The sequence below is a fragment of the Eleutherodactylus coqui genome, chromosome 1 (genome assembly GCF_035609145.1).
Source record: "Eleutherodactylus coqui strain aEleCoq1 chromosome 1, aEleCoq1.hap1, whole genome shotgun sequence".
In the NCBI taxonomy this organism is placed as follows: Eukaryota; Metazoa; Chordata; class Amphibia; order Anura; family Eleutherodactylidae; genus Eleutherodactylus; species Eleutherodactylus coqui.
In genome coordinates, this window is record NC_089837.1 from 314,068,530 (window position 1) to 314,140,618 (window position 72,089).

Genomic DNA, 72,089 nt, shown 5'->3' on the forward strand with positions numbered 1-72,089 from the left:
TTTGCGGTGGGATATCTTCCCTCCAGGGACTGAAGCTTAGAGCGATGGCTCCTGCTAGGACCAAAACAAAAGGAGTAACTAGCCGACAAGTAAAGGCAAGAGTAGTGTGTTGACCCACCGTGTCAGGAGTGTACTCCCAGGGATCAGATAACGTGGACTGTGGACACCTAGAATCAGGAAGGAAAGGGTCTCCTAGAAACGTATGTGTGTGTGTAACAAGTGAAACAGAAGGAAGCCTGCCAGAAGTGTCGTGTCTGAAACTGTCCATTTGCTGTGTTCTTGGAAAAATCAAAGTTGAATTTCGTGAGTAAAGAAAACGGTGTACCTCCAGTTTCGAAAACTATCTTTGTCTGTGGACTCTTTTATTTAGCAACAGGTAACTGTTTACTTGGAAAGAGGTACTGGCGTCACGTGACAACATCGATAGGACTGTTCACTATCATCTACATCTGCCTGTTCTTTTTGCACTGCACGCGACCAAGCTGGGCCATGTTCCGCCATTGCTTGAGAGAGATCACAGAGCCACCTGTGACAACCTTCTTGAGTACCTCGTGGGCTCACCTGCAACGGCCGGCCTCCCCTCGGGGACGGCACCTGTAAGCCCACCTCTCTCTTCTCAAGCAATGCTGCAAATTTTCTCACTGATCTTTGTGTGTGGATCATCTGTCCTATTTATGGGCAGAATTGCCACGCTCATCTGAGGACAAGCGCTCCAGAGCATTGCGAGAATTTACAATGCTGCCTGAGAAGAGAGGGGGCTAAGGTTTGTATCTTTCCATAGTAGTGGGAACTTGACCTTCTATTCCTTAATGGTTTGTCAAATTCCCAGATACTGAAGCTGTGCTGTAAGAGCTGTATGTTGGCTGTGTATTTCAGCTACCTGAGATCAAGGTCTACTATGTTTATTTGGATTGAGTATCCAGCCTAGAAATCTGACATTGCCTATTTCCTACACACAACCCACTCATCCTTACATCCTGCGATAATGATGGTGCCAGGCAGCATATGTTGTGACCTGAGGCACGGTTTGGCTCTTAAATATTCCTTTCTCCACTGGCAAAAAGAAACTGGGGTCATACTCTGGCAACCTGTCCAGTGGACCACAAAATAAAAGGGTGCTTTCATGTCTGCATTGGAGATTCCACTTTCCCCTTCCATTTGGGGAACAGGAAAGGGAAATCTCCCACAGCTGAACAGTTCTGTCTCTGGGCAGAATCGAACAATGCCAGTCCACCTGCTTTCCACCTGGCTTTTGGATGGAAGAGAATGCCTACAGAGCTTCTTCTTCCTGAATTTTTGGAAGTTTCAACACGGATGTGAAACTACCCTTAATTACATCTTGTGTCATGCGTTCGAATTTGAAAGTGTTTTACAATTCTAGTTGTAGACAGGCTGTCACCTCTCACGGGGACAATTGCGTATCTTACAAACTGATGTCTGAAGCATACATAGCAGGAGTTTGACAGACATACTCTGTCCCACTATCCAGAGTGGTCTGTTGTGTGTCCCAGATTGCTCCCAGTGATCCTATCCTGGTTGTGGCCACACTTCCCTAAGATGTGCCTCGGCTGCACCCACCATCACCTTGATCCTGGCAGTAAGGCTTGCAGCACACGAACATAATTCTCTGTGTGCCGCCCGCATGTGACAGTTTCGCAGTACTGCCAATTGCCATACACTATCTTGTCATGCATGCACGCATAATAAATGCCAAGATAGAACATGGTGAGATCTTTATTTTGTGCAATATGAGTGATTGGCAGCATGGGAGCCTATGACAGATTGGTACAGCGTATTTCTTGCACAAAACCTGCACGGGGGAAAACATACCAACACAGTTGTGTGAAGGAGCCCAAGATGCACTTCTTCCCAGTCGTGACTTGTGACACTATGAAGGTGTGAGTCACATATTTTGGCAATTGACACTGCCATCACTGTAGAAGCAAGAAGTGAGCAGGCTTGGGCAAATGGCACACGATTCCGCTGGCAGGTCAAATGGGTGCAGTGCCTGCTACCAGATGCGGTCGCAGCAGCTGGAACCAAGGGGCTGCAGTAGTTGGGTGACTAAATTCCAAGTGTTCTCAGCCGATAAGCATTGCGGAACTTATTATGCATTACTTTACCCGCGGTATGAAATCACAGCACTAGGCTATGTTTCCTGTGTCTGGCCCTGATCTAAAGATGTATTCTTCTGTCCTAAAACAGGCTTCCACAGGCTGCATGGACAGTGGCCATTTTGTTGTGTTCTTCAACAACTCCTTCAAAGCCCCCGTTAGACCTTGTTCTTTCATTGCATACTGGGTATGCATTGGGAAAGCTTGTGCCAACACGAAGGTCTGATGTAGCCAGTGTCTGCCAAGAGCGTCTATAGTCTACTGTGCATTCCTATACAGAGGGATACATTTACACAGTGTGAGCCAATAGATGATTATGCCACTGCAAGCCTTCTGTCCGAGGTAAACCCTTAACTGATACCTCAGACTGAAACAAGATCTGAACTGAATTTAATTCAATATCACATGAAAATAAAAGACTTTGCATGCAATACCCATTTAACACAGACAACAAATTTGAAGTACAGCACTAGTAGCACTTGCAACTATGCATTAAAGTGTTAACATCAACACAGTTTAGAATGGCTTTACACAGAGCGACAGCCATCCCAACAATTATCGCTCTTGTGCTTTTACACAGGAGTGATAGTTGTTCAGTGAATGGAGGTGGAGTGCGCCAAAGATCTCTTCCGGCTGCCCGCCTCCATTCAGAGTAAACAGGCACTCGTTCATAGATGTTTACTCGTGCTAATAGTCGCTTAGTTTTTAGATAGGCTAAAAGCCAAGCGACTGACGAGTGAGTGATTTTTGCTCACTTGCCCTGTCAGGTCCCATGTTTATACAGTACGACAGTCACCCATTATTGCACTTTTGAGCGATTACACGGGCCGATAGTCACCTGAGCAGTCATCATTTCAGTGTTGTCATACTATTCAAAATCCTCACCTAAGGCCTAGAGATGAGCGAGCATACTCGATAAGGCAAACTACTCAAGCGAGTAGTGCCTTATTCGAGTACCTGCCCGTTCGTCTCTAAAGATTCAGCTGCCGGCGCGGGTGACAGGTGAGTTGGGGGGGAGAGAGTGAGAGAGAGATCTCCCCTCCGTTCCTCCCCGCTCTCCCCAGCTGCTCCCTGCCCCGCGCCGGCAGCCGAATCTTTAGAGACGAGCGGGCATGTACTCGAATAAGGCACTACTCGCTTGAGTAGTTTGCCTTATCGAGTATGCTCACTCATCTCTACTAAGGGCCTTTTCACACAGCCCAATCATCTGGACATATAAATGTGCTAACAATCAGCTGACAAACAACCAAACACTGTTGTCTACTGATCATCTTGTTTATGCCGGCTGGTGGGCTGCATATCTTTCTGAGTGATTGGGGAGATGAGCAGGTGACAAGTGATAGTAGTACGAACAGTCAATCATATTAACTGGTCATCCCCATCGTGAGTGTTGACCAACATGCTCACTGTTGATTGGCGCTTGTTACCATAGGCAGATGATATACCTATTTAAAAAAAACACTTGGGTATTTGGTTAAAAAGTCTTTTGACTACAGGTATGTGCCTTAGAAAGTTTGAGAAACTCTTGTTTTGAATTTCCTAGGGTACATTAGGTTGAAAAAAAAGGATAGTGTTAGGGCTCCCACCTACTTGCGTTTTTTTAATGCAAACGTCAATGGGACTTTCTGATGTTAAAAACGCATCGCAAAAAAAATTCAAAGCACCAACTTGCGATGTGTTTTTAACATTAGAAAGTCCCATTGACATTTGTTTTTTTTAAAAACGTAGCGTTAAAAAAAACGCAAGTGTGTGGGAGCCCTTAAGTGGCAGTTTTCTTCTTGGAACATCTTTCAATTTATTCAGTAGTCACGCTGTCAATTTTGAGGGGATTCGTTATTGCGAAATTTTGTTCAAAATTAGTAACAGACAGCTTTATTTCTTCTTCACAGCAAAGCAAATTACATCACAAACATCAAAAATAAACCTTAGGCCATCGAGCTGCTAACCAAACATACATAGTGTTGTGTTCCCTCGCTATCGAGCCCTGGGTCTAGTATCTAACACAGTGCATACCAGACCTCTTGCAGACTCCCACAGGATGGTAATACCTGTATTGCCCAGGCTGAGAGACCTCTATGAAAAAACTAAATTTCTTTTACAAAACTTCGTCCCAGCTGAACAACTTAGGAGTGGGAGTCTTCATTAGCTGCCCTGCTACTATCGATCTATCTATCTGAAAAATAATATTCTCATCCCTCTAGGTGCTATGTGTCTTCCTCAACCTTGGGTCCTCTACCAGAGGCCTGGGCGTTTATAATGCTAGGGACAGCCAACGTTTTACAGAGAACCCCTACTCTTATGAACATTGTTCTTGGATGTTGTTCCTGGCATTTGTTGGAGCCATTTCCCCAGCTTAGGAGCTACAGGCCCATGTGCTCGTACCACAACTGCGACCACTTTGGCCTTCACTTTCCACATTATCTCAAGTTGTTCTTTCAGGCCCTGGTACTTCTCGAGCTTCTCATACTCCTAATGTGGCTGTTACTTAGTACCACTATGTCTATCACTACTGTTGTCTTCTGGTCCTTGTTAATTACCACAATGTCTGGTTGGTTGGACAATACCTGTTTGTCTGTCATTATCAGGAAGTCCTACAGGATCTTTGCCACCTTTCTGTGGAGTCTCCCATCTGGATTTGGGAGTGTTTAGTCCATACACTGTGCAGATGTTCCTGTACACAATGCCCACTACTTGTTTGTGCTATTCAGTGTATGCTGTTCCTGGTTGCATCTTGACACTGTGTGTTGGACAGTCTCTGGGGCCTATCTGATCATTCTGCACCTTGAATCCTGTCTAGTGTAGATCCCTGTTTCTATGGATCTTGTGGTCAGTGCTGCTTCTGGTGCTGCCGTGATCAGTGTCTCAGTACAGTCTAAGTCCAGCCTTCTGGTATGATTTCCCAATGTCAGCCACTTCAACTATGTGTTAATGGTACATCCCATGCAAGGGCTTATCTTGCCATGGCTCTTTTTCCATTTGTTCTTCCTTCCATGACTGATGCTGCAGCATCTTATTGCTGTACTCCTGAGTTTCATTTAGGATGGTACTTTGATCTTCCATCACAACCCGCCTACACTTTGTAGGTGTTGGACTTGGGGTGGAAACCTCCTTACATTGTGAGGAACTTTCAGATCTTCACATCTGCAGTCTCCATGTCTACTTTTGGTCAATTCGCTATACCTGTAGGGTATCTGATGATTGGTAAGGCATACATGTTGATGGCATGGATCTTATTATTCCCATTGAGCTGGCTCATTAGGACCTGTCTTGCCCTTTGGTGGTAGTTGGATCTGGCTGTATTTCTTGCCTCTTTATCATGGTTCTCATGAGATTGTGGGATAGTACGGTACTTGTAGCTGGTCTGTATCTGCTATGTGCCCTGCTGGCCATCGGTCTTAACAACCTTGCCTCACTTTATTACCATTTGGTCACACTTCTCCAGTTTGAATGGCAACCCAATGTCCTCACTGTAAATCCATGTCGGGTGGATAAGTGAGTCAAGATCCAGACAGACTAACCTCAGCACAGCCTAGATTTACTACAGGAATGCCTATGACTCAGTGCCTCACATGCGGATCTGTGAATGTCTGCTTTTCTACAAAGTCAACAGAAGACTAAGCATCTACCTCACAAACGCAATGAAACTGGAAGTCAACTCAAGACAGCTGGCACAAGTGACCATCAAGTGCGACATATGCAAAGGTGATGCATTGTCTCTGTTGCTGTTGGACCCCCTCATCCAGATAATCGCAAGAACTGGATATGGATACAAGTTCAAGAGCGGAACTACTATCAGCCACCATTTCTGCATGGATGACATCAAGCTTGGAGACATATATATGGCGTTTATATATTGCATATTACATATGCCGATCAGGCATAACATTAAAAGCAGCAGCTTAATATTGTGTAGGCCCCCATCCTTGTGAATGCATAGACTGCAGTTAGAGACTGTCTCCTGATGAAAGCAGGAATTTTAAGACTGTTTATTGAGATCTTGTAACTGTGACCATTTCAATAAAGCATTAAAATCTAAACACAGCATGAAATTATTTAAGTAATATAACACTGTATTATATAGGACACATTGTCTCTGAGGTCTAGTCATTACATCAGAATGTGGGTTTTTAAAGGAACTCTGTCCTACTCCACTGATAAAATAAGCAGTTGTGGTGGCTCCAACAGAGAGTCCTGCCCTCTCTGATGTGGGTTGGCCCCCAGAGTGACATGGGTGATGGCGTGAGTAGCATGTCCCCAGCCCATGATAAGTAAGGACTGTCTCTTTGACAGGTGATGTAGATAGCACATTCCCTGCTCAGGACTGTGAGTAGACGGGTTCAGAAAAGAAGTGCCATTTTTGGGAATGAAAGAGAGGGATTCCCTTGCTAAGGGAACAAATTGGTCCCTCAGTATGTGCCAACTGGGTTTACTTAAGAGAGAGAACTAAGAAGGCCAAGAGTAAAAGCCTGCTGTGGCTGCAGCAGATGAAAAAAGGGCCCAGTGTGCAGGCCAGGGCCCCCAGTAAGTTGTCAGTGCTAGAGAGGTCAATTCAGCAGCAGGTCTGAGCAAGGCAAAGCTGAGTGAGACAATGGTTCTGCCCTGCTTTGGCAGCGGATTCCGGCTGTAAGCCCCTCTGTTGACCCTGCGTGCCTGAATAATCTATATTGTGGATGACTGCAGTGGTTCGCGGTCGGTCATATGCAGACCAGTGTTTGTTTTTTTTATGTTTGTATTTCCCGCACCTTCACTAAGTGATGATGTGGGTACCCGCAACCCATTCGCAATGTTAATTGCATGTGGGCAACAGGTCAGACGGCCTCCATTGATTTCAATTAAGCCAGCCATGCAGAGTCCGCAGCAAAACAGAGCATGCTGTGATTTTTCCTCTGCTCGTGAGATACACAATCCGTATCCGCAATTGTGAACAAAATAGCAAAGGTACATGCCTTTAAATGGCTGCATTTAATGCGAATCCTCCGCACAGGCGCCAATTACAGATTCCACAATTGGAATCCGCCCGTGTGAGCCTGGCCTTACTAAAAAAAAAAATGGGGTCTGATTGTTATCTAAGTGACACGGATTTCCACGCATGCACAGTTTCACCCGTTGATGCTGGTGTTGATACCGCTATGTTCATACGCTAGCGGTGCTTTGTCCAGCACATGCGCGGTTGTCTTCTTGGACACTGGTGCAGACGCTGTTGTTGCTGGGGAGCCCCTGGGTGTGTGCCACCGATGTGGGGGATGTCTGTTTTGGTGCAGGTGGGCTCCTGAGACACCATGGATCCATGGGTGGAGCTGCATCACGACACCGCCATTGTTCACTATAAAGTAAGATCACCAGTTTGGTGGGAAGAGTTTGAATGGGTGTTACATGTTTGCTACCCATCTGTGATTTGTGTTTTTTATGTGCATTTGACTATAAATGTGATAAAGACTCTTCGAGTCGAAACGTTGCTGTTTGTTCATCAGGGAGAAATAAAAAGGATATGTTACTTTTTGCGCCATCGTTGCTGTTATATTTTTCTATTTCTATCCTAATGATATGTCATCAATAGCAAAAGTCCTGGAATACCCATTTAAGCTTTTACATGAAGCCAGAAAGTTCCTTTAAGCCGCTGACCATGGGATGATGGAGGTGAGATTAAAATAAAGGGTGTGGTTTTTTTTTCCTAGCAATAACATGACTCCAACTGCTGTGTATAGTATTGCAGCATACCCCTATTCTTGTTAATGGAAAGGAGCTCAGGAGGGGGTAATGTTAGGGAGACACCTATTATGTGGGAGGAGACTTATAAGGCCCTACCTTCTCCTCTATGAACTGTATGCTAATGGAAAGATGCTCCTTCTAATAGGTGGCACTGCAGATTAATTGTTCCATCTTCCCATTTGGAAAGGAGCTGTAATATGAGAACAACCTGTGTTCTGGAAAAATGCTGATTTATTTTTACAAACTCAAACAAAAAACTTTATACTGCATATAGGATCTTTACTGAGGTTTGATGGAAGGGTTAATGGCAAATCTGTATATATGTTACAAATACACTCATTGTCAAAAAAAATTAAAGAACCTACAAGGAGTTCTCAGAATCAAATGAAACTTTACATGTGTCATTGTAACACTGATATAAGAAAGTGATTACAATATGAGAGGGAAAGGATCATTTATTGCAGAAAACTGAACATGTGAAAGGAGGCTCCAGTACCCTCTTGTACTGCCTTTAGCTTGTATCCAAGATGTGATACAGGGAGGCATGGAGGCTCTAGTACCCTGTTATACCACCTCTAGCTGAAATACAAGATGTGATACAGGCGGGCTTGGAGGCTCCAGTACCCTGTTGTACCGCCTCTAGCTTGCATACAAAAAAATTGATACGGGTAGGCATGGAGGCTCTAGTACCCTATTGTACCACCTCTAGCTTGGGTACAAGATGTGATATGGGTGGGCATGGAGGTTTTAGTACTCTGTTGGGCTGCCTCTAGCTTGGATGCAAGATGTGATATGGGTGGGCATAGAGGCTCTAGTACCCTGTTGTACCGCCTCTAGCTTGTATACAAGATGTGACACGGATGGGCATGAAGGCTCTAGTACCCTGTTCTACCTCCTCTAGCTTGAATACAAGATGTGATACAGGTGGGCTTGGAGGCTCCAGTAGCCTTTTGTACCGCCTCTAGCTTGCATACAAAATGTGATATGGGTGGGCATGGAGGTTTTAGTACTTTGTTGGGCCGCCTCTAGCTTGGATACAAGATGTGATATGGGTGGGCATAGAGGCTCTAATACCCTGTTGTACCAGCTCTAGCTTGTATACAAGATGTGATATGGGTGGGCATAGAGGCATACAGAAGCACAAGAGCGAGTATGTGCGGGGATGAGTGTTGGGCATCATTTGCCCGACACTCGTCCCGTCTAAATGGGCCTTAAGTGCCCATACCAAAATATAGGAAAAATAGCACCATTTTATGCCACACCTTTTTGCAACCCTTGCCAGTATGTAAGGTTATCCACATGCATTAGATAGGTCTCAGCTGAACAACTGTCTCTCCCAACTCTCCCATTTCAATGCTGACTTGGCTGGGCAAACGTGTGTGTCTGTCTTGTATATAGTGAGAGGAAAAAGACGCTGCCAGACACTTATGTAAAGTCCACACACCTCTGACAGAGGCTTATTATATCTCCGAACAACAAAAGGAACAGGGAGCTGAAATTCAACTAACCGAAACTAATCTCTCTCAATAGCAAGTCAGTAGCCTCCACAAGGGTGAACATACCGCCTGTGTAGCCTACTTAGCTTCTCTGAGGCCCAGAAGGGCGACAGCACCTCATGACCATGGCTGTTGTAACTGTTGTTAAGCCCCTTGACATCTAAAAAGTGACTTGTGGAGGATCCTAAATTGTGGAGTCCCCATCATAATATCCCATTTCTCTTCCAAATATTCCAACCCTGGTGACAACTATTCTTTTTTTACATGAAAACTGGGTGGGCATTTTATGTTTACACAAAAGGGAAGAGTACAAAATCGTCCATCTAGTGACTGCATGAACTCTTATTTAGAGGTGACAGTGGGCATCGCTTTAGGTCAGTAAAAACGTCTGCTTTTCTTTGGAAACAGCGCCACTTCTGTTTATTGGCTGTGTCTGGTATTGCAACTCAAGCTACAAGACCCTGCCACAGCCCATGAACAGGAATGGCATTGTTTCTGGGGATGGGAACACAGATATTGAACTGCCTTGAACGATTAACACCAAATGATGCTTAGAAGCCTTTCCTACTACAATGTTTGCAGGAACCACTTAATAACTGGTTTTATTTAGACAGACAGAAACGGCTCAGACAGATTTCCTTTTCTTTTTTTATTAATGATAATTTCTTGTGTTTTCTCTCATTTGTGTGTTATTTTGTTAACAACAGACACATCTGTGATATAAGAAACCCTTAAGGATTCATGGACACCCCAGACACAAGAGTGGGGACATATCCCAAATTACGATACCCCCCAAACTCACTCAGCTTATAAATAGCTTGCACTGAACATCTTTACAATGTTCCCATTTAATTACACATAAATAAATATTTACAAAAGTCTCTGTTTAACCAGGGCAGAAAGCAACATGTTCTCATCGGTGGTGTTTCCAGTCTTGACCACACGTGGGAGGAGGGCTAATATCTTCTGTCCATGCAAAGTGCAGAGAATAGTAGAGAAGAATACAGCATCTTGGAACATTTTCAGACCAACAGCTTTTGGAGTGCAAAGTAACCATGTACCAAAGATGCTTCCATGGCCAGGCTCCCAGATCGGTAGGTCTCATATACAAATAATATCCACAGAAAGAGCCTTCTGGCACTGACGTATTATGGAGCTGCATACCCTCTGTATTGCAAGCAGCAGGGATACTTCTGACATTTGGTGTGCTTCACCTGAGCAATTAATAAACTGTGGCTTTACATATGTATTTTCTTCCCCGGTATTACCAATTCAATCAGTTTATTCATAACATATCAGACTAAATAAAAGACATATGTGCACGTACTTTTTCCAGCTGTAGCACACAGAAACCTTACTCAAATAAAGATTTGGTAAGTATGAAAAGATTAAACATTGCACATAGGTGAGCCCTTTAATGTCTTTTTTATAATCAACACTGTAGTTCTATGTAATATGCATTGCTGGGTGGTTCTCTCATTTTTCTTCTATGGTGCTTATTTACTTGGAGGACTAGTTAAATCTCATATATAGCCCCTTATAACAGGGTTATTACAAATCATCTTCCCAATAACCCTCATAAACCCTCATAACTTGCATTTAATGACACTCAGATATATAAATTTGATATAAATGGAAACAGAAACTCAAAATGTTTTGTTGCGCAACATCAAAAATGCTTTCCACGTCAAACGTGTCCAATATAGCCTCCTTTGTCACTGGACACACATGGAGTCTAGTCTAGTTCCTGCCATACATGTTGTAGTGTATCACGATTTACTGATGCAATGGCCTCTGTGATGTGTACTCGCAGATCATGCATGGTGGGTGGTAAGCAGACTAACACTTCCAAGAGGAAAAAAATCATAAGGCATAAGAAGAAGGGAAGAAGTTCACTATTGGCACAACCTCACTGCCAATTCATCTGTTTGGTAGTTGCCTATTGAGCTCACTAATCACTGCATTGTGAAAATGGGGAGCTGTGGTGGGGTACCCCGTCTTGTTGGAAGAAGTAACCTAGGATTTTCTATTTCAGCTGTGGTAGAAGCCATATCTGTAACGTCCAGGTACAAAATCTCCCTGATTGTTTCCTCATCAACGGTGGGCTTCTGATGACTATGCGTGAAGCTTGCATGGACATGCTTCAGTATTTCCACACTTATTGGTGGACGGACAGATGATTTTAATGACAGATGCCACCCTGTTCCTTAAAATTGTAGAACCATTTACAAATTGTGCGCCCGCTGGGTGGATCTGCATCAAATTTGTTCAAGAATGGCATTGCACACTAATAACAGACTGGTAGATATGAGAATCTCCTGTCTTCATTGGCAGCCTTTTTGTCTCATATCCCCCTAGTAACGATTACAGCAGAATAAAACGTTTTGGGCCAAATTTAGCAAAACTGTCTAACATTAAGCTTGTCCTTGTTGCTCGTAGCAACCAATCACAGCACAGCCTTTATTTTACCACGGCAGCTTGAGAAATGAAATCTGCGCTGTGATTGGTTGCTAGGGGCAACAAGCACATCTTACCGTTGGACAGTTTTGCTAATTGAAAACTTTTGCGTTTCTGTTACCATTATTATCAAACCTATGTATCTGAGTGTCATTAAATGTGTGTTATGAGTGTTTGAAATCAGAAAGATCATTTCTAATAACCCTGTACATAAAACCAGGCTATAACAGGTTACTGGAGCTATGAAGCTTTGTCCGAGAGCACATACTTGTCTGGTATAAAGAAGATGTCAATGTATAAGAGCAATTTTTTTTCCCATGAAATTACTTATAAAACATAATTATCTAATAGAGACAAGTTTTTGACAATAGTCTTTTGTTGCATAATGTGATAATCAGCAGCCCAGAGATGCTACGTCCGATACTTAATAACACAGGCTGCAGCACTGGATCTCCATGCTCTTGTGGATATCTGGTAGTGCCACTCACTGTGAGGAATGGGAATGGCAAGTGATAAGTATTGCTATGTGCTATTATCACATCCATCTTGGCTGGCAAGGAGAAGATGATGGCAGGAACCCACTACTATAATGAAAGTGAGTTTGTACAAAACTTTGCTTTGATGCTTGCTGTTTACTCAATATGAGCAGAATGTAAAAATGGAAATTGTAAGGAATAAATATTTGCTTTCTCCCCATCAATGACCTCACAGATATGCTGTGTTCTTGGCAAGGGAACAACAATATGGAGAAGCTGATAATTGTTATCTTCTTCCAGAATAGTAACGTAACATGGCTAGTGGAATACTAAGTTTTAGAAATTTCAAGTTATGCATCCAATCCATACAGGCTAAATCCAAACCCAGCCGTTCTACTGGAGGAATGACATTTTGTACCAATTAATACAATTGTAGTGATTATTACTAGGGGTTAGTTTAATCTCAACATTTTGATAAGCCTCCTGTATAATATACCAGCATGCTGCTTGAATAAACCAAAATTAGCAAGATCTTATGTGTCTATCTGCGCTGTGTAGTATGGATGTGGTATATACCATATACCTCTCAAATGTATTCACTATAAAGGTGCCCTGTAGCAAACACATTGTTCATTCTAGGAGTGATATGTTCAGTATATGTTCTTTTGTTGAAAAGGTATGGAAGTTCTTCATAGTCTATATAATGGTCTGTGTGCGTGTTATGTTAATGACAGATACAAGCATGAAGGGTATCTTCATATATGCAATAAGTATCATGATGTAATAATGTCTTATTTTTCCATCACTCTCTTTGATGTGGATCATCCTTTATGAGGTGTATCTTTAACTCCAAGACAGGAAATCATTCTGCTTTCATGGATTACTTTCCACCGCTGGGATTTTATCTTGGTTTCCAAGAGATCTACCTCTCTTTCGAGCCCTTTTCATGAATGTCACATTAGGCTATTTCCTGTGTTTAAGTTCCTTCTCTGTAGGTTTGGATTCCCCTGCAGAGTGTCCATTCCCTGTGCTGTTCAAGAAGATCTTATCCATGCCTTTTAAAGACTCAAGTAGGTAGTTCTGGAAGGCAGTGAGCGCTGCACAAATGGCTGGTCCTCCAAAGCCATGAGTGATTAGGCTGAAGTGAGTCAAGCAGCTCTGTACTCCAGGCTCCAGGATAAGAGATGGACGGCTGTTTCCCAATGGAGAACGATCCTGGGCCAATAAGTCAGAAAACTCCTTGCATATCTGCCTAAAATATAGAACTGAGTATTAAATAATAGCATGAAAAAACAACATTAGCACATCCATCGATGAACATGGGAAGCAACATAAGTAAATACAACAATTCTAGATTATGTAATTGGGTAAAAGGATTTGTGAAAACTTAAGAAATAATTGAAATGTAGGCAAATTTTAGCTATTTATCTGACTCTTAAATGCAATGCTTTGAAAATTGTCTGGGAGGAGGTACTGTTTCTTCTTGTGAAGACTGACAAGATGGCGTAGGGAGTCTTATAGAATATGCAATGCTCCCTTGGTTAAAATGTATTCCAATGACAGATGAAAAAATGCTTCCAACGCCATCTATTGGAAGGTAGTCTGTCTATGAGTTCCCTGGACCCACATCAGAGGCCTCTAATCCCACCAAGTCTGCTATGCCTAAATGAGGGGCAAGAACCCCGAAACAGCTGTGTGTACATGGATGTCTTTTCAGAAGACTCTGGTCTGGCTTATATCCGTAGTCATATTGCAAGGTTATGAAGAGATTGGACACTGACTTCCAGGGAAGCTACCTTCCAATTGGTGGTGCTACAAACGCATTTTCCCATTTTTCATTTGCATTGCATATTGTTTAATGCCACCAAAGTCACCACAATGGTATGGAATACATCACTTTTTTCAGAAAGCGTTTTGTCTACAAACTTCCTTTATGTGCCATACTTCATCCTTAGTAATCTGGAGGTCATGTTTTCAGTTACAGTTTCTCTAGTGTTCTTAGGAAGTGGTAACATGTAGTCATGCATCAGAAAATGAGATAAGATTAAGTATTCAAACCACTAATCTCCAAATAAATTGGTTGCTTCCTATTGCTGGCTTTATGTCCCACCAAACAATCCCAAACATTCAAAGTTCAAACTGTAACGTCACATGACTACAAAGTGTTGCCAGGAGCCTGGGCTGCTTCAGCATTTAACCCATTTTTGTTACAGCCTGGTGAAATTGTTATTCATTGGCACAGCAATAGGAGGTTTCATCTGGATTTGTACTAGATGATGCAATCAAAGCATTCCAGGTAGGCTACCCAAAACAGTTCTAGGACATCCAAGCAAGCTGTATTCAGGTGCACCTGCCAATTACTGCCCCTACAGACTACACAGCTGCCAGTCAGATTTTTTGACAAACCACTCAGTTCCAGCCTAATTTAACTGTTATTATGGGGGTTCTGCTTCGTTAGCCCAAGGCTCCAGCTGCCAAAATGACTCTCTCAGCACCAACCGACTTTTATGACAGAATGGCCCCAAGCCCCTGGACCTGGAGAGACAGGGAGAGCTCAGTGAACTCCAGGACTTGGGCCATAGTAAGCTATTGTTTCAGCTCCAAGGACGCCTGTTTTTGCACTTCCCTCCAGCGCTCAATAATAAGTTGACCCTTTAGATTCCACAAGTTGGCCTTTCAACCTGTTCAAGAGGTTGCCGGAAATCTGGTAAATAGTGCTTTCCACTAGCCACTTCTCCTGTGTGGCAGGTTACCGTCACAAGAGTCTGTTTAAGGGGAAATGGGTGTGCACCGCCTGAGATAGGGTGGCTTCCTGGTCAGGGGGTAGCAATCTCTACTGGGGTACCTTAACAATACCACCTCATGAGCTACAGCCTCTTATTGTCTGCATATATAGCGTACACGCTGCAGAGACCGCCTTAGGTGGAGTTCATTTTCTAATCTCTCACAGTAAGCTATCCCTACTTCATGGAGTAATAGTCCATCTTGTTGCAAAATGTTTTCCTCTAATACTACAGGCTTCTCTGGGTTGGGTGCAGCTGACTAGTATCAATATCACCTCATTGGGCAAACAGTTTAAAGAGAGAGTAGTCCTCCCATTCTTTGCACACAAAGTACACAAGTAGTCTGCAGGGTGCATGAAGCGGTGACTTTGACAGCGCATAGCTTGGCCACAGCAGTCAAGGTAAGTATAATATCACATTCTTGGATTCAGGGGGTCAGCTCCTATAAGTCCATAAGTCTAGCTTATGGGGCTCATAAAAGAAATATATGATGGCTAGCGCTCCAAGAAATGGATGGAGAGTGGTTGCAAAAATATACCAGGAGTATATGTAAATAAGAGAAGAAACTATAAAAGCAGTAACTCACCCCGTGACGCCGGGCCCGTGTGTAGGATGCCCGTGCGTCAAAATCCGAGATGGCATGTCAATCCACAGTAGAGGTGATGATTCCTCACACCGGTTACAGAAGACATCTTGGAGAGAGCGCCTTAGTTACTCCCAGCGATGAAAAAACACACCACGGGATGGAAGACAAGCCAGTAAAACAGAAAATTAACCAGCGCTCCGGTGTTTCGGAAGATGATAAATGATGCAGAGATGAATATTTAAAATTGTTGTTGTGTGGTTATGAGTATTACTTACTTTACAGGGGTGCTAATGATTAAGCACCCCTGGATCCAAGATAGCAGGCAGAATTCAGGAGATATATACGGAAATTCTTTAATAGCGACGCGTTTCGGCCGTAATCTCGGCCTTTCTCAAGCATGCTGCCTGCTATCTTGGATCCAGGGGTGCTTAATCATTAGCACCCCTGTAAAGTAAGTAATACTCATAACCACACAACAACAATTTTAAATATTCATCTCTGCATCATTTATCATCTTCCGAAACACCGGAGCGCTGGTTAATTTTCTGTTTTACTGGCTTATGGGGCTCATAGGCGCTGACAGACTCCTTTTATTGTCCAACTAGGTCACATACATCACTGTAATGGGGAGACCATCATTGTGAGCTAGGGGTTTTCTAGGCCCTGCGATCTTCGGAAGTATCACTAACATAGATTGTTTTCTATCATGGTGATCTCAGAGCTGGTACCAACTAAGCAGGTGACTTCCCCACAATCCATTTATACCATTCAGTATCCATTTATACCATTCAGCATCTAGCCTCTGTGGACTTGACTCATGGCCATTTGCCTTCCTCCCTAGGTACTGAGTGCCATTTTTCTTGCTTTTGGTGTGCAGATCCAAATGACAAAGAAATTATCAGTCATTGTCCAGATCATGCAGGCATTTATACTGCACGATTGCCGCAATCCAGAAAGAATCTGAACTATAATTATTCAGTGTAAGAGAGTCTTTAGTGGCCAAAGCTACTCTGTCCCTTTCACTCTTACTACTGCCCTGAGGTGCGGTAAGCAACCTCCTTATAAAACGTGCCCCCATCTTAGTGTGTCTACACATACAATCAAATAGCCAACCAGGATGCGGATAGTGACACTTAAGGCCCTTTTACACACAACAGATATCATTCAAAAAAAATGTAAACAAGCGACAATGAATGATAATAAGTGTAAACGCAGCCAACGATCAAACGATAAATCATTGGCTTTTCAATCATTGTATAATTTATGCAAGCATTTTAATAATTCAGTTTAAATACCAATCATTCAGTCACTCATTCACTTATGCAATGAATGTGAATGACTGATCGATTTCTCATTTGAATGAGGCAATGATGTATCTGCCTGTATAGCAAGCGAACTCTGACATTGTTCACTTGTTCAAACAATAAATCATTTAGTGTAAACAGTCCAGCGGTTGTGACCCTAGATAGCAAATGATCTCCTGTGTGGAAGTATGCAGAAACTGGAGAGGATTAGAGCAGCTGGGGGTTTAAAAGGTGAGTATACCTTCCTGTATTATTTTATAGCTGTGCGAGGCTTATCAAGAAAAATATATCCACTAGACAACTCCTTTTAAGGCCGGCTGAACTCGAGTGATCCGGATTCCATAACAGAATTCAGCTCTGACCCCAGCCAGCGACTCCGCGTGCCTTGTCTTTTCTGTAATGTGGATGACCGCAGACACTCGCCATTGGTCATGCGCAGTACAGATTTTTTTTTTTATATTTGTTTTTCCCACACTGTCGCGAGGTGATGACTCAGGTACTCGCGGCCTATCCACAATGTCAATTGTGGATGGGCTGTGGGTCGGACAGCCTCTTTTGACTTCAATGGAAGTTGTCCGTGCGGAGCCCACAGCCGGTCTAACACTGGTGGCAAAATTGTCAATAGTCAAGGATACAGTGTTGGGCTGCTGAGTATTCTGACAAAAGTCCAAAAACAATGGGGAGCTGGAGTCTTGGTGGAAAAGATTCTTGCTTTATTTTAATGTGCCAAACGATACAGGATAAAATCAGATTGAGAACGCGTTTCGAACCTTGTACTGGTCCTGGTTCTTGGAGGTGAACAAGAACCAGTACAAGGTTCGAAACGCGTTCTCGTCTGATTTTATCCTGTATCGTTTGGCACATTAAAATAAAGCAAGAATCTTTTCCACCAAGACTCCAGCTCCCCATTGTTCTTGGACTTTTGCTTAGAAGAAAACTGCAGAGTGGGCGGTGTGGCTGGTATGGAAGAAAAGGCTTGCGGCAGCGGGGTGAATGTGAAGTCAGAAGACAAGGTGGGCTAACTTTTTATTTATATGCGAGTATTCTGACAATTCATAGCAGTTTCTAGCTCAAGCAGCAGTCCTCCAATGGCATAATAGGTTTAAAAGAAAACTAAGCCTTCCACCCTACAGTAAATTGTGATTTAAACATGAATCCTTGCATGACACCTACACAGTAATAAAAACACAACACTTACTTGGTAGCAAGAAGCATGTTTTTCCGCGTATGAAGCTCAGTGGGATCAGAGTGTTGTCGACACAAGTATTCTGCTGCAGCCTTCGCTGGGAACTCTGTCTCACAAACATAGCCAAAATCTCTGGCTAGATGAACTGCTTCACCTGCAGATGATAAGGGTCCAGTCACTACCACAATGCAGATATTACATACCACTACTCAACTTATCTTTCCTCTATGTAACCATGTAGGATTGCTATTTCTACAATAATAGAAAAAGATAGCAGCAACACTCCAAACGTATACCACACCACTGGGTGCAAGGTACCATGCACAACCCAAGAAGGGGCCCGACTCCTAGGGTCCACAATTGATCATAGGTGTAGAAGACAAAAGTCAGCAGGGCAGCATCTACCATTTCCATTATACCAAAAATATTAACCAAATACAACCAATCAACTATATAAATCCTAACTCTGTGAGATAATATGCTGTATTTTTATTCAATGTGTGATATAGAATATAGTCTGATTAACAGTAGACCAGTCAAGAAACAATTTTGGGCAACATTTTATTACTTCCCCTACTAGACCTGAAAACACTATTGTGCAACTTAATCCAGACCATAGCTAATTCCTTATAGTTAGTCATAATGGAAACTTTTCAAGAAAGAGTATAGTTGCCCTTGCCTGGTGACCCCTAAGTAACTATTATTAATGGTAAAACATTGATACAAAGGAATGCAGAGGTAAACCTAATCCTTCTTCACATAGAAAGTACTATATGGCTATAATATTCAGTATTACCCCCTGTTTATTTCTGCTTATCCCTCACAAACCAACAATAACACATGATTAAAAGTAATTCTGCATATTAGCCCAAGGCATAGTGATTTGCATAAACACCGAATGAAGGAGAGGACATATTCTGTCTACTGAAAACTGCTGTTGATTAGGAGACTTGTGTCATAAACTGAGCAGCTTTCATATTCTGCCCAGGGTGCCACAATGATAGATTAACACTACACTGTCTATCTCCATACACTACTTCCTCCGTATCTTTTCACATAGTTCTAAAATGGTTAAGTAGAGAAGTGAGTGATCAACACTGAATAAACTATTCCTTCACAATAAACTACCTGGGAAATAACAAATCCGGTTTTCATACTCTCAGCTGAAGTTGAAGCTGTGACCCATTGTTAAGAAACTTTAAATGAATGTAGTCAAGGATGGGCATTTCTTCTGTTCTATTAACAGTCCGATTTTATTCAAGCTAATTCTAGTCATAGGTTTGCCCTGATACAATTTTTCCACCAAGTATAATTAAGTGCGGTTAGGTTGGCTACCCATGTCTGCCGCCCTCTTGCAGTCCCAGGCGGATGCGGGAGTCACTCTACTCCACCTGTATGTATAGACTCAATGTTTCTATTTTCTACCAGCACTGAGGGAATAAACCAGTCCCCTTGCTCCCATCCCAGCTGCTGGGTTAATAGGCATTAATCTTCTATTTAAGCTGGGCTGATGCACTTCCTCTTTACCTGAGTATTGTTGTGTTTATTCCAGGTTCTAGGATAGTCAGGTCCCAGAGGAAGACCATGGGGCCGTCCTTATGAGGACGCCTACCCCGCTTATAGGCAGGGGTACCCCCATTTCCCTTACTAGATTTTCCATCTGTTATTGCTCAGTTGCTAGTCAGTTTTGCAGTGCCTTGTACTGGTACCTCTGACCACTGGGGGAGTCAGCTGTCAACCACACCGGGACCAGCCCAAAGCCAAACAGGTTGATTGGCACAGTGGGGCAACACTCACAGTCCGTAACAAGTGCCACCAGAAAAGTGCTAACTGTCATCTGCAGAGAAAGACTGCTGCATCTGAGATGGCCATCATGATATTGTGCTTGGGTGGCATCGTGACTATGGAGCATCAAACAAGATTGTGAATGGGTCAGTATCTTCCTTAACTGTTCAGATATTAGAACACTAGATAATGATTTACAGTCTGCCTTTACTTCACTATATTTATACTACCATCTATAGCATGTATAGCTGTATACATTGGATTACTAAAGATATTTAATATTCATCCTGGATAGCTTAAGTTTTCAATCAATTGGACAGACTGTATACTCATTAGGGTTTTCTTATATACAAGTATATATATATTTCTAGATTTCTAGCAATAATAAACAATGAATTTTATATTTGTTTCTTTAAGAAGTCATGTATACTTGACCCTATGTATTTCTTACCCTCCACCAGGGATGTCAATAGAGTCACATTGGCAGCTTTACGTCTTCCTGCTGGCAGATTCAAACCAATTTTTTCTAATCTCTCACGAAGACAACGACCACCATTTTTTGACTTTGCCCTACAAGCAAAAAGACAGACTTGTTAAGAAAACTAAAAATCAAACACTGAATAATAACAATTTAGACTGATCTCTGTAGCTTTTGTAGACATAGTGTACCACCGTAGTAAAGCCAGTATATACGGTAATACTGTATATTGTCTATGGTCTTAACATAGGCTTCACAAAAGGCTAGAGACACCAGAAAGCTATTTTGTTTTTCAAAACTACTTCAAAGTTATCTAGTACATTTAACATTAATCCTAAAGAGAGATTTCTATAATGCAAGTGCCAAAAAAGTCCATCATTGAACTGACCCTATTGATATCTGTGAATGAAGTGGCACGAATCAACGAGCTGCCAAATCACTTTTTGTTTCATGGTTTCTCTGCTCCATTATATGCACTAACAATATGAAATATAATTATGAAACATATAACCAAAGTGTGACAGCATATATGAATAATTACTAACCTCCTTAGTACTCCTCCAAGCAGAGATGCATTAAGACACTCAGGAGGTGATAGGCGTCTCTGGACTTCACCCACTGTCACCTTGTATTTGGAAGTGGAACTAAGCAGGGACAACCGTCCAGGGACAGAACAGAAAACCTCATTTGGGTTTGATACTCCTCCTATGAGGCCTTCTTTATTCACAGTGAGAGAGGACATCATGCTGTTGTGCTTGTGTGGCATCGGGACTGTGGAGCATCAAACAAGATTTAAATGGGTCAGTATCTTCCTTAACTGTTCAGTTTATAGGCACTTAGTATTTTTATACTACCATTTGTAGTATGTATACATTGGATTACTAAAAATTATAAATATTCATTCTTCAATTCCTAGAATGGACTGCATTTGAAATTAGCAGTATTTCATGTACATCTAACCTATCTTTGACCAAGGGCATGCATACTATGCAGAGCATATATGGCTGCTATGGGGCCCATAGGAGGAAATTGGCCAGTCCTGGCTGGTCCCATCCTCTCATCTATTGGGGATGGAGAACTATCCTGCCATCTTTCAAAGGAACTGCTTTGTTAGCAAGCAAGAGGTTGGACAATTGGCCTAACGGTCTAAACACCAGACCCTCTGCTATGAGCCCCCTCTCTTTTGTGACTGATCCTAAACATGAAAGAGACAAACAGAAGTGTACATTCAAGAGTAATGACGGGATAGAAATTAATCTATAAATCTGTACATTTTAAACCATTACTGATTACATTAACTGTATTACTTTGTTAAAGGGATTCTGTCATTTAAAAAAAAAAAATCTATATTTACCTATTCCTCCCCAGGCAGCCTTCTTATCAGATCTTCACCTCATTATCTTCTCCTCGCTCCTCCAGTCCCCACAGTTTCAAAGCTGCATCCAGCTGGACAGGAGCATGCATAGCCACCACAGTAGGTCCTGATCTAGTAGAGACCCTAAACTGCAGTAACAAAGTAGACATAGGAGATGGCAGCATCCATGGTGTGATAAAAATTTATTTTATTCCTCCAAACGGTTAAAACAATGTTTCGACTCCTAAGATTCTTTTTCAAGTATAATTAAAAAAGTCTCTTAGGAGTCGAAACGTTGTTTTAACCGTTTAGAGGAATAAAATAATTTTTTATTGCACCATGGATGCTGCCATCTTCTATGTCTACATTAGACATGTTGAAGCGTCTATTGCCGGCATTCTCCTTCCGGTAACTCAATGAACACTGCGTTACTAGTGACGTTGAGTTCACTACCTAGCAGGGAATGGCGATCCTTGGCAGCCTGCTTTAGTGCGCAGGCGCCGGCTCTCAACGCAATACATACTATATGAACACTAGTGGCAAGACCCGGCAAATGTGCACTAAAGCAGGCTGCCAAGGATCAGCATTCCCTGCTAGGCAGTGAACGGTATGTCGCTTCGTCATAGGAAGAAGAGGATCTGGGCGGCTGGAGGTGACGTGACCCAGGGAGATTGGAGGAGCCTGGAGAAGATTGGCAAGGTGAAGATCTGGTAAGAAGACAGCCTGGAAAGGATTAAGTAAGTATAGAATTTTTTTTTGTTGTTTTTAATGACAAAATCCCTTTAAACTTGTATGCTACTCCAAAACTGCATATTTCCCCCAGGTAGTAGAGTCCTGATTTATAGTTGCTGATCATGAGATCTACAAGTAGATGCATAGCACTCACTGACTCACTACATCAGTCTCAGCACCAGACATTCTGCTGTTACCAGCATCAGGCTTTCCTGTTGGCCCGCTTCTACAATTAAATTATTCCCTGCTTGCCATCCTCGTACATCTGTTCACTCCCTATTGCATATGTTTTCTACACGTTTTGAATGTCGTTCCTTCCCTGATTGCTTCGCAATCTGGTGACACATTTTAAAACATTGGTCAGTACATAGAAATGAAATTGTAAAAATAATGATCATTCCATTTCTTTCTATGGCTAATATACTATGCCAACCGCATGATGCACAAGATACTACAAATATACAGTAGTTATATACTGTAAAAAACTGGAGTGAATGTACAATGCTTGCTATATGCGAGCTATATAACACAGGGGCAAGCATGACGCCTGACTGTATACTCTTAGCTGCATTCAGGATGCAGATTTTGTACAATAAGTACTCGAGTGTTCAGTTCAATAGTGACAGATAATCCATCTATGATATTGGCCTCTCTTGCTAAATGAAAATGTCCTACCATGGCAGCTGAGTGACAAGATTGATCTTTGAATGACAAAAGTTGTCTAGTTATCACTTTAGATAAGCGTATTGAATAGGGATGAGCGAGTATACTCGCTATGGCACTACTCGCTCGAGTAATGTGCCTTAGCCGAGTATCTCCCTGCTCGTCCCGAAAGATTCGGGGGCCGCCGCAGCTGACAGGTGAGTTGCGGCGGGGAGCGGGGCAGAGCGGGCGGGAGAGAGGGAGAGGGAGATCTCCCCTCCGTTCCTCCCTGCTCTCCCCCGCAGCTCCCCGCCCCCCCGCCGGCACCCGAATCTTCAGGGACGAGCAGGGAGATACTCGGCTAAGGCACATTACTCGAGCGAGTAGTGCCTTAGCGAGTATACTCGCTCATCCCTAGTATTGAACACCACTATGGGTTTGCATGGGTTTTCTCCAGGTTAGCATATTTGCTCCTACACTCCAAAAACATGCTTCCTATGATATTGGCCCAGGTGCATCAGCTTGAGATAGCAAAGTGAGATTGTAAGCCCCATTAGGGACAGGATATGACATTCTGGCTTTGCATACTGCTGGGAATTGGTGTTTGTAACTGCCCTTGTATCTCTGTATCAGTAATGGTGGTTTCATATCTGCAATGCAGATTCCACTTTCCTGCACCATTCAGGGAGCAGGATAGGGTAATGCCCATGGCTGAACGGCTCAATCTCTGGACAGAACCGGACAGCGCTGGGTGGACCCCATTGACTATAATGGGGTCCGGTCTGCTTTCTGCCCAGCTGGACGGCTTTTGTATGGAAGAAAAAGCTCTGCATGCACTTTTTCTTCCGGTATTCTCAGCCACATCTAAGGCCAGTTTCACATGGGCGGATTTGAATTGTGGATTCCGTGATCGCTGTCCGCGCAGACGATCTGTGGTAATACGTGGGAATTGATATTGGCATGTAGCTTTGAATTTTCCAGCACACTTGCAGGTGCGAGTTGCATATTCCGCAAGTGGAAGAACAATCGCAGCATGCACTATTTTACCACGGAATTGTACTCTATGTCTGTGGATATTCCCACAACCCATATGCAATTACATTACGTATGGTGTGCAGGTATCAGTGTCATCACTAAGCGACAGCAGGAAATACAAACAGAGTGGAAAAAAGCACTGTACTGAGCATGGCCGCCTGTGTATGTATGCTGTCATACACAATACAATTACGCACCATATGCAGGGTCACTGGCCAGACACACAGCCGGAATCCGCTGCTGGCTTCCCGAATGCGGAATCCAACCCGGTTGTGTGAGCCTGGCCTAAGGCGATTCTCATGCATGCGTTTTTTACTGTGATTACCACAGCGTTTTGAATGCCATGGTACTCACAGTAGAATGCTCCCATGGATCTCAATGGGCCCTTGCAGACCTGCGCTCCAACGACGCGATTTTCAAGCGCTATCTGCTCTATTTCACTGTGTTTTTCCGCTTTTTAATGCACCTCATCACCCATTACAATGATAGGGTGCCTTAAAAACCGCTGTTTAACACAGTAAGTGCAGCATTTTGACGACGCTGTGTATAAGAGGATCTAAGAGTGGCCTTTTTTGCAAATTCAAGTTAATGATATCCTATTCTCAGTGATTTGTTGAATATCTGTTGATACTGTTTGTTGATACTACATCAAGCACCAGAATATAAATAAGGGCTGAATAAACTATATTTAAACAAGCAGATGAGTCCCTTGGCCAGATCTGTACCCAGGACCCCAATGCTAACCACTAAACCACAGTGCTGCCCCATGAAATATTTCTGTTTACCAGCAATGATCTCTATATTCCAATCCCCTTTGCTGCCAGTCTCAGTCATCTGTCTGGATACATAAATGTATTTATTTAGTCCACCAGCCAGGTGTGATTAGAGGTGACTAATGTGTATCCATCACTAATAACTCAGATTAACTGTAGGATACATGGATAAATCAAAAGTAGCAGAAAGTTTACCTTCTTCTGGAAATTTTGGAAATAAATCTGTACTGGTAATTGGAAATATATCTCTGAATAATCCTGTCCTGGCACTTTCTAATCTCTTCACAGTGATTGGTTGCCAGGAAGAGCTAGCAGAAGGAGAGGTAAATAGAAGCTTTACATGCACACATAGACTTGAAAGCTTTGTACTTGGCCAGCTAATATTGATATAAACTCCATGACAGATGTAGCAGAACCTTCATCAGTCAGAAATTGAAGGCCAAAGTCTTTAGTATAAGGATATATTCACATATGCCAGATTTGCTGGAGAAAATTCTTGGATTTTCCCATTTAATTGGGTGAGACTTGTTAAAATTGTACTTGTCGCAAAAGAACCCCAATCAGATGAATGGAACAGACATGTAAATGTACCCAAATTGGCATAACTTACGAGAACAAGGCTTTACATGGCGACTAGCCATAAGGATTTAGAAGCACTGTTACAATGCTCAATGAATTATGGGGTTGTATAGTAAATTGTACTTTGAAAGACACCAATAAGGCTCTGTTCAAATTTCTATTCTGCTGTTCCATTATGGAACAGATAAACAAAAATAAAGTGGCACGTCAGATACCTCAAAATGACAGAAACCGGTGGTTCCCACCTAAACCCATTAACTATAATGGGTCCTGTCTGATTTCCAGCACATTACTAGAAAAAATAGTGTAGTATTCTGCGCTATTTTTTTCAGCATTTCAGACAAAACCAATGACGAAAACCTACAAACAGAAGAGTGAACAGGACCTTCCCCATTCTGTCTCATCGTAGTTTACAATGCCAATTACAGAGAAACGTTATGTTGTCAGCTTCAAAAGAAACATTAGACTTCTGTTAACTATCAACTTTCAATATTTGGGTATAATTTCCACATCAAATATGAAACTACAAATAGTTTGTAAATCCAGGAATGCCTTATTATCAAACAATTACTACTAAACAGAAGAACACAGCAAAGTGCAGTTCCGCTTCCTCTACTGAATGATCTCATACAGGCAGGTGAGCAGGGATGATGCAAGAACAATATGACAATGTATAAGCCAGCAACTTAATTGTGTCTAACAATTATAGGGGCCGTTAGCGATTCACTACGGCCTCTAATTAAAGAAACACATTTCCCTGAAAGAAGGAGGAGACAGTTACCAGATGTAATAGCTATATTACCCCTGCCATTGAGGCTCTTTCCATTGATAAGGATTTAATACGGGTCATTGCTCCAGGACTAGTTTAGCTATGCTCATATTATAGATTAATGGAATATGAATATAGTTTACTTGATTATTTTATATTGTACATATGAACATTATGTAGTTTTAAAGTTCCCTTAGTATTTGTAATAAAGTGATTCAGTACAAATGATGTGCACATAGACATCCTGGATGTAAATCAACAAAGCAGTATGGGTAGTCATGGACTACATTAATAATGGCTAAATATTACAAAGAATGAGCACTGCATGTGGATTTATTATATACCTTTCATTCTAACAGATCCCCTTTAAGGCAAAGGCTACACAGCGAACTTGGCTGCAATGGGTGTCATGCAATTAAAATCAAGGCAACCTGTGATACACACTGCGACTCCATTGAGTTGAATGGCAATGTAATGTCACTGCACTACTCAGCTGCCAAAATCACGTGATGTCTTAGAAGTTAAAGGGTTGTCTAAGAGTTGGATCAGCGACACTGCTCTCATAGTGACATTATGTTACGTCGTTGCAGCATCCAACTGCTGCAGGCCGCAGGGATATTTCATCTATAGTGATGTGACGTTCTAGAATTACAGACACGTGCTGAGAAGCTGATGACAAGGGTAGACATAGGACCAAAACACATTTGAGTTCCCATCCAGTAACATAGCAGTCACTATATACTATGCTATGATGTGATTATATCATGTTAAAAGGATCCAGCTAATGCTAGGCAAAGCAATGTAATTATTATGCCGTGCCTCTATTTTGCTCCCCTACTTGTAATAGACAAAGTAATACTTTTAATAAGATTGTCCATCAGTTTTGGAACACTTGTGTATAAGCCCAAATTCAGGTTATTGAGTGCTGTTCGGTGTCTGGTTCAGTGAAACAATGTATCATCATTTCCTCTATGTTATAATGTATGTAGGGTTTCTTACCAAAATACTGTATATTCCCTGTGGACTAATCTGATAGGGATTCATTTCTGTTAGATACTGTCACTGTTGGTAATAGATGTCATTGTCAGTATATCAGTAGAATGAGTCTGACCTACAGTGCTTGTGTAATTCATATAATCCCATAACTTCCCCTATAAACTATCATCCCTGGAAATTATAGTGTTTATTGTCTGTTATGGACTGCAGTAAACAGACAATTGTCCAAGAAGAGCTGCTTGACAAATGTCCATAGGCTTCCAATTTAAAAATTTTTATTTCTAGAGCATACATGGCAGATTGAACAGCTGGGTTTTCCAATATGCAGATATAATGGGCTGTGATTATAGGTGGATCTCCTGGAAGAGCACTGATCTATATGGATCAAGTGAGTTTATTTCATGCTTAAAGGAGTGACCATATTGATAGGTGGAGTGTACTAGCTATTCTAAGCCTCCAGGCTCCTGAACTAAATCTGCTACTAAATATCACCTAGAAGTAAAATTATTAAATTGTTACACACTATTTACAAAGAGTATATGCAACTAAAGTAACGTAGAGTTATAGCTAAAGGGACACTCCAGTGATTTTTTTTCATTCATTATGTAGCGAGCCCCCAAGATATATATATATATATATATATATATGAGCTAGTATTACCCTGGTTAGTTATTGCTGTCTATCTGAAACTCCCAGTCTCTTTCTTCTCAGATGGTCATATGAACCCTTCCACAGAAACTACTTAGAGGGGAACACAGTTACTCTCCTCATAGTTACTGGTGATGATCAAACAGCTCCTGCCACACAGTTGTAATAGAGGAGATCACAGCTCATCCTCCTGACTGTATACTTATGGTATGTAACTTATTTATGTGAATATAGAATTAATGGTGGTTAAACTATTCCCCCAACAGGCAGAAATAGTATAGCCTCTAGCTGATGCTGTGCTGATTAGAGATGAGCGAGTATACTCGCTAAGGCACATTACTCAAGCGAGTAGTGCATTAGCCGAGTATCTCCCCGCTCGTCTCTAAAGATTCGGGGGCCGGCGCGGGTGACAGGTGAGTTGCGGCGGGGAGCGGGGGGGAGGGGAGAGAGGGAGAGAGAGATCTCCCCTCCGTTCCTCCCCGCTCTTCCCCGCCGCTCCCCGCCGGCCCCCAAATCTTTAGAGACGAGCGGGGAGATACTCAGCTAAGGCACTACTCGCTCGAGTAATGTGCCTCAGCGAGTATACTCTCTCATCTCTAGTGCTGATGCATCATGAGATTGATGTCAAAGTTAAATTAGCACCACCAAGATGATGCCTGATAAGCATCAGAAAAGGACCTGCACTGCATGGAAGTGGGTGAACTACACAGAGGAGACCTCCAGAGTGTGACAGCCAATCAGGTGAGGGGACAGGCATGGAAAATATGTTTTCGCAAGAGCGACCCTTTCAAGTTTTTCAGTAATGCTTACTTTACTAACCAAAATGTTAGCAATTTATAAGAATATTAAAGGGAATGTTCAAAATTTAAAAATTATGTCAGCCTTTTCTCCCAAAAAAACAGTAACAGGCCTGTCCAAATGTTTTCTCTGGTTTTGCAGCCCAGCTCATTCATTTCAATGAAGTAATGTTGCAGCACCAAACACAATCCATGGAGTTGTGGTGCAGTCTTTCTAATCCTCGACAACCCCTTTAAGTTTTGAGTGGAAATGCTTTACAACATTTGAATTCTATTTTGCTTCAATTACCATGTTAGATATAAAACGTAAATTATTAATATGGAAATGTAACTTAATCCTGAGTGGCTGTATTACAAGTATGCTGTAATCTACACATTCCAACCTGTGCAAATTATCTGGCCATATCCAAAAGGTTGTATTTACCTGAGCGAGTTTCCCATGTGAGTTTTGTGTGTTGTGAGACATATTAAACTTGCATGGAAATAGACTGCATTGTTTTCAATGGGTCTACTTGCATCTGCAATTTTTTTTCTCACTGCATGTTCTATTTTCCTGAGATTTGGCGGAAAACTTGCCCAATATTTCCTATGGGCAAGTTAAAAATCGCATCGCACTGGCATAGAAAATCCAATTTTTCAAGTGCGACATCTCGCCAAGATTCTCGGATTGATATTGTGCTTGCCCGTGTAAATATAGCAGTGTGTGCACATTCAGCTTTTACAGTCACAATATAGCATATTTCACATGCTGGAGGGTTTGAACAGGCTAATACATTACATCAGGTGCTAGGAGTGCTGCTTTAATTGATAGATCTTGGTCCCAAGAGTTTGTGTAATGTGAGAAATACCTCCCTTTCTCTCTGCTCTGCTATCTCCACTGCTACATCTGTCATGGGAGGGGCTGTGACTAACAAGTGCCACTGTGGGGCCAGAAAGAAGCTAATGCATGTCTTAGTAGTCATGCTCAGATACAACATATGCAAAAACTCAACTGTGCATTCCTTCCTGGACATAAAACATACAGACCTTAAAGATACTAGTGTGAATACACTCTTAGTAAATTGAGCATTATATGTGCTCACATATTGTAGACAATCAGCAGCAATTCAGTCCATGATACATTTTGTGTACTGTAGTTACAGGGACAGTTGTTAGTATGCGGCACATCCATGATGGAAGGATAATGCATATAAAACTTTACATGAATAGTCTTGTGGACTATGTTCCATCTAAACCTACACCATTTAAAGGGAATAAGTCATTAGAAAATGACCCAGGATCCATTATTCACAATATGTGATGGTCACAGCTCACCTCCCCCTCTTCCCTGTAGAATGGCCTTTGCACATGCCTAGAACGCTCTCTCATAGATGTTAATGAGTCCCCTCCCTTCTACTGTGTGAATGACCTATTAGTTCTGCTGTAAAGCTTATCTCTAAATGCTAACTGCAGCTCAGGCAAGATAGTTATCCCCATAGTTATGTGTAGACAGTAGAATAAAAAATCGACAATCAGAAAATGTATGAAGAGTCCATCCAGTCATATCAACCAGCAGTATATTACTGGAAGATTAAGAACTGCAGATTAATTAAACAAACAGAAACGTGTCCAATAGTTAGGACAAAGGAAACTAAGTTACATAACAATTTGAGACCCAGAGGTTATCAGTAGGTAGTTTAAGACCCTGTATTCTGATGATTGGTTTGGCCTACTAATAATTTAGCATTTTCTTTTACTTCATATGTTTTTGCCTTTGCGGTTTTTATATTGTAATAAAAGCTGTGAGGGAAGCTTATAATTACATTTGTACCGCTATTCTGGCATTGAAAAGTTGGAAATTATGGTGCATGCCACAGTAATTAGCTTTTTTGCTGTTTTATGCTTCTTGAAAAGTGGTGAGAAAAGTGGGATGGGTTCAGCAGGAAGGGCAGGGCTTAAAGCTGACCAACAAATTTATTATAATTTATGCCAGTAATTGTTAGAACTTGTATTACAAACCTATATCTGCCTATAGCAGTGTAGATTTGAATTTCTAGCACATAAACCGCCAAAGATGCACCAAATATATTAAGAGGCATGAGCCTCTTAATGAATGTGGTACATCTTATGCTAACGCTAGCCCATGGTACTTCACTGTATTACATTTAAAACAGTAATAAGAACTTATAGAACAATTCATCTTTTGTTCTCATTCCATACACATTATTCACATACTGTATTATTTAGAATATATTGATAAGCAATGCATGCAAAGAGCTCCCAGGGTTAGACCCGATTACCCTTTGTCTGGCCAGTGATTTTATGCCAGACAAAGGTGATGACATTTTGGTGCTCTTTGAGCCCTGTTCCAGTTGCCTCTATAGCCAAACTGAAAAACGGTACATGCAACATTTTTCTGGCCAATGCAGGGAGGCATCTGACATCCAAAGTGATGTCATTAGAGATGTCATAGAGAACTATGAGATTAGTTCTGGTATCAGCTTTTCTCCGGCATTTCACTACAACACCGGAGGGCAAAAAAAAAGCCGCAGGCACAGGTATATAAGAACGCTGCCTTAGAGACCAAAGAGTATTCTTGTCTGGTACATCAACAATAATTGTACATGCAATTCCATGATTATTGTGAATTGCTGTGTGTAACCAGTTAAAAGCATATCCAAAAACAATTACATAATATGTGCTTACAGACACATGAGCTTTGTCAAACCGTAAGCTCATAATTCAGACTTCATCTTTATCAAAGTGCCCTGATGTTTGCCCAGCACAAAAATCCTTCTCTGCTCCTGATAATTACTTCCAGATCCATAAACCAATTAAACACTTTATAAAGGAAGCTTAAAGTCTCCCAAATATATACACAGCTTGCAAAATGTTGTCTATCTGGCTCCATTTATATACCATTTAAAATGCATTTGCCTATTTATATCAGTGTACATTTACCATATACTCCAGCTCATGCCATCCCATTTTAACTCTTTTTAAACAAGAGTCCCTACAATTTACATATGTGTACTATCCATCTATGCTGGTATTATACTGTTATGTATGTTTACATATGCAAACACAAAGAACACATTTGGCATAGAAAATGGTCAGAAATAGCTTGATTTTCTTACATTTTACTACCTATAATAACTAAAACCACCACAGCAAACATGCCATAACAGTTGTAATGCAGCTAGGCCAATATTGGATGTTAGTCAATGAACCTGTAAACATATGTGGTTCATACTGCATGAGCCAAGAATGATTTTAAAATTGTTTTGGCTCACACCACTAAGATCCAACCTATTAACTAAACTTGCAAGTTTCCTGGCACATTGCACAGCTAAAATGCAGTTGTTGGGCACTGCTGCCTCCACTAGACCTGTATTCCTAGATTACAAAGTATGATCTTAGATAAATTAACATTTGTTATCTAAATGGATCAGTCAAGAGTTGCAGGTAATGGCATTACAACTAAATTGCTGGATTTTTCAGCTTTGACCAAGCCAAGGGTTAAACAGCCAAGAGGAACAGCCATTTTCCTAGACTCTCCTAATCAGCATTCTGGAAGTCCTTAGTTGTGACATTGTTAGTGGTTTATGAGGCAGTAAATACAGGGGAACAGAAAGGAGGATTTGGGGATATGAGACTGGTCTCCCGTAATTAGTTTTAATAGGAAAAACCGGGACTCTGTAAGAGGCCGGAGGTTTGATCATAAGGCTGGGCAGGAAATTAATGCAGACAGTACAGATTGGAAAAGTATTCCCCAAAATCTTGAGCCTGTAAGCAGACAGAATGGAAAAGATGCTGGGATAAAGCACTGCCACTGCTGCACTCTACATACAAGACGTCTTGGTATTTCAGTGTAAAGTTTAGTCCATAATCATTTACATAGCATTAGCCTTAAGAAAAAATGGGCTGAACATAAAGGATGGATTCTGGGTTATTCTGAATGTGGGTGTCTTCTATTCTAAAAAACTATCATATTTACATTTCTCAATTCTCCCACACTGTATGTAATAATGCCCCAGGTCATTGATAACATGGGTTCAGAAAAAACAAAAGGGGCAAATACTGTACATCAGGACAATGAAGCATTCTAAGTAGTCACAATACTGCAACATACAGTATGTATCACCAAAAATTTTAAAATGCGTCTAAAAGTATTGGCAACTTCTAGTCAAATTCACAAACAGCCCAAAGTATCTAAAGGTTAATATGGAAAAGGATAAGGTTTATCTAAACCTTAAAATCTGCAATGTGAGATATAAATATTTACACCTCAGGTTCCTGAATATTACTTAGTCAAAAACACAAAGAAACAAATATAGATAAAATAAAAAATAAATAAATTACTATATAAAATAATGTAACTGCTATATGCCATGAAGAATTTCATAAATACCAGATTAACTACTACGCAGATTAAGAAAGAAAATTAAAAGCAGGAGGGAAAGTATATTTGGATACTGATATTATTTGAAAACTAGAGATTATTATGCTAAAAACAGATTTGGGACTTTTGTATGTTAATCATCCATTTTGACAGTAAACATTGTGTTCCCAGCTCTAGGATGCATTTATTATTTGGACTACAACAGTCTTATGATGATTACTAAATAAATAACATTATTTACTTCATTATACATCTGATTGAATTTGTGTGGGTTTGACTAGACATTATTTGTTACACTGAAAAATATTTACTCCTTATACTTCACAGTATCTAAACTGGGTCCCAACAGGTCCCATCAAAAACTAGTTTAGTTCAGAAGGATTTCCATAAACTCAAACTATGATTGTCATCTAACCTGAAGAAATTTGACTACTTATAACAGATAGGCAAAGGGAGCAGGAATCATAGTGATATGGCTAGAGAAAAGAACCATAGATGTTGGAAACCACTCCCATAGCTCACCATTCATGGTACAGAAGATGCAATGTATATGATAAAACTTTACATTATTGTGACTATATAACATTGACTGGTTTTGTTAGCATTGATGGTGGTATACAATCCAGGTTTAGTAGAAAACCATGCTGTGAGATCAGTAATAAATAAGAGTATATGGAATAGGGGACAATTTTGTGTCAAATTCTGTTTCTAACATGATAGTGATGGGCAATCATTAACATGAACAATATCATTACATGCAGCCAGTAATAATATTTAGATGCAATAATTATAGCACATGTTCAAGAATTTATGAAATCAGTACTTAAAAACTAGAGTCCAGTCCTCAAAAATATTCACCGAATGACATTTCTAGAAAACTATTAAATGAAGAATAAAGCTCTACTTAAGCTACAGGTGATACAATAAATATAGAATATAACAAAAGCTAAATTTATAAGGTAATATTCACTATGACTGCTCCTGCTGTTGTTATTCATACCACTGCTATTATTTTCCTCCTAATACTACTACTGTTTTGTTAGTTTTCAAGTATATAATAGAAGTACAGGGATAGGATATTTCTGCAACTAGCTATAATTCCTGCATGGAACATATGTCTGGAAATGAAGGTTTTTGTTAGAGGGTCCCTTGCTTGATACATGTCTTCCTGTTTACAATAATGCATAAGAAATGTGTGTATTACCATAATTAAAGAATTAGGTGCTATACTAACAGTAGCAATTCAGCAGAAAGATTTGCCTTTCACATTTAGAATTGCAAAATTTCTATATGGAAAAAAATACTAAATTCTTTAGATGAGGTATCAGCCATGCTCTGTTTTCCTAATATATTGTAACACCCCAATATCCTAACTGAAGAAGAAATGCAGGTGCTGCTCTTTTCATAGGTAAGGCTGGTGATATAAGCACAACTTACCTTTTTTGATAACAGACTGGTCCAGTAGACTGATACCTGACTCATCCACCACCTGGTCAATAAGGAGACAGTATATATTTATACAGTGATAGAAACAGTAACAAAGTAACAAATCTATGAAGGGGATATGAATGACAAGAGATGTGCTACATATGAATGCAAACCTTAATGCAGGTTACATACTAGAATAAAAAAATGTAATTAAGCATAAAACAATACATATTTTGCAGCAGGGTACCTGTTATTATCCTTATATCTGCCTATATATTTGTACTTGAGAATGAAACCATCCATGATACATTGTTATCTTATAAACTAATGAATAACTAAGGAAAACACATAAGGTAATAGAACCGATTTAAAAGATCTGCTTATAAGCAAAAGCAAAAAGGTAGCAGAGTTAAATTTGTAGCACACAGTTCTGCTACTTCAGTGCACATGTTGGGCTTTATAATTAACGATTGTCTCTTCCTATTATTATGGTCAGTGTGGATACAGTATATATGCTGTTCTTTTCTCTCCCTATGACTTCTTCTCCCCCAAATATGTCCTGCTATGTCTGCGGGCTGTCAGTATTCACTGCATCATCTCCGCTCTCACAATAGCATTTTCTAGGGAACTGAATTCTGACGAAGTTTCTGCGATTTCCTCATTGAGACTGAAATATACTGTATAAATATCTTTCAGGGTTACTTATTACTCACAGGAATGAATGGAAGCTTCCTGTATTCCACATATAGTACTACCGATTATATATTATGTATCTATATATGTCTTTGTTTATAAACTTTATGATATCTATTTTCGCTGTTCAGATTCAATAACATTTTTTTTATTATGAGTGCATTATGTAGTTTATATCCTACAATCTTTTTATTATTATTATTATTAATAATAATAATAATAATATTTAAGTTCAACATTTTTCAGAACTTTATTGTAGTCAAGCAGCAAGGACTGTTCAGGCAGTGACTACAGGAAACATCGTAGAACGAAAGAGATAAGCCATCAGACTGTATTCACTATTACTACTTCTATGTAGCATAGAAACCACTTTTAGCGACATTTGTCTTTAAAAAAAAATCAAGGTGAACAAATCAAAATAATTTATGTAATCGTCTGATTTATTCCAAATGCTTTATTATCTTATAAGATGTTACATCAGGTGATAAAAGATGTTTAAAATAATAAAATATAATTAATGTATAAATGTGTCTATAAATGTGGTTTTATGTGTAGAAATACCCAGCAAAAGACAAAAAAAATGCAAAGTCACAGAGAGATAGATGACACACAGATGAACAGAGATAGATAGATAGATAGATAGATAGATAGATAGATAGATAGATAGATAGATAGATAGATAGATAGATAGCAGATGTCATTCAGAGTAACATTAAATTACAACGGAAGACTATAACACCCAATACAGAAGAAGTGGAGCGAAATCTGGAGAGACAAAGCAGAGTATAATAAATGTCGCAGAGCCAGTATGAACGGTCACCACAAATCCTTTGTAGCAGTTTATCGTTCAGATCAGAAATAAATGTGTTTATGTGCTTGTAAATTCCCTTACATGACACAATAATATGTAAATTATTATATTTATTTTATTTCCTTGTATATTTCGTTGTCCTGTGCCCCGGGGCTTAGCACAACAGCAGGAAAGTAAATTGAGGAAAATGTGATCAAAGGGTTAAATCATTTTCAACAAATTCCCTAAGCAGTTAGATAATTATTGAGAAAGGAGGATGACAACCGTACAACAACAGTACTGCACACACATTACACACAACCTACTAAATACTACTACTACTACAATACTGCACATACATACGTCCATCACTGTACATGGTAATTCAATGGTAAATTAGAAGAATGTTGTACACGTATAATAGACTTCTTTACAGTATCACAGTGTAGAACAGGATTGACACCAGCAAATGATTCCACTATTCACAATTATGTCACATATTACTGAAGATCAGAGATTTGGTCTTAATAAATCGAAATTTGCACTTAGACAAGGGGATAGCGATATTCTCTGGAATATATATATATACACACACATAGTCCAGCATTAATCATTAGAGTGCAGTAAGATCGTTCAGTGATATTATATGGGACAGATGTTACTGCAGATGAGAGAGAAGTATTTCTATAGTCTACACATCATTATGACCCCGTCACACAGGTACATGGCATAGTGTATAGTGATAATGACGCCGGTTGAATATTTGCTAATATATAGTCTAGGGTTATCTTCAGCCTTACCTGCATGTCCTCTAAATTGTGGTGTGACAACGCATGTATAGACAGGGCACTCTCTGCCAGGCTGTGCCCACCATCTCCTAGCCCGGACAGCAGGCGGGGAACCCCCCCATAATCCCTTCGGGGGTCCAGGCTGAGCCCCCTGTGTGCCTGAGAAAGCAACCCTGCGTCTTCCTGGCGACTTCTCTGCGTGTGCCATGTCGGCTGCTGGTGCTGGTGAATGGGATTGATGCCACTGTAGGGGTCTCCCAGGTGGGGATATCCAGGCTCCTGGCTCTGGGAGTAAGATAAGGAAGGTTGTGGGTACGGGGGAGGAAAGTATGGGGGCTGGAAGTCAGAAGCTGGCGTGTGGCAGAGCGGGGGAGCCGAGGAGTAAGCCCCCTGGTTCAGCGAGGACAGCTGGGATAGACGACCACCGCCGGCGGCTCCATTCAGGACATCAGAGCGCTCCTGGAACATAGAGGAACAGCCATGTGAGTACTATGAGCCGAGGAGCTGACACTCTAATCGGCTCACACCCTGTAGCTATTCAGTATATCATCTGTTACTATTATCCAGGTCATTGTGAACTTCAGACTGATACAACTAGGAGAGCCCACCATTAGATCAGACCTCACGTTCTAGAATGTGGGACCCAATATCTACCTACACACCAAACTCCAGCTATACAGTGCCCAGACTAAATGAACTTCCCCTACACTATATGACTTCTCTGTCCTCTATCATCCATCCCTGTGAACCCTTCTCTATCTCTTCCTCCATCCTCTCGATTCTCTAAAAGTAAGATTAGAAAATGAGACATCATTAGAAGCAGCTGCCATCTCCTGAGGTTGGCACTTCAGAACTAAATCTAAAGTCCTATACTGCTATATATAGACAGGTAATGCGCTGCCCAGCACTCACCATGGCAGAGTACGCGTGGACTAACATGTGGGCAGCGGAGTTGTCAGCTAGGTCCGTAAGAATAAGACACTAGGATGGGATTACTGTCCTCGGGATCACAGAAGAGTTGCTGTATCCATAAAAGAGAGTCCAGGATAGAGCCTCCTGCTCCTCTGCCCTCTCTTCCTCTGAGCCCCGGGCATCTCCATACACTCCAGATATAGAGGCGGGGGCGCGCAGGGGGGCAGGAGCGCGCATTAAAGAGACAGCTCCCCCCTGCCGACTGGGAATGTGGCATCAGAGAACACATCCCTGGTAAGTGGGTCTGTGGAGAAGACAAGTGCCTCATTAACCCAGTGATCTATTGTATTTATAGAGTGCGGGGTAATCTAAATGCTGCTGCTATTATTATTATTATTGTTATTAATACCTGCTTCCGTTTGTCATTAAGTTATTACTATACTATGTATTTGTATGAGTGTTATTACAAGTCACCATACTTGTTATTACTGTGTTAATACTATTTTCTATAATAATTATTAATACTGTTATATACACTACTGTGTAATAGTTTTAGGTAGGCGTGGAAAAATTGCTACGAAGTAAGAGTGCTTTCACACAGGACAGAATATTCTACAGCACAGATGCAGAATATGCCATCCTGAAATTCGACATCAAAATCCACACATATAACTACAGATTTTGATGTGAAGTTGGGGGCAGAATTCTGTTATTTTCAATTCAACATCAAAATTCGCATATAAGCAGTGCAGATTTGGGGGCTGAATATTTCACAGGAGAGCATATTCCACAACGCTGCTGTGAAGTATTCCATCCCATGTGAAAGCACCCTTAGATTTTCTTTTTTAAATAAAAGGTGTCTGATTGACCCCAAATTAATCTGCAACAGGACAATGACCCCAAACATACAGCCAATGTCATTAAGAACTATCTTCCGCGTAAAGAAGAACGAGAAGTCCTGGAAGTGATGATATAGCCCCCATAGACCTCTGATCTCAACATCATCGAGTCTGTCTGGATTATAAACCTACATCCACAGTAGATGTGTGGTTAGTTCTCCAAGATGTTTGGAACAACCTTCCTGCCAAGTTCCTTGAAAAACTGTGTGTAAGTTTACCTAGAAGAACTGATGCTGTTTTGAAGGTAATGGTTAGTCACTTCGAATATTGATGTCATCTACGTTTCTCTTTTGTTCATTCACTTTGCATTTCATTAATGGGCAAAAATAAATTAACACTTCTATTTTTGAAAGCATTCTTTGAAGTATTTTTACAGACTTGCCTAAAACTTTTGCCATGTACTGTATATATAATGCTATATAAATACAAGTTATGCAAAAAAAATCCTAATCTCTCCCCATGTCTCCTGCAGGCATTGTACAGGTCTGTTCACTGGAAAATAATTATATTTCTTAAGCAATCCTAGTGTAAAGCTGCAAAGAAAAAGCTCTGACATGTCAGTGTATGAGGGGCTGGATCCATTAGGTCAGCAGACTTGTACTTCCTCTGTGCTGGGGTGAGGGAATCATCTGTTCTGAATAAAGCAAATGCAGATCTGACACAACCACAAAACATCCCAGCAGTTACTGTACATGGGGCAGGGAGCTGAAGAAACATAAATCACCTCCTATAGACAGGGGAAAGGGGACATCAGCAATTGTGCTGTTTAGTAATGATAGGCACATAACATCTCACCCTATATATCTGAACTAAAACACATGCAGGACTTCAGACCAACCCAGAAATTAATACCTTAGTGATGGCCAATACGCCTTTTTACTGACCTCACTAATGGGCTTTAAACCTGCACATACATCTTTTTAAGGCTGTAGCTTGGCTGGCTACTGACAGCCAGGGTCCTGCTCTAATTGCCAAGAGCAGAAAAACTTCAGATCGTAGTAGTGCAACCCCTTACATGCCACAATAAATAGTGACTGCAGCATGTAAGCAAATAATAGGGAGAGGGTTTTTCTGTCACCCATCAGCACCCTGCAGTTTGCAAGGTATCAGTGGGTTCCCATGGCAGCTGAAAGCCTGACAAAGGCCTCCATGTCTGTCATGTTACTCAGCTTATTAGACCCCACATCCGGCAGAGTCTAATAGGCTGCTGTCCTGGACTTACTAGAATACACTAAATACGTAATGCAGTGTACTATCCAAGTGCTCGAACTATCACATACTTATTACAGCTTTGTGATAACCCTAACAATGAAAATATTTTGTTCTTCATCGTACACCGGGAACACCATAAAAATAATTTTTAAAAGTATCATCAGAATTCCTATTTTTGTTCTGTTTTCCTCCTTAAAAACACGATATAAATCAATCCAAAAGCCACATGTACCTCGAAATACTACCAATAAAAAACAAGATTTCACATAGCTGATCTGCTTGGAAAATAGAAATGTTACAGGTCTTAGGCCACTCTCACACAGGCCAGTTTTTACAGCATTTAGTGCTCTAAATGCTATAAAACGCCTGCATTGATTCCAATGGGGTTCCTCAGACAAGCGTTTGAGCACTGCATTTTTAATGCCGCAATTTTCTAATGCTGTCTGCTCTACTTTAGTGCATTCCAGCAATTTTTAACGCACCTCATCACCTATTGCTGTGTGGGTGCGTTAAAAAACAATGTCGAACGCATTTGAAAACACTGTAAAACACAGCGTTTTTATAGATGCCTATGTGAGAGCAGCCTTGCAATGCAATGATGCAGTTTCAATAGTTTAGTAGTAAAAAAAAACAATATAAACTTGGTATTGCAGTAATCGGACAGTTTGAGATAAGAAAATTATCATGCAGTTTTTACTAAATGGAGGTATTTTCATTTCCCTCCCAAAAAATGAAATAAAAGTTATTCAACGCATTATATATACATCAGACTGGTGGCATTAAAAATTACAACTCGTCCTCCGAAAAAAAAAGCTCTCCTACGTCTATGTCAATGAGTTATGACCCTTTTAATGTGACAGTGAAAATCACTTGGTCCGTAAGGCAAAAAATAGGCTTGTCACTAAGGAGTTAAAATAATGATTATATATATATATATATATATATATATATATATATATATATAGAGAGAGAGAGAGAGAGAGAGAGAGAGAGAGAGAGAGAGATTAAGCAGAACATACTCTCCTGTAGTAAGTAAGGTAGCATAAGCCAGTGAAATAATGTCCTACTTCATTGTTGCAGCCAACAGAACACATGGACGATGCAGATCTAAACACAAAAGATGTGACACTGATGTCTGACAACAACCCTACAAGAATATGCTGACATATAAACTATACATTAAACACTATACACAGATAGTAGACAAGACAATGTATGACATAAAATGTATACAGAATACTGCAGCACGATACACAGTGTAGTGACCTAATAGTGATATATTATCTGAGTTATGACACAACCACTTGCCATGATATACCACCATGATATCAAGATGACTGGCACTAAACATACCAACACAACTACAGGCAAGATACTACTATGTTGATATGAGGTCTAGCCCTGGCACTGAATAAACTAACATAAAATCTACGTTGCAACAAAATCATACACGACGTACCACCATAGTGACATGTTAGGTATTCAACTTGCCTATTTGTAATCAGTTATTACACAGCTACATAAAACATACCACAATATTGACATCTGGCATTGAATGTATCGATATATGTAGGTAAACAAAGCATATCTTGTGGACATAAGATCTCACAAAGTCTGAGTTTCCAGGCTTACAGCCAATTTAAGTGTAATACTTGATGTTAAAATTCAAACCCCATCATAGCAATATCTGCTCACTGTAAATGCACAACGCCATGCTATTAGTGTTTGTTATTATTGGTGAAATTTGATCGCCATATGTAACTGATTGTCTTGTGACTAGTTTAAACATTTGTCTAAAGGTGGCCACATACATTAGACATACGTGGCACGGGACCATCTAATGTGTATAAGAAATGTTTAGGCAAAATTCATTTTGCAAATGTTGGAGAAAAAAGGATCAGGCATGTTGAATTCAACATGTATGATCTTCTGTTCCTAAGGGAGGTAATCTACTGCTAGAGGTGTCAGACAGCGGCTTCCCCTCTCCCTATCGAAAACACATATTGATATTTGGTCACACCAAACATACATATGTTTGGGGAGTTCATTAGTGTGTGTTGTCCCTCAGAAGCTATTATCTGTTTGGCTGACAGCTATTGAGAGTGTATGGCCACCTTACATTATCAGTTGTCGGAAACTGCTGATCTTTGGTGTGAAATAATGTATAAATAGCGACTGATGAGCATAGTCTAATTTATTTAAAGGTAATGGTTTGGTTAAATAGAGCAATTGTTAAATTAGTGTACAAGTGATCACGTGTTCATAATGATAGCTTGTATACAAAACAATGGACATGATTGCCAGGGCAGGTAAATGAAATCAATGTAATATTTAGGCCCCCTTCATATATTTCTAGCAGTTCAGTTTTGTTTCCCCGAAAGTGGTATAGATGTGCTGCAGGGCACCTGACACCAGAACTGACCACATGCTTTCCTATAGGAGGGTTGTCATTGGTTGTGACACTGGAGAGAAATACCTTGCATCGCTGCTATAAAAAGTACAGCATTTGCAAGTATGAACTAGGCTGAGACTGATATAAACATTGTAGAGACTGCATCATTCGCACCTTGCACCATGGTCTCTCCAAAGAGGAGATTGATAGGGTGCTTAGTGTAGGACACCCACCCATCATATGAGGGGGTACCCAAAAGAAACAGGAATCTTCTTCTAGTGGACAGGGCATTACTAGTACTGCAGTTACTTCTGCAGGCTTCTGTTGCTAGGTGAATGTCTGCAGAACCCTTCTGGGGTGTGATGCCAATCAACGTGAAATCTCCTTCAATGGAAGTCTTCAAACAGAGGCTGGACAGATATCTGTCTGGGATGATTTAGTGAATCCTGCACTGAGCAGGGGGTTAGACCCGATGACCCTGGAAGTCCCTTCTAACTCTACCATTCTACCATTCTATAGCGTTGTTGGGAAAGATTGCGTTCAGCTCCAGTGATTTATTTTTTCAACAAGTTGTTCAGTTTTTTGCCTATTTTCTGATGGCTGATTCATACAAACAACGTACAGCTGTGAAATCTTGTTTTCTTTTGGGAAAAAAAGAAACATATATATAGATGGTTATTATGCTACAAAGAACCTATAGAGAAGCTGCCATGAGTAAAACACAAGTTTTTCTAATGGTTCTTCAGTTCCGGGTAAAATGTCAATTAATGATCAACCTCATTCCAGACAATCTGTGGCAAACAGGTTCTTCCATCATGACAACGCAACTTTTTAAAAATTTTCTAAGGTTAAGGCTTCGTTCACACGAGCGCATATTGGCCAGCCATTTTCACGGGCGGTCAATATGCGCTATGATCTGATGCATTGGATTCCAATGCATCAGATCACATGGGCATGTTTGCGAGACGTAAAAACACCCGGGTGGCCAAAATAGCACCGGCATTTTTACATCGGGCCGAAAACATAGTTCTTCTGGAACTATGTTTGGGCCAGAATACGTCGGTCGCTGCATGGGCTCCTATGGGAGCCCATGGCAGTGGCCGTAGGTGGGAGGGCGTTTAGCAGCGTGGCTGCTAAACTCCCTCCCTCTATTCTCCTCCTCTTCCCAGTGCAGGCTTACCAGTCTTCCTCCCCGCTCGTTCAGTGCAATGGGAGGGGCGGAGCTAAGTGCCGATCCGCCCGCTTCCTCCCATTGATGGCTACATACAGGAGGGGGGGCACGGGCAGAGCTAAACACCCACCTCTCCCCGCCTCTTGCCCATAGCCATCAATGGGAGGAGGTGGGGCGGACTGGCACCTAGCTCCTCCCCGCCCCGCCCCTCCCATTGCACAGACCGAGTGGCGATGAAGACTAGTAAGCCTGTGATGGGGAGGGAGGGGAAATGGGAGATGACCTGGTAAGGTCGGCACATTTGCACCGGCCTCACCAGGCCATATGGACGGGCGCACAGACGTTTGATTTGTGCGCCCCTTCACCAGGTTTTTCGCCAATGTAGCGTATATCGGCCGACTGTGAAAACGCTTGTGTGAAAGAAGCCAAAAAAGAGACTTCAATGGAAAACAATTTGCTGATGTTCAAGATGTGACCCCAGTATGACTGGGTGAAAACGGAATAACATGTTGAAAAAAAATCATTAGAGCCAAATGCAACCTTAGTGCCCATTTAGAGACAACGATTAGTGCTCAAAATTTGCCTTTTAAGCAATAATCATTGTGTGCATTTACATGGCAAGATGATCGCTCAAAATTCACTCAAACTGCAGTTTGAGTGACAGTTTTGAGCGTTCACTTTGCATAAGTGTGTAAGGCTCACACTGTATGCAGTAGACAAGTGGGACCGCTATCTTCTGCATACAGCTGTTGTCTTCTCAGAGCACTCAGCTGGTATCCAGCTGAGTGCTGCGAGAGGGGTAGGCAGAACACAACTGGAGCACTGTCTTCTGCATACTTCTGCTGTGTTCACGGAGTGCACAGCTGGTATACAGCTGAGCTCTCCAAGCGGGGTATACAGAACACAGCTGCAGCGCTGTCTTCTACATACTCCTGCTGTGTTCACAGAGCGCACAGCTGGTATACAGCTGAGCACTCTGAGTGGGGTATGCAGAACACAGCTAGAGTGCTGTCTTCTTCATACTCCGGAGCAGGATACCAGCTGAAACAATAGTATCAGCAGTATCCCGCTGAGAACTCAGCGCGGCACTGTTACCCAACAACATCTGGTAGCATACAGCCTCAGAAGGGTTCAGCAGACATTCACTCAGCAACAGAAGTCTATACTAATAATTCCCCACCTACCAGAAGAAGATTCCTGTTTCTTTTGGGTACCCCATCGTATATTCATAGCCTATTCTAAGAGTACTTTTACACAGGACAACTCTTGCTCCTGTGCTTTTACACAGGAGCGATAGTCGTTCAGAGAATGGCGAACTCCTCCCGCCGCCTGCCTCCATTCACAGTGAACAGGCAGTTGTTCATAGATGTTGCTCGCTATTCATTTCAGTAAGCTGACTAATGACTAATGATTAATGAGATTTCTCACTCAGTACCCTATCAGGTCCGCTTTTACACAGGATAACAATTTTGGGCAAGGATTTTGACATGATTTTGCTGCAGATTTTGTGCTGTGCCCTTAAAAGAAGCGTTATTCTCTTGCCACAGTTATCCAGTCCTGAGCTGCTCCTGTAGTTTTCTTTTTGACATAGTGTCAATCCTATGGACAACATGTTATTGAAAGACATAAACAGATGGATCAGTGTAGGTCCAGACAGCTGCAGTAAAGAACTAGAGGACTTTTTAAAAAACATGAGGCATGGCAGTTTTTTATATTTAACATTTTAGATTGTTTTAGAGCCACTTGGGTAAACTCCTTTTAAGCTGTATAGACAGGAAAATGAAATTATACCAGTGGTTATAGCTTCTCTATTTGTTAGCACTGTAAGGATTGCTTCACACACACGTTTTTGGACACATAAAAAAATGGCATGAAATTCAGGTATTTTCTTCAAACCTTTTCTATGCTGTGTTTTTTTTCACATATTTGTTTACATGATTTTTTTCCATAGGGAACCATATAAAAAAAAAGCTGAACCTACAACCTACTGCAACTGCAAAAAAAAATTGCCACTGACCCAAACAACAGGACAAGGGGGGAAAAACACCAAAAACTAACAGTTTGTAGCATGTATAATATTTTCTTGTTGAGCTAACATCTGGCCGAGAAGTTTCCTGCCTAAAAAGTGGCAAAAAGCCAGAAAAAAAACCTAAAACATGGTATTTTTACTACAAAATACCAGAAAATACCCACCAAGATGGATGGTTATGGCTTCACTACTTAGGACAATCTAGTTTTTAATTGTGGTATCAGTGCAGTAAAGACGTCACAAGTTAGAAGAAGTTATTTTGCCTTATGAGAAATGATCTTTTAATTATGTGTTCATTTTTCATCAGGAAGCATTTTAGTTTGCGCTCTAGCATTATTCAGTAAGAATAAATTGGCCTTTAAGTTAGAAACTTCTGAGATGAATATATAGACAAGTATAGAATGTGCATGGACAGTGCAGTGCAGACAAGAATCCCTTACACTCATCTCCTATATTTTACTTTAAATTTTTTTGTGCTCCAGGCAGTACTTACAAAAGGACATGTGGATTCTTCTATCCATTTATTGTGAATAGATTCTCACCCCTCCCATCCTAATCCTTTGAAGTCTCTTTTTTGTGAATCTCGTGCATTTACCACTCAGTGATCGCCAGAGGGCTGACTTTATACTTGGTCACAAGTATTGTATACAGGGAGGTGGTTTTACTTAACTCACACTACAAATTACTATGTACTGCTTTATGGTCTTTATTCTGTTAGAATGTAAGGGGAGATTGATAAATAAATACAAAGTATTGTATAATAATAAAATACTGTTTATAAAGACAACTACTGCAGTCAGACAGTTAACAATTAAAGGTCCTCTTACATGGGCTGACAATTCGGCACAATGAACGCTCATTTGTCCAACTGTCGGCGCATGTAAAGCTGCAAACGCTGCTTTGTCGGCTGATCACATCTTTTGTGTAGCTTACAAAATCTTCAAGGTCAGCTGCATATCTTCTGGGGTGAACAGGAGCAAATAACTCCATGTAAGAGGGTCTTAACAAAGTGTCCACCTAAGATGCTAAATAAACCGTTAAGAGTTTATATGCAAATAAAGTTTAAAGCTGAACTCCAGGTTTTTCTCTTTTTTTTGAGAAATCCATCACCATATCCGTAACCTTTGCTGTTAAGAATCCAGTTCTTCCAAGGTCACATGATCAGTACTATTTTGACAATGCTCTGTGTTCTGCATTTAATGGGTTATATTTATGTCAAATGTCGTAAAAAAATTGTCTTTCTTGCCCACAGTAACAGGGCAGCGTTCGTTTCATACTCTGATCATGTGACCTGGAGGCCAGAAAAAGAGTGCAGAAAACACAGCCTGATGGAGAGGAGCTACAGAAATGGATTCTTCAGTGATATTGTGATTGATTTCAAAAAAGAAAAAAAAAGCGTGCTTATTTAATTATGCCATGAAAGGTTCAAAAACGGTCATAAAATTTGTATTTCAATTCTGCACCATAAAATATTTAAACCATTATTGACCAACAATGTGTGTTTTTTTGGGCAGCCATTAAAGGGGCTTAGGTTAGGCCATTGTAAAAACACAGAAGCCTAGTCTAAGGCAGGAGTCTCATGCCAGGAAGAACTGGAGCTCAGTTGTCTACTGACAGCAAGGCTCCTGCTTTAATGGCCAGGACCAGAGACACCTCAGGTCTCAAGCTGTTAACCCCTTATATGCAATTGTCAATAGCGACCAAAGCATGTATGCAATTGTGGGGTGCCAGTGGGACGTCCATGGGTTGGATGGGTTGCTATGTCAGCTGCAGGCCTAACAAGACTTTTGGATCTGCTATTTATCCCAGCCTACTAGACCCTGTATCTGGTAAGATCTGATAGGAGGACTCTCATAGGCATACTACTCTGCACTACATAAGTAATGCATTGTAGTATACCAGCAATTGAATAATCATATCTTCAAGTCCCTTGAGGGACAAAAAAGTGGTGCAAAAAAGAATTTTAAGTCTAATTAAAAAAAAAAATCCAGAGTAAGAAAAAACCCCCCCACAAAATACCCTATTCAAGGAAAAATCTTAAAAATACACCTTATTGCTGTGTTTGTACTGATCTGAACTATAAAAAAATATTATGTTATTTATCCCACAGTGTGAACAATATAAAAATGACAAAGTTTTTGTTTTTTATTCATCCCAAAAAATGTAATAAAAACGATCAATAAGTTGCATGTACCCCAAAATGGTACCAACTACAACCCCTACGTCACACAACTAATTTGGCAGAAAAATAAAAATGGTATGGGTCTTGGAATGTAGCAATGCAAATACAATTTCTTTTACTGTGAAAAAGTAGTAAAACATAATAAAACTATTTGGTATTGCTGTAATTATATTAACCTGAAAGGTGAAGTGAACATATCATTTATACCATACAGTGATAGATTGGCAGAATTTCTGGGGGGTTTTGTCATCCAATCAAAAACATTATAAAACTTAAATAATACATTATATGTACCCCAAAGTGCTGCCATAAAAAATGTGACTCATCCTGTAAACTACAAGCTCTCATATAAAAATGCTATGGTTCTCGGAATGCAACAATGAAAAAGCAAAAGAATTGCTTCATTAAAGGGGTTGTCCAGATAAACTCATTTTTAAAATTTAGAGCAAAATCACATAAAACAAATCGGTACTTACCCTCCTCAGCCCTGGTAATCCAGCACTGCGATTCACCTGGTCTCTATTGATAGTCAGGTGACTGCCGCCTTCCAATCACAGGCTGCATCATCAACGCTTGTTCTCTTAGCCACACTGCTCACATCCTAGGCGCCACGATGCTAAGAATTCGGAATGGTGAAGCTGTGGCCTCTAATTGGCAGGCAGTGGTCACCTGACTTCTGTTGTCAACACTGACCAGGTGAATTGTGGTGCTATAGCTCTGGATCTCCAGGGGCTAAAAAGGGTAAGTACCTGTTTGTTTTATTGTTTTAATTTGGCTCTAAATTTTAAGAATGAATTTCTAACTGGACAACCCCTCAAGATATACATATGTTTGCTGTAATTGGATAAAAACATTCTTGTTTTATATTCAGAGGCTAAAAATAGGAATCTAATACCTCTCATAGTACAAAAGTAATGGGAAGTCATGCGCCTCAAGAAGCAAACATGGATGTAATTTCACCACTCAGGAAAAGCTATCATGCTATCAGCTTAGTCTGCCATCTTAGATTTAAGCTTTTAAACTAAGTTTAACTAGTTTGATCCGCCAAAATCAGGGGATCAAACTGAAACTGAACTGAAGATCATGGGCTAAACTGTGCTGGTACAATATTTTTCTACTTGTGTAGTGGCCCCGAACACCATCCTGGTCCCCTCCATAAATGTCATACATGTTTTGTCCTATGTAGATGCACCGTGCAAAGCTTGTGCTGTCATATTTAGTGTGTGTGTTGCACAGCTGCGGCGCTTGAGATGTTAACAGTAATAAAATAATTTCCTGTCTGTGAATGTATCAGTTTGTCATGTCATGTGGTACATGTGAAGGTATATATAGGAGTGCTTGAGAGCGGGAAAAGAGTTCCATCTTTACTGAGAATGCCATCTTGTTCAGGGACCCAAGAGAGTACTAACACAGAGCCACATGGAAGCACCTTCAGCTTCCTTGTGGTGAAGATGGAGGAAGAGTAGCGATATCCTATAGCGTGTGAAGTTTGGATGTGAATGAAGTGATCCCCAAGATCTTACAGCGAGAGCAAGATCTAACAACCCACATCGTACAGGTACTAATTCACACTACAGGGTTTCCTGTGTGGCCGTCCATAGTCAGAGTCACCACACAGAGGTACCTTACTGAGTCACACCCATGCGCCTGCTGTGTGGGGTCTTTATTATGTAAGCCTTCCTTTGAATAATTGTCTGCTGGAGTGTCTGTGGAGTGACCCCCACCCCCTTCCTCCTCTGGAGTTCTCCCAGTCCAGGAGTGGTGCCCTACAGATAATGTGGACTGTAGGACCAGTTTTCATCCTGTGTATCCTCCCTACCTCTGAGCTCCAGTCTGCTGGCACTTAAAGAGAATTGTACCTGCATTGCTTTGATTCCTGTGTTGTAAATGTTTATCCTTTAAGTAAAAGTTATACCAGGCCCTAACCATTCCTGGGGACCCGAGGTACTATACACAAGTCTCTGTGTTCTTTTCTCCGCCGCATAGCATACCGGTGTGTGGGAACGGTGGCGTCACCCGTGACAACAACTTCCCCACATCATCTCATTTATTGGCATTCCCTATCTTAGGGGTGTCGAAGTTGGCCTGCGATACTGCTCTGGCCTTGGCTACGTGATATCCCTCAGGAACCAGAGCCTGGTAAGTGCCGCCGTGACAAGCCAACACTTAACCCTCTCAGCTCTGCACAGTAGTCTCCAGGGTCATCCCTCTGGGGTGTTGCACTTGATCTGTTTTTTAACTGTTATTGATCTCAGATCAAAACTTTGCTGATGAGAATATCCTGACATTTTAATATGTCAGTAAACATTCTCCATTGGTATATTTGTAAATGCCCTAGTACCTATGTACCTTTACATTACAGTATGACTTGATTTTTCAGTGGTGCTACATGCACAGAAAACTACTCATTCCACAATCATTAGGCTGAGTTTACATACATTGGTTGTGTCCAGCCATTTGTAACTGTATTGTAGGTCTGTCTGTGGTCCAGGGTCTGAATTTATTTGTGTTGCTATAAAAACTGGAAAAAATTGCTGTAGAAACAAGAAGCCAAAGATGTCTCAGCATTGAAGTCTGCAGTCATCAAGAGAAGTCATCATAGCATTTTGGGTCAGATGGAGAAGAAAAGGAAAGAGAAAGTTTACAATCAGAGAAGACATAACCTTTCATATATGGGATTTAACTGTACTGTCATAACCTACACGGTCTGCAGACTGTTTGTATGGAACTGGTATCTACCACTATATGATCATTGTATGGTGGTGACAGCCAATAACTTACCACAACCGCGGTCTCTATTTACATAATCAAACTCTTTCATGAATATATCCACAAATATATATATACTGTATATATAAATCTGTGGCATCCATGGCATATCTTCAAGAATTGATAATCTGCAGATTGACTTTCTTCTGGTGTCGGTTTGAGTGAAGTTTGTTAATATCACATTCACTTACATTGTACTGTACATTGCTGTGGAATTTCGGCTCGTATTCCAGCTTGTTACCTTACAGACTACAACTCGTTATTGGAACTGATCCTATTCATTCATCCCTAGACCAAGTATAAATAATTTGGGTTGCTTTTTTACCAGACACTTATGCATTACTGCAAAGGATCTATGAGTACAACGGGGCAGACTCCCCATAGACCCAAGTGCTCTATATACCTACTTTTGTTTCTTGGGTTGGATTCAGTGCTACACTGTGATACTTGACAAGCATCATGCTGACAGAAGCTCTAAATATCACTGGCCTTTTCATTTTGCTTGTCCTAAATCAGCATAGTGTTAGGGAGTATTCGATACTTATTAGTAACACCCCCACAAGACTTTATATGTAACTTTTTCATAACTTTCAATTTTTGGGGCAGTTAAAGAGGAATACTTAGGCCAGGCTCACACAAGTGTAAGTCTACTACGTATTACATGCAGTGTACATGTATGTGATACACGGCGAGATACGCTGTCATGCGCGGTACAATATCGCTGCCATACACGGTTATAGGCCAGCTCACCGCCGGCTCCATAGCAGTAAAGCCGTTTCATTGTGTAAAAGATACATTTTTCTTCATGCACATCTGTACACAGGAGGTGTTTCATTTTCCTTTTGTTCTTTTTTCTTTTCAATATTAGAACAAAAATCATGTGAATATATACAAAAAATTTTAAGCTTAAAATTGCACCAAATGATGATATAATATATAAGTTGGGGGTTTAATAAAGAGTTCAGAACCATATTGATTATTGAACAAATCGCACGCATTGAAAGGCATGTAAAATCGTTTTTTCACTCACACTCGCGGATATGAATTGCATATTCCATGAATGGAGGAAAAATCGCAGCGTGTTCTGTTTTGCTGCGTACTCGATGCTGATGGCCTCCATTGAAGTAAATGCAGACCGTCTGACTGCAGCCCATACGCAATTAATACTGTGTATGTGACCTGGGTACCTGCGTCATTGCTAAGTGATATTGCTGGAAAACAAATATTGAAAAAAAATTTATACGGTGCATGAACATCGGCGAGCCGCCTCGATCATCCGCAATACAGAAAATTTAGGTACGCTGGGTCACCAACTGCTTTCACAGTCGGAATCCACTGCAAAGCTCCCACATGTGGAATCCAACTTGGTCGTGTGAAGCCGTCCTAAAGTGCAGATATGAAGGGAGCCTCATACACTATATTCGGAGCAGGGCGATGCAGCATGTATCATTGCATAATTATGCAAATGTACCTTTCAGAATCTGCTCCTGGGCAAACTACAACTGATGACAACTGATAAGGCCGACTAGGCTGTTTGTCACCGAGGAGTAGATGTAAACGAAGTTGTCACACAATAGAACTTTGAACTACTTTGCAGAAGAGAACAATTCAATGACTTAAAAATTGTAGAGAGAATTGAGTATGTGAAGCGCTACAAGTGTACATCTTGAGACAAAGAATGAAATGCCTTATAACGCAGAACATGACTATACAAGACCATGGAAGGATGCCCTGGATACTGAACCTGAGGGGGAATAAAACAGCACTGAAACCCATTGTTCTGAGAACGTTACCTCTCCAAATAGTGATGAGAGACAACATTGTTTTAAGGTGAGGTATTTCATTAGGATGATGGGAAACAATGAATTACATAGATATATTGAAATCTCTACTCACATGATATATAAATAACTGTCATGGCCCCTCGTGTGTCACTTGTTCCTACTAAGGACAACTTGTACTGATGAAGAAAACATCATCGAATTACAAAATGATCAATATGGGTTTTATTTCTCCTAAGAAAGGGGCGCTTCCGTGAAAAAGCTGAAAGTGTAAAAATACAGCAGGCAGAAAACAAAATCAGCAGTCAGTTTAAAGCATTGAGCTATATCTGTTTCTGTGCAAAGCTGGAATACAAACCATATGGTTGCCTTTATACAGCTCCAATAGCACTTGTCATCCAGCTTTCCAAGACTTCTGAAGGGCAGGTCAGTCTAGTAGTCGCAATGCAGTCTCATGTTGCCGTGTGCACAGTTGGTGTACAGTGGCACACCTAGTGCCTAAATGTGCCCATACATCTTCAATCTGGCACCTTATCTATGTGCAAGTATAATACTAAGCAGACACTTTTCTCCAATATTTGGTAGGTGTGCAATTGGTTGCTTATCAGTATCTTGCACTTATGCAATGCTCCTCCATTCTGCTTGGAAGTGGTTTTGTACCTGTCCTTCTATAACTTGTATTAGTATATAGGTAAATATGTTCACTAGCAGTGATGTTTGAGTTGATTTTTCCCTTTGCAAACACCTTCGATAGCTATTTCTCCTGACCGCCCCACAAACAGGTATGCTCGGTTTGACAAGCATGCATGTGTTTCCAATGAGGAAAGGGGAGTGAGCCACTGCTAGACACCTCTGCTGGCAGCTTTTTCCCTCCCATGGGAACAAAGAATCATGCATGTTGAATTTTGATCCTGCTTTCAGATACCATGAAGCATATTAACCCATAGAAACATTGACTTTGGGGTGAATACCTCCGTAATATGGCATGCAGTAGAACATGTCATAAACCTATGTATAAAATCTGAGAGATACAGAGATGTAACGTGGGCCAAAAGGAGGCTATGGACAACTGTATCAAGGATTTCTATTTCACCCTTGTATATAGGGGTTAACTAGGCAGATCTGCTTTTCAGAAGACTTGGAAAGCTTGAAAGTATATTGATTGCCACTCAGCTTTCCAAGAATCAGCATCAAAGTTAAATTAAGACATTTTTATAGAAACACTGCGTATGCAGGGCTTGAGGGGGCATAGGATGACACTAATTGTTCTTTGATTGTTCTTTGAATTCTCTGAGTCATGACCCTTCTGGCCCTGTATTAGACTCAGTGTCTCAGTCTTGCCTGAAGTGTCTTTTAGCAACTTAACATTGGACAACTCAATTACATATTTACAGTTTTCTTCATTTTAGAATGAAATACTCTTATACAAGTTAGGTGATTGCATAGGCCTGGGGTTACACAAAGGCATTTTGCCACTAGTTAGCTGTGATAACAGCATGGCTGTGTAGCATAGCACTTGAAGGCATGTGCCTAGGGTGTCCAGAAGGAGGGGGGCATCACTTTACAACAAAAAATAATACTTTACTATGTCTGTGTAACAGTAGTGCACTAAGTTGTATTGCAGCAGTCCTGCAGCAATTCAAATCAGCACACAGACAGTGCTGATGACGTGCAGAGCTGCTGTACACAGGTCCTGGCACAGAAGAGTTCTGTGCAAGTCACTTTTCTGTTCTCCAGGGTTCAAGACCCCCACCACACACACATATACACATAAAAATACTTACAGGGATGCAGACCTCAAGATACAGGTAGGTATGGTGTGAAAGGGTACTGCGCTCCAGTATGTTTGTTAAGTATGTGGATGAATGAGTGTAATATGTGTATATATGCATTTGTTTCTGTGATTCAATCTGCATCTACATATACATTTATGTGTATGGATAAATACATATGTGTTCATTGTGGGTAACATTTATTAATGCAAGTCTCTTGTTTGACGCTTTCTCTTTGACATACAGTCACCTCTCCCCTCTAATCTAGCCCTCTTCACTACTGGATGCCATTCCTGCACCAGGATGGTGTCCATTGACTGTAGTGGTGCCAGGGGGTGAAGAGGACTACAGGAGCATGGAGATGTGAGGATCTGCTTATATGGTCTGCAGTCTTTTTTGAGGGGGACTCTAATCTGGGGTTTGTAGAAAGTGGGAGTCAGGTCTGAGGGTCTGCAATTATGGGATCTGGTATCTATTTGTTTAGGGTGTCAGGTCACATTTTATAGGTTGGGTGGCATATCATATATAAATGGGTGGAGCATAAGGTGTTCCAGTTTATACAACTCCTTTTCAGAATGTCCATGATGTCTCTTTTCGAAAGTTGGATTAAGTGTTCATTCATACAGCGTTATTCACTATGCTGTGGCTTTCCATCCCTGGGTTTTGTCTGAATCATCGGAATAGAACCCCCAACAGAACTGTAGACTTTAATGAGTTATTCTTGGTGAACAGAATAGTATAGTTAACTATGTTATTCTGTCCTCCAAAAATAAACAGAAAAGGATGGGAACCCTGAAAAACGGAGATACCTTTGGTTTCTGTTTGACTACTTAAAGTCTAGGATTCCTTCCAGGGTACCATCTAAATTACGTTTTCAAAGATTCAGATGGAGCCCCAGGACAGAAATGCTAGGCATATAGTAAAATGTAGAGTGAAGTCAGCCTTAAACGGGGGGTATAAAGACTCTGTGCTTAAGGCAGCACCACCTGTAAAAACAGTCATAGGACTCTTTCATATGAGCGTAGGCGTTTTTACGTTTTCACGTCCATGACGTTTATTGGCATGAATGGACGTTTCTCCACAATCACGGCCAGCATTTTCTCACCTATTCACGCAACCATGAACGTCGTTTTAGCGAGAAAAAAAGGTCACACCCGGAAAACCCTCTCTGCAAAAATCCTCTAGATGCTTTCCAATGCTTATTTAGAGGCACCTTTGCAGCGTTGGATGCTGCTAAAATGCCCTCCCCCCTTTCTTTGTCCAGTTCCCTTAGGAGTCTATGGGAACCGCCGATATATCTCGAACAAAAGATAGTTCGCGAACAATCTTCTTGCCCACTGTATATGCGTTGGCGCGTATGTTTAATTTGTCACAGTTCATCTTTACACACCATATATTCGCCCAGAGGAAGGAATGCATTGAAAACCAATGGCTCAGATGGTCGCATATATAGGTCGGGCGTAAAAATGTCGCCGTTTATGCGTTCGTGTAAAAGAAGCCTTAGATAGTGACTGTCATACCACGGCAGTAGCATAGATATATAGTGAGTTTCCCAAGAGATGCACACCTGATTGTTCATTACTGTTTTTTACACTGGATGCGGCTAGATGGGATTTGCCAGTAAAGTCGCACTTCTTACCTACATTCATTTGTAGGGAAAAAGTCACATCGCTAAAATCATGTGAAAGTCATAGGATTCTTGTATCATATGGGAGACTATGTTGTATGACGATGTTACTATAGTTGTAGCAGAGTCACGCATCATTCTGAGGGAAGTTACCATTTAATGAACTAGTTTTAACAATGTCTTCATAGAAATTAAGGGAACATATATCAAAGATGGAGCCGTTTTAACTTTCAAATGGAAAGCATTGGCTGTAGTCAGGGAGCACAAACATACTATTGTGCTACAGCTACAGCTCAGCTGTACAGTGAGCTTACACATTGACCACATCTCCACTTAATGCTTCCTTTCTTGTGTTACACTGTTATTAATTAACATCAACCATCCCAGGAAAATGAGCACAAGTTGCTGTTTCTGGTATTTTGCATCCCATCCATTATAATCCTATTATAATTCTGTATGAACAGAGGTATTATCTCCTAGCAGTCTGTATAGGGTTTGTACAGCTCTCTACCAAGGAGGCGTACAGATTATGTGCATAGGGATCTGCCATGTGCACGAGCCATTACACCAGCCATAAATACAATAGCTTTTCAAGTAATAAAACCATGGGACCAAAATTATTGAATACAATGAATAAAGTCATTTAAAACATCATTTATTGCATATGTTGAAACATTTACATTGACTATTTCTTGGATTGGACAGGCATGACATGTATAGAATGATATAGAATGACATGCCAAAAGACATGGGATAGCAGTGTGTAAATTGATGTGGCGTAACCTCAGGTGATGCTTGGGTATGTACGTACCTGTATACGTTGCGAGGTGTTATCTTGTGAGTTAGGTTGAACACTGGCCAGTGTACTCATGGAAGGCAACGTGAATTACCAGAGTTCGAACAAGGCATCACAGTAGGTTCCAGACAGATGGAACATTCATCTCCAAAGTTGTGCAGGTATTTAATATTCCTCAATCTCTTGTGTCACATGTGTTCCAGGGAAACATTATAGGAAGCATTACTACTCACACTGGACAGAAAGTGTCCGCCAGCAATGCTTTATGATCGTGAACAGTAGTGTCTGGTTAGAATTGTCTATGACAACAGACAAGCGACACCAACACAAATCACATCCGCATACAACACAGGAGGCCCCACGTGTATATCCTGCAGGTCAGTGCAGCTTTCAGCAGCTTTCATGGGATATGGGAGCAGAAGACCCACCAGAGAGTATCTGTTAACACCTCAACACCCGACACAGCACCTCACCTGGGCTCATAAGGTTGCTAACTGGACCCTGAGTCATGGTACCAATTGTTTTGGGCTGATGGTAGGATTCATATCAGCCGCAGACCCTATGAAGCCATGGACCCCAGTTGTCAACCAGGCACTGTGCAGGCTAGTGGTGGTTCCCTACTGGTGCTGGATGTATTCTCAATGCATGGATTGGATCCACTGGTCTGTCTAAGCATGTCATTGTTTCATACATTTCACTGCTTAGTGACCATTTGTAGCCCTTACAGACTACAATGATGGTATATTCCAGCATGATTATGCATTGTGCCATTGAATGCTAGTTGTCCAGAATGGGTTTGAGGTGCATTCTAGAGAGTTCCTACGAATGGTGTGGCCTAAACGTTCACCCAACATCAGTCCAATCAAACGTCTATGGGATGTGGTGAGGAGGTCCATTCGCACCTGAGATCTTGCACCTACAGATATCATGAAGCTGTGGGTGGCTATCCAGATGGCATAGCTGAACATCCCTCCAGGCATTTTCTGTCCACTTGGGAATTGATGCCACAACAAGTTTATGCATTGTGCTAGGCTAGAGAGGGTTATACACGATGTCAGTTTCTGTCTCATGACTTTTGGCATGTCAGTGTATAATTTATTGTGCATATGCCCATCTTAGTTATTTATTGCATATCCACAGGAAAGGTCTCTCCTCGGGGATCCCCATACATCCACAACAGGGTTCCTCACACCGCATTCCACTTGGTGAGGCAGTGATTGAATGGGGAGGTAGCTAGGATTATGGAAACGTCTGAGCCTGCTGTGTTCCACTGTTCCCATAATTCCCAAAGAAGTGAATAGGAGTTACGAAACAGAATATCTTGCTGGTTACGGGAGGTTAAACTCTTCCCATGGAGTAAAGTTTATGGTCACACCTGGCCAAAAGGTCCCTCAGCCCAATACTATAAAATACCTGTAATGTTTTAGAGGTGGGTGCTGTAATACATTTTGTGTTGGGGATCATGAGCTTGAAGTTACCCGAGTAAGTGTATTTATTGGCTTATAGAGGAAGTACCCAACCTCATGTGAATAGCTTATTTTTGCTTCACATACAATTTTAGCACATTGTAAAAAGGGAGCCTAGGTTCAGGTTTGTGCTGTAATGATCTCTATTATGGATTCTATATAGTTCTATAATCTGGATGGTATAAGGGCAACCTCTACTGGCCGTTATACATTACTACAGTTTGTGTATTTCTCTATGAAGTGTTGTATGTGACTTCCCATTGGCTGCAGAGGTCAGGTGGGAGATCTTCAGGACTTCAGATCATAGAGAGCTGCAAGCTGGAGAGCAATTCCAGTGGTACTGAGCCTTAAGAGAAACTGCATTGCCGAGAAAGAGAGCTGCCAAAGGACTGTTGAGTCGGCTTCTATAGCCGTGTGAGACGTGTCCTGAAGAATCTGTACCTGTTAGAGAGGGACAGTTGCACAAGATAAGACGCACAATACCAACATCGCTATAAGAACAAAGCTTCTGAATTTACTGGAGATATGTAGGTGACGTGGGGTCTCAGGAAAAGACCTGACATGAGCACACGGGTACTGACTTAAAAGCAGGCCTACTAGTTAAAATACAAGAGCTAGAGTGGTCACTGAAGGAATACATATTCATTCGCCAGTTGCAGACAAGTTATTGGACAACACTTGCATTATATTCAAACTGCGTGCAGGCGACCGCCATTGCTGGGTTGAAACTTTCGGTTGTGCTAGTATGTGTTCTACAGCTGAAGTGTGTTGTCGATCTTTGTGATTCCGACAAGATTGTTACCATACCCCACTCACGTTAGGCACATTCTCAGTAAACACATATTGTTATATAATAATAGAAGCTTCTATTGCAGCTTAATCTCCAAGATTTTTTGTTACAACGAAAAAACTATATATTTCTGTAAGCCTGGTGTCCGCATTGTACCGACTCCTCTGTCGCCTGCCCTTACCGTGCCAACATCATAATAAAATAAATAGCCTGTTAAGAATTAGCGTTGCTCATTCCCCTATGATGTGGCTGTGGCACTGCCCGCACTAGTCAGTCGTCCACCGTGCACTTGGCTTTCAGGACTAATTCCCTGTGATGTGTGATAGGCATTAACAAACACAGCCCACATTACATTTAATTTCATTCCAGCAATTCCCCCTGCAGCTAGATTTGGCTTCATTTTCATTTTGCTACAAATTCCCACAACTCTGCTTCCTTTGATTTCCAGGTTTAATTAACAATGCTCATTAAAATTAATTTTATTCCTGTCTTTTAATATTGCTCTAGCACCTGTCTATTGAAGGAGGGTTGCTAGTTGCTAGCTTAGCAGTACGGCAAGGGTGTCTTCCCAGTCTTGTTAGGCTATTAAGCATTGCTGTCATTACACAGTGGTGGACGCTTTTCAGTGGGAACTTACATTTGGTAAGAATCTGTTTCATTTGAAGAGAGTAACATTGGATTTGACATGCTAAAATGGACGGTTATTTTCCACTTAAGGCTTGAAACCATAACACAGCAGCTCGAGAGGCTGTTTATCTATGGACGTCTCTGTATTTTCCAGCAGTGCCAAATCTGCAGTAATATTTGTAGAAATTCCAATTTAACACAAATTCCCACAATCTCAGGGTATTAAATTTGGTTATTATGAGCAGCATTTTTCCTTTTGTCTTCTGTCTTGGTTGTCTGCTATACCCATGCCCTTAGGGCTCACATCCTGTACCTATCTGTAATGAATGGAAACAGACAAAGGACACATTTATGAATTGCACAGATAACTGTGTAATATTGGCACATTCCTAACCAATAAGAAGACATCAAATATTTGCCTTTGTTGTAATAGAAAATTAGAAAATGTGGCGTATGTAAAATGGATCTTATACGTTTGTACCTAAAAGGAATAGAATGCTGACATTCTGCATTTCTTGTGGTGTTTTCGCTGGTGTTTTTTTGTCAAAATCACTGAGACCATATGTGACTATATACTCTATAGCAGTTATTATTAAATCTACATTCACAGAATGTTGTTTCTGGTGTTATTCCAATTGTAGCATGCTCTAAATAAGACGTTTACCTATAGAATGCAAACTCCAACAAAACATTTATAAGAATTGCAATGCAAAACACTTTAAACCATTTCATATTTGTACAAGTGTTTAAAACTGTGTGTGTGAATGAAGCATAAAGTAATATATGACCAAGCAAACGGCTGCAACCAGTGTCATGGAGGTATTCTTTATACACCATGAAGACAGTCTCATGCATGTCATACACCCAGGACGTTTTCACCATATCAGATTTCCTACTAATGTGTTTATATGACTAAAGAATCACAAGTAAGCATTACATTCCCCTTGCCCTAAATGTAAAAGTATACTGTCTTTGCATACATTCAGGAATGGCATTACTGGAGTAATCTGGACTAACACTGCTATACTTCAAAATCATCCACATGTCTCTCGTTAGTCAGCCTTAGGCCAGCTTCACACCTCAGAAAACTTGGACATGCAAACTGCTGAGAAAAATATGTTAAGTTGCGACATTTCTTTTTTTGGTACAGTTGCAGGCGTGCTTGTTATTATTAAAAATGAACAGTTTAAGGTCAGTTTGATGACCATAGAGCAGATTCTATAAAATACATGCTGTATAGTGGGCAACATTTGCCATAAAAAGCAGCATGATGAAAAATAAATGCTTGCTCATCATGAAACCAACATTCCCAAGGTATTGGCATCTTAGTTTGTTACATATATGTTGGTGGACTCTGTTATGGAGGATTAGTGCTTGGAGCTTGTTGGTGTATAGAAAGACCAGGTTGTAATGGTTGGTGATATCAATATGTGTTTATTATTTGTGGTTTTTAAGCATTACATAATAGATTATTGCGTATGAAAAATATTTTGCTAACCTGCTTTTTTGCTACTGAAACTACTTTTTATTTACTATTAGAAGTTTGCTATGAACATTCTACCAGTTCATATAATGCTGTACTTGTAACCATTGTGGCTGTGGCTATGAGCTCATAACCCTTGGATACTACTTTGTAGGTCCTTCTGTGAACAGCCTTGATTGACAAAATGTGAAACTGTGCATACAGTTTGGTATTCAAATATAATTACAGTGTACACAGGATAGTTAATAAGCACCTGAGCGCGGGGTGTGACTCTGCTGTTACACCGCTAATCACGAGAATGATAGTCTCATCTTGTTCCAATTTAACTTGAGTGGCAGTCAAGTATGTACATTGATGTCCCATTCAAAGTATCAAAATGCATACATTGTTTAAAAAAAAAACAACAAACTTTGCCATGTGTATAGAAGGCCTCCTGCTAACATATGATGTCAGCTTAAAAAGAAAGAATTAGGCATGTTGTATTCTGAATTGCATTATTTGTTCCCTCAGGATTCCAATGCCATAGGTACCTGGCTTGTCTGCCCATTGACAACGCATGTATGGTGAGTTGAGCACACATGTATATGGGGAAGTCGAGAGAAATAGTTGTTGCCTATCAAACATTTGTCTAACAGCTATTGATGATGTATGGCCATCTTGTATGGCTACTATAGTTTAATCCCATAGAAACACATTTATTGTACGTGATGATAATAATAAGGCCAATAATGTGCAATAAAAATGCCAAACTTGAAATAATATTTTTAGGGGACCGTGCTGGAATTTTAGCACAAGTATAATATATACAATATACTTAGTGTAAATACAGTATATGTCAATGCATCATGTAACCGTTTCCCTGAATCTTACATTGTAGAATTGGTGGTTATGAATCTTGAGGCTACATTTCTTTGCACATTCTTGTGCAAATTGTAGTGTGAGGGCTCCCTCTGGTGGCAAAATGAAGGCATGAAGGTTTCCAATTGATGAACGGTCCTTGATTATGTGTATTGTACACATGAATAATAATAATCTTTATTTGTATAGTGCCAACTTATTCCGCAGCGCATGAGATATTATACCTTATGCCAATTACAGACTTCCAACAACTGGGGAGTTCTATTTCCTGTCCCACGATAAACTGGGGTATAATTTTGTTGTGAACTGTACTATGCTATTTTTGCTGTATACCGTGAATAAAACAGGTAGTAGTTCCCAGTTTTGTTACATCTCTTTTTCTGTGATACTTGTGTTTACCACAGGTGCTAACGTTCCAAAAATGAGAACATCGGGGACCACACGGGGCATTTATATAGTGATTTATTAAAGATAAATTATTCAAAAGTGAAGATGAAATGCTTTGTGCACATTTAGATCAGATTGTATAAATCCAATTGGGGGTGACCTCACAGCTATGATCAGCTTGTTCTAAGTCTGTTGGCCACATAGAAAAATAATATTTTCGATCTCGCATGCTTGAGGTGTTGTGTGGGATCTACTGTTTTTGCTGGCTGTACAGTTATAGTCAATATTATTGGCTCCCTTGATGGTTTGGTGTAAAAAGACAGTATCAAATAAGTAGATATGTACTGACTTTGTAACATTAGAATGCTTTAATAGCATGTCCAAATACAGTCAACAAAAAGTTTACTTGCAACTTACATGCTGTGCTTTCTAGAGAGAAATAAAGAATAAACACAGTACAACGTAGTACATGACTTGGGCAGGATTATGGGCATCTTCCCTAATACTTGGTTGCACAACCTTTGCCAACAGTGACAGCCTCCAAGTGTTTTCTTGCCGCCATCTGTGAGATTCTTGCTCCTGTGTGCTGATAGTTTCTTCCACTGCAATTCTCTCCAGGTCTTGAATGTTTACAGAGTACCTTTTCCCAGTTACAGATTTCAGCTCCCAAAGACTTTCAGTTGGATTGAGATCAGGACTCATTACCAGCTTAGAACAGTCCATAGTTTCATTCTTAACCAATATTGTGTACATTTGGATGTGTGATTTGGGACATTATCCTGCTGTAGGACCCATTTTGTTCTGATGCTTGGGAACACATTTTACTCTGAAATGCTCTGATTGTATTATTCCCTTTAACATATTCAAGGCCTCCAGTCCAAGAAGCAGCAAAGCCCCCACAGTTTTTTTTTATCTGCCAGACAGAGACAGGTGGCACCATCGCTACAGGCCCCTGTGTCTGTTGGAACCATTTCAAAACTGGACTGCTACGGTGGGGAAGCAGGTTGTCTTCAGTGCTGAATCCAGGTTTAGGCCGCCTTCACACAGGCGGGTCGGATTCCACATGCAGAATCCCGCAGGGAAACCCAACCCTGGCAGCAGGGGCATCTGCACGTACCGGTTTTCTTTTTCCTTCATCTGTACTGTGGATGGTCTGCACAACTCGATGTCGGACATGCTCAGTATACATTTTTTCTTTAATCTCCTGCTTTACCCACGTCATTGCCTAGTGATGATGCGGAATCCCTGCCTTTTTTGCAATGTCAACTGCGGGTCAGTCGGCTTCCATTTACTTCAAAGGAAGCCATCCACACAAAAATAGAGCATGCTGTGATTTTTCCTCTGCGAGCAGAAACCACAATCGGTTTCCGCTTGTGGTTAGGAAAAATCACTTTTCCATAGCATGCTAAGAACGGTATTTGCTGCGAAATCCAGAGGCGGATGGCTGCTCCGGATTCCACAATGCAAATCCGCCTCTGTGCAGGTGGCCTTAGTTTGAGAACTGACAACAGCCGTGTCTGAAGACCTAGGGTTGAGTATCTCAATCCTGCCTTTGCTGTGGAGCAGCACACTGTCTCACTATTGCTGTGATGGTCTGGGGACCATCACATATGACAGACGGTCATTCTTAGTAGTGGTACGAAGGACAATGACAGCTCAGTGATCTGTTCAGGACATCCTGCAGCCACATGTGTTCCTCTAATGGCGGGGTTCTAACAGGCAATTTTCAGTGGCTAATGCTCAGCTGCGCACACAAGGATGTAACAGGAATGTCTCCACAACATTGTCCCACTTCCGTGGTCTGCCCGGTCACCAAATGTATAGCGAATAGAACATGTATGGGGTCATCCGGGACCCCAACTTCAGCAGCCTACAAGTTTCCACAGTCTAGAGGCTCAGTTACAGCAAATGAGGACCGATATGCCACAGGATACCATATTGAACCTGTACGCTTCCATGCCCGCCCATATCACATCTTGTATCCAAGCTAGAGGCGGTACAACAGGGTACTACAGCCTCCATGCCCACCTGTATCACATTTTGTATCCACGCTACAGGTGCTACAGCAGGGTCCTAGAGCCTCCATGCCTGCCTGTATCACATCTTACACCCAAGCTAGAGGCAGTACAACGGGGTACTAGAGCCTCTATACCCGCCCGTATCACATCCTGTATCCAAGCTAGAGGCAGTACAATGGGGTACTAGAGTCTCCATGCCCGCCCGTATCACATCTTGTATCCAAGCTAGAGGCGACCCAACAGGGTTCTTTTTCAGTAGTAATGCCGAGAACCAAGCAATATGGATAGGAAGGTGGTTATGTTCACATATAGTATAAATGCTGTGAATTATCCTACAGAATTTACATTACCAGCCATATGGATGCTGTTTTAACAAATCTCATCCACGTGATGCATGGAAAAAAAAAAATCAGCAGGAAATCAATAGTTCGATGCAGATTTTCTCCACAGATTTCACCTTTTGATATGCAATGGGAGAAATCTGTGTCAAATTCACAGTAATTCCTGCATTGAAATGCATGGCAAAACTGTGGCATTTGGTGCCACTGCCGATTTTATGCACATTTGTTGTGCAACATCTGCAGCGAATCAGTCCTGCCAGATCATGGCCTAAAGCTTCTCAACAAAACCATCTATGTAGAGAATCTGATGCCAGCTACAAATTATCTTTGTGTAAGTAAGAAGTAAGTTTTGAAGTAAGAAGTCTTGTGTCACTGGCTGAGAATTTCTAGAACAGTCTTTGAGGCAAAAGAGCGCCACGGGGTTATAGGGATTTCTTGCTACGTCTCCATTTGTGTTGCCAACACAGGAAAGGAAGTTTGAGGCTACCTTTAAGGTATATCCACCCGGGGTACAGAATGTGGGGTGGAGTTGACCCCCTCATTTGACAAGTCTGAATATGTACCGAAAATCCGGTGCTATAATGGACATGCTGCAGATTTAAATTCCACCCCCCGTCAATGTCCGCAGCGGATGGACAGGTTTTGGAAAATCTCTCCACTGTGCTGCTACTGTAAATGCTGTGGATTTTGCATACAGCAAATCCGCCCCAAATGGACATACCCTTAGGACCCCTTCACAATGGCGAGACTTAAAAAAAAAAAAATTGCATGATTTTTGAGCGATGCAAGAGTGTGAGAAAACACAGAATAATGAAACCCATGCTTTTCAATGGCTTTATTCCCATCTGCGATGTTTTCCATCACACAATGTTGCGAGATTTGGGAATCGCTGCCTGTCCTATCGTTCTGCGTTTTGCTATTTTTTTTTATTGCCCAAGTTTCCCTATGAAGCCTCTGATTTATCGCATCACAATGCACGAACTTGTATTTTTAGCATTAGCAAGTCCTGCTGTCTATCGCACAAGGAAAATGCAGCCTACTGCCATGCAATGCGCAATTTTTTTTTCACGGAAAAGCATTGCTGACACTCAAACATCACATAAGCAAATATTGGTGCGATTTTCTCGCGGCGATATCGAGTTTGTCAGTGTGAAGGAGCCCTCAGGGACCTTTCACACAGGCTGGAATATTCTGCAATAGTGTTGTGGGCTGACCTGTGCATTTTGGGGTGGAATTGAAAATAGCAAAGTCCTGCCCGCAATTCTGCACTAAAATCTACAGCTAGTGGTGCAAATTTTGCTGCAGAATTCAGGGATGGCCCGCAATTCTGGTGCAAAATATTCCTTCCTTTGTGAAAGGTCCCTTAAGGCCAACATGTGATTTCGTCGCAGATGTGAGAAGTTTTGTATTAAAACTGCCTCACATCACTTTGGGGAAGTAGCGATCCTCCACTGCTGCGGAGGAGCGCGGAGTGTTTCCCATAGTTTCCAAGGGCAAACCTTGCATCGCACTCACATGCAGTGCAATGCTACTGCTAGCTCCATTGAAGAGAATGGGTGATGTGAGAGCACGCCCAATAATAAGACATACCAGGATTATGCGGGAGGTGTGGGGAATGCTCATGTGTATGATCCGCATCTGAATCTCGCAATATGCAAATCTCGCATGAGAATCTTGGCTGTGTGAAACCGGCTTTAGTGTTCCTTCTCGCAGGCCGCAATCTACTGCACTTACACTACAAGCAATATGGACAAGATTAAGAAAAATCCCGTCCACATTGGAGTGCAAAATTTCCACACACAAAAAAAAAATGCAATTGAAATACACTGTGGATTTTGACCGATTTGAACCTTTTTAATGCAAATTCACACCAAAATCACTTAGGTGCAGATTTGGACACTGCAGATCAGCTGTCGCTTCACTGCCTGATTTCCACTGTGGAGATTCTGCAGCATGTACAGCTGGTGAGTAGGCACCCTTAGGCCCAATGTCCATGGGCGGTTTGATTTGTGGAATCCACACAGTGAAGATCTGCAAATCAAGACGCCCATAGGGATACATGGGTGTCCGCAAAAAAAATAAAGCATGTGGATTTTTATTTTGCGGGTCTTTTGGTACAAAGTCGCAGCATGCTTCATTTCAGTGCAGATCCTGCACGGATGGCTTTTATTGAAGTCAATGGAAGCCGACTGCTCCGTGTCTTGTCCGCAATTGTATTTGGAGTCTAAAAAGACAACATACGGCACATGCCTTCCGCCGGCTCTTCTGCAGACCTGGAAATAGAAGACTGACAGCACGCAGAAGACCCAGACAGGTAACCACAATGTCCTCGGGTCCGAACAGGGTCGGATCCAGCATGTGGAATCCGATCCGCCCGTGGACATGAGGCCTGGCACTTGCTTATTCTAGTCAGCATTTTGTATGTTAGGAAGAGACTATAAAGAGAGACAGTGTTTTGGACTAAGGCTAATTCCAACTGGGTGACCGTGATTGTGTTGTGAGAAATCATATTTTAATTCATTGGGGTTTGTCAATAATTCTTTTTCTTGGAGAAGAATCTTGCAGCGCTGGCACCCGCGCTAAAACTCACACAAGAAAGCAGATCGGGAAAGATAGAGCGAGCCCCGATTTTGTTATCCCATCAAATCAGTGAAAACATCACAGATGGGAATGAATCCATCGTAGATCGTTGGTTTCAGATTCTGTTTTGTTACCATCGCCATAGGCGCGTAAAACCACCTTAACTAGTGCCCTAGTGTGAAGGTGACCTGAAGGTGCTGCCCCACGATACAGTTTTTGAATCTAAAGCTAGTATAAGTTTTATTAGTAGAAGTTCAGAGCAGTCAATATATTCCAGTTTGCCCTTTCTTTAATCCACTTGCATTACGCGTTGTGAAACTACCCTTAAGATTTAAAATTTAAAAAAGCTTCTTCCCATGCTTGTAAATCTCAATGAAAAAAGCGTGATAGTCATAGTAGTTTTAGTTTACTTTTTTACTTAACAAGCAAAAGGGAAAAAAAACAAACCAAAAAACAAACCGAAAACTGAAAAATAGTGTGTGTGTGTGGGGGGGGGGGAAACAACCCTTACTGTTTATGCAAAGTTTTAGATTAAGACTAGCGTACCCGTCGCGCGTTGCTGCGAAGACAGACATACATACATACATTCGTTTTTATATATCTAGATGACGGCAGCAGCGACCACTGAGGTTTTGTAGGCCGCTGCTTCCCCCTTGCAGGCTGAATAAAATAGCCGTTGTGTGGAACATCCAATTTATCCGGCTGCTGTGGCTTCTTGGGAAGATAGCCTAGTACATGTTTGCCCACTTCCAACTCCAATGGAGACTGACTGTAAATGGCTGGCGTGCTCTAGTATTTATGGTTCCAAGCTGTACGTGTCATTGCATACAGTCTATCTATCTATCTATCTATCTATCTAGGTTATTGCATACAGTCTATCTATCTATCAGGGTTATTGCATACAGTCTATCTATCTATCTAAGGCCACTTTCACATGGCGGAGAAAGAAATCATGTGGGATTTGTGCATTGTGAGCCAAACGAATATGAACGCCATTTTTTTGAATGGGGTCATATATATGAGTGATTTTTTCCCACACTGTGGCATATCCCATCTTTGGGCGTTTCTTTGCAATGCCTCGCCCACTGTTCTCAAACATTGCGTGACGTGAAGTGATGGGGGGTGTTTTTGACACAAACACATCACGCATCTGTGGGGACATTGCACAAGCATGATATCGGGTTGCGCTAAACAGCCCAATGTCGCGCTGGCCTGTGTGATATTAACCTTAAGCCTGTGTCACACAAACGTAGTTGAGTGATTTGCAGTGAATAGAACCTATTAATTTGAATAGATTGGCGCAAAGAAAAAAAACTAAAATGCAGCATTCACATTTGCATGGGTAAATAGATATTCAAGTAATCACACTAATTAAAACCACACATTGAAATGGCAGCATGGTTTTTTTTTGTGTACACAAAGCAGAGTAAGGGCTTATTCCCATGAGCGTATATCGGTTGGTGTTTTCACGACCAGACGATAAACGCTTCCATTTTACCCCCCCTTTTGCTTCTCTCCTCCTCTCCGAGCTGTTTGCAGTTGAAGTGGGCAGACAGAGCGCCACCTCCCATTGCAAACATCAGGGTGGCGGAGAGAAGCAAAGAGCCGGTGGGGGAGAGGGAAGGGGGAAACTGCTTCTATGGGAGCGTATATCAGCCGACTGTGAAAACACCGGCCGATATACGCTCATGTAAAAAACTCCTAAAACACACACATTCAGCAAATATGCAGCATTTATACACCTAGGCTACTTCCACGCGGACGATCATGATTTTGCCGGGAAAAAAAATAAAATAAAAATCCCATCTTTGCTTGTGATTTTTGAAGGTATGTGTGGCTGCTCATTGCAGGCTGCCTCAATAATTACGGTGTGGGTTTCCATAGCATTCAGCTGAATGCTTAAAATGATTCGTGGTTCGGAATCCACCCCTAAGATTCTCTGTATGCATGGGGCCTTTGGCTCAAAAAGCTATGCATGCGATTTCAGCCGAAGGCCCGATTCACGCGAGCATTTTTATACAGCTAATTTAGCCACAATCTTAAAAAAAAATTTTTTTTTAAACGCAACATGACCATCTGAAGCTGTGTAAAAACATCACACCAGGTATAACAGGCCATCGGTGACCGAAAACAGCGCCCAATTTGTTACATGTCCACAAAAGAGAAATCTTGCCCTATCTTTTCCCCAAATACGCTGAAGACTGCCATTAGCTTCTATGGGAGCTGAAGAACAAAAAAAAGGGGGGAATTGAACGACAAGTTATAATTCACTTGATGTTGGCCGCATCTTTTCCGTTAACATAAAAAGGATCATTTGTACAGCAGTACATCCACTCATGTAACCCTCAAGGCCCTGTGCAGCCAGAAAACTCCATCATTCTCAGCAGCACATCTGCCTATGTAAATAGGTAAACTTAGATTGGAAGCCCAATGGGTACCGAAGCAATCATCAAATGCCCACACCGTGGAATTAGTAGGCGCTATATAAATGAGGAACATAAATAAACCAATATAGCTAAAACAAGATAATTAAAGCGGATCTGTGATTTCAGAATACACAGTCATGTGGGCGTGTACGTAAAAGATTACACACGTTACGGCCATTATCAGGTTTCCCCTCAGCGCTTTTCACTAGCTTTTCCCTCTTCAGACTGTCAGTTGACCCTGAGATGGTGGGAGGAAAACGACCGCTATGATGTCTTTTACGCCACCAAGTCTGGATTCACACGAACGTATTTACGTAAATATGCCCACACCCACGATACCGGTTTAAAAGGGCCAGCACCACAACTTAAGGGCCATTTACACAGGACAATTATCGCTCAAAATTAGTTGAAATGAACTACAATGCGTGATGATAATAGTTCTGTCTAAATCAAAAAAAAAAAGTGTTTACTTTTCAATATCGCTGACTTTCAATTAACATAAAAATTATCATTGGATCGTTGACTTCTCACTGCTCCCCACTTTACATAGCATATGAAGCATTGAGCAAGAAGCCAGCAATGATTTGGCTGTGTAAATGCTCTGCACTATCGCTAACTAGCGGTGACATCAGCAGTCATTTAGACAGGCAGATCGTCCCGTCTAAACATACCATTAGTTTATGGTGCTGTCCGGAGGCAAGTCTTAGCACCATATTGAACATTATAGAGGGAGACCGCACAGTATGTGAAGAAAGCACTAGGCAGGAGCTAGAAAACCCACAGCAGCCGCTCTGTGCGAGTCTCTCTGCTGGGAGAAGCAGACTTTCCTTGTCTTCCCCATTCCCTCTCCATCGCTTTCTGAGCAGCATGTAATCCGATTCATCAGTCTATACTGGGAGGCCAAGATGGATTGAGCAGAGAATCCAGGATGAACAGAGAGTTTAGGAGGGAGGTCGAGGAAGAAGGGAGCATTTTTCTCTGATCAGGTATATTACAAAGTTTCTTATATTTGCTTGTGCAATTAATTTATACAAGGTTGGTTGAAATCATAAGGACCCTTTAAATATTCATGTACTGTATATATATGGGGGCTGCACAGCAGCTTATGAATACATCGTCCATGTTCCTAGAAACCTAAAAGTATGTGAGGCGCTACTGTGAGCAATTAAAGTGTTATTTTCTATTTTTGTTAAGTAATACATCTGTTTAAGGTCACCGACTTCAAAGTGCATTTTTTATACCACGTTTCCCTGAAAATAAGACCCTGTCTTATATTAGTTTTCACCCCAAAATAGGCACTAGGTCTTAATTTTCAGTGGAGATCTTATAATACGTTACCTAATAGACTCGGTCCAGGTGTCTCCCTCTGCTCTCCACAGCCCTGACACGCTTCCTGCAGTCCTCCGCAGCTCATACAACACCACTCCCTGGTTACAGGATTCATAAATCCTGCCTCTAGAAAGTGATGGCTGTGATTGGTTCTTGGACCACTGCATTGATTGGCATCACTCCTTTATTTATCCATCAACGTCGCTGTTTGAGGGCTTGTTTTGTGCAGGACGACTTGTCTTCTTCAATGGTGCTACTTAATGTACCATATAATGTACCGAAAAAAAAAAAATGTAAAAAATTCCAAGTGGAGAGAAGTGGAAAAACTTTCGGTGTCCCGTTTGTACTGCGAACAAAAATGACATAACTTTATTCTAGGGGTCAGTATGATTACTATGATACCAAACTTATTTTTTTTTTGGTGTACTACTCGTATTTTTTTTTTTAAGATATTTAATTTTTTTAAATTATTTTCTGTCTCTATTTTCTACACGCAATAACTATTATTTGTCTGTCTACATAGTTGTGTGAGGGCTCATTTTTTGCGGGATGTCCTGTTTCTGTTGGTACTATTTTTGAATATATATGACTTTTTGATCGCTTTTTATAACATTTTTTTGTGGAGACAGGGTGACCAAAAAAAGGGCATTTACAGTGTTTATTTTTTTCAGACGACATTCACCATGCAGGGTAAATAATGCGTTACTTTGATAGATCGGACTTTTGCGGACACGGCGATACCAAATATGTATTTTTGCTTTATTATTTAGATTCTTTTATTGTAAATATGGAAAAAGGTTTTGTTTTTTTAAATAAGTAAACCTTTATTGTTTTTATCTTTACATTTTCTTTTAGTCCCCAGGTGGAACCACAATCAGCGAGGATTTGATCGCTCCTCCAGTATGATGTAATGCTATAGCATTACATCATACTGCATTTTGACAGGCAACTAGGGGATGGCTTGATAGGCATACTGCCAAGAAGGACTTGGGGACTTTCAGAAGGCCACGCTGTTTGGAGGAAGATAGCAGCGCTTTCTCCCTCCATATACGTCCTGCAATGGTGGGACGTTAAAACACTATAGGGCAGTCACCTCTGTGTGACTGCCCTATAGTGGAGGAACCTGGACTGCAGCGGGAGGAACCTGGACTGAGCCTGCTAGGTAATATATCCTTTTTTATGTAAGGTAACTAGGGCTTATTTTGGGGATAAGTCTTATTTTAAGTGAAACAGGGTAGTAACCAGAGTCCAATGTCCATAAAAGCTTAAATAGTTCAGGAAAACAACATAACTGCTACAATAATGGGCAGTATACGGCCAGATATCAAGTGCTGTTGAATAGCTTGTGGGCCCAGATACCTGCCACATTACTGTAGGTGCATAATGTGGTGGTATCCAGTCAGACAGAAGTTGCAATGACTTGACGAGTAATTGAATAGTGTACTATGCACTTTAATGAAAAA

The 72,089-nt window shown here is 41.1% G+C and overlaps 2 protein-coding genes across 4 annotated transcripts in view; both read right to left on the reverse strand.

The window, feature by feature from the left end:
• Nucleotides 1-9,962: 9,962 nt before the first annotated feature.
• On the reverse strand, nucleotides 9,963-37,846 carry TFAP2E (transcription factor AP-2 epsilon). The gene is made up of 7 exons (XM_066574996.1): nucleotides 37,692-37,846; nucleotides 36,792-37,238; nucleotides 34,518-34,569; nucleotides 20,920-21,145; nucleotides 20,348-20,466; nucleotides 18,124-18,265; nucleotides 9,963-13,504 (listed from the first exon to the last, which is right to left on the reverse strand). Exons 1-7 carry the CDS (start codon nucleotides 37,716-37,718, stop codon nucleotides 13,216-13,218), a joined length of 1,302 nt encoding a protein of 433 aa, XP_066431093.1. The 5' UTR covers nucleotides 37,719-37,846; the 3' UTR covers nucleotides 9,963-13,215.
• Nucleotides 37,847-72,062: 34,216 nt separating this feature from the next.
• Nucleotides 72,063-72,089, reverse strand: part of NCDN (neurochondrin) — a 20,096-nt gene continuing 20,069 nt past the window's right edge. For all 3 annotated transcript variants that reach the window (XM_066574999.1, XM_066574997.1, XM_066574998.1), the window contains exon 7: nucleotides 72,063-72,089. This exon is cut by the window's right edge and continues 509 nt beyond it. The gene's annotated coding sequence lies outside the window, so the exon portion shown is untranslated.

Excerpts from the sequence above, each read along its gene's own strand:
- TFAP2E (XM_066574996.1), bottom strand. The coding sequence starts at position 37,718 with ATGTTAGTCCACGCGTACTCTGCCATG. Across the intron at positions 37,239-37,691 it reads TCCACGCGTACTCTGCCATG|GAGCGCTCTGATGTCCTGAA; the intron begins GTGAGTGCTGGG and ends TCTATGTTCCAG. Across the intron at positions 20,467-20,919 it reads CTTGGAGGAGTACTAAGGAG|GGCAAAGTCAAAAAATGGTG; the intron begins GTTAGTAATTAT and ends TTTTGCTTGTAG.